This window comes from Malus domestica, chromosome 17, assembly GCF_042453785.1.
Source record: "Malus domestica chromosome 17, GDT2T_hap1".
NCBI classification, from domain to species: Eukaryota; Viridiplantae; Streptophyta; class Magnoliopsida; order Rosales; family Rosaceae; genus Malus; species Malus domestica.
In genome coordinates, this window is record NC_091677.1 from 21,560,070 (window position 1) to 21,632,158 (window position 72,089).

A 72,089-nucleotide genomic window follows, 5' to 3' on the forward strand; every position below is an offset into this window, starting at 1 on the left:
TAAAACCCTCACAGCTTTTTTTCATGGGTGCTTTTTTTTTAAGCACCTCACTCCCAAACCACCCCTAAGCCATCTAATAGGAAATTCCAAATTCAAATCCTTCATTCAATAGCTTTCCATCTAAAATTCATCCTTTATTTTGACCAAAATTAATAGAACCTAATAGGGGTGGGCAACAAGTCCTAAACCTGCGGGTAGGGGCGGTACTAACGATTTGAGATAGGTTCAAGACAGGTCTATATTTTGTTATATACAAATTGGGGCGGGGCGGGGCAAGTCCAAGTAAAAGGTGGGGTGGGGTGAGTTCTATTTTCTAAAAACACGGGCCCCCGGTCCGAACTGTGGACATCCAATTAAATGTACATGGTTCAAATCACAGACATACACTCTGGTCTCACACCTTCTCGAAGACTCTCCTCTCCTTAGTCCTCCATTTCGGATCTGTCGATTCTCAATCTCCTTCATCTCGATCTCTCTCTCCCACAATCTAGACTGATTTTTCTCCCTCCCAATTCTCAGACTCCTTTTCGAATCACGATAGCTGAGCTCCCTCCTCAGCTTCTATAAAGTCGACTCCAAGTCTCCGACGACCACCATCTACTCCTCTCAACTTCGGCCTAGAATAATCATCAAGACATGCCTCAGAAATCATATCGATAGAATATAACTTATATAAAACACGTCACTACGTAGTTCGATCCGGAAGATCTGCAACTCAGATTTCCGATCTAAAACTTCCAGAGATCTACAATATACCTCTAGGACAACATCCTAAAATTTCATTACCATCCAACGGTCAGATCTCCGTCAATTGCCAAAACCAAGTGACGGTTAACATTCTATCTTATGAACTTACAACTCCAATTCCGAAAGATCCGTAAATCGGATTCCCGATCAATAAGTTCCTATAATCCTCAAATATTATGTATTACAACGTGTCAAATTTTGGTGACGATCCAACGGTCGGATCGTCAATTCATATTTTGGCCTAACCACGCATCGTAACGAATTTAGGTTCGAATGATCATCATACGTCATTCATTCACCAAAACTGAAATTAGAGCATGAATTATGGCCTAAAAATAGCTTTGGCGGCTCACTGGCCACGCGCCGCCCCGGCTTGCCGGAAAATCCAACGATTTCCAAAAATTACCAAAATTTACAAAAATGAAGATCTCAATAAGTAGAGTAAACTTTATACCTATGGCCAAGGCCAATTTGGCCTGGAAATGCTCCAATTTCATCAAACCTGTGAAGAACCCTAGAAATGGGTGTTTTCAATTCGACCTCCAAAACCACTCCGATGCTCCAACTAATGCTTGGGCTTTGTTCCAGATCCTAAGGAAATGCTAATGGTGTTAGTAACTGAAAGAAAACATTTCAAGATTTGAAGAATTTGTACACTAAGCCACTGCACACACCGTACGGTTTCATCCAATTTCAAGGCCAAATTCTTTGATTTTTGGGGTGTAATAGGAAGAGGGAAGATCATAGAGGGTTTTCCAAGTGATGGTTTGATGTAACTCACCGGAAAAATGAAGAAATTTTGACGGAAACGGTTGGAAAACCCACCGGGTCGCGCAAGTCGCAGGTTGAAAACCCATTTCTGTTCTTCTTCCTCCGTTTCTCGCCGTCTCTCCTTTCCTCCTTTCCCCTTCTCTGATTGGCCTGAAACTTCTCTTTCTTCTCCCCATTCGCCCAGCTTCTCTTCCGAAACTCTCCCGGAGCTGTCTTCTTCTTCCTTCTGGTTGGGCAGTTTTGCCCAATCCTCTTTCTTCTTTTCTCCACCAGTCACGCACACACACACACACACACACACATAAAACCTTCCTTCATCTTTTTCTTTTTATTTTTATTTTCCTTCCCTTGCATCTGAGCCATCCATTTCAGTTTTTCTTTAATCTGGGCCATCCAAATGGCACACCAAATTTTTATAATAAAATTCATAAAATGCCCAAACTTCAAACTTTAAAATCTTTTTCGTTATAACTCCAAATCATGAACTGTCTGTGCCCACACTTCCGTAGCGACGAGTACTATGAGGATATGTCAAGAAAACAAATCTTAAATGGCACGACACAACGATTAACCTTGAATAATGTGTGTGCCTCAAAAGGCATTTTTGTAAAATCCTTTATTAAAACTTTAAAAACTCTTAAAATCAAGGACGGGCTGTCACCCAAGGTGAGCGTATGGTGCGATGTGCACATACACGTGAAAGACTGGCCTTGGACCGGGCGAGTACTAACACCAATGCAGCAAACGATAAGCAGATAACATAAATATAGTCGTGCCATAGTAATTCGATAATTCACATCGACATAATAATGATAAATAAAATATTAATCATGGCCGTAATTAAAACCCCATAAAAGTACGCATACATGTGCATCCCGGAGGATTTATGATAATTTCGTAAAATTTCCATTATTTTGCTAATTCTTATAAGCATTAGTCTAATCTAAGCATGCATAAGAAATTTTTTTGCAAATGTATAAATGGAAATATTTAAAAGCAAAGACCCACTCACAGATCATGTCGTCGGGTTGAACTCGCCTAGTGGGCATCGAAGATCCTTGCGATGTGTTTCACCTAGAAATGAAACCATTAACGTAAATATATAATGTACTAACATATAAACGCGTTTTTCGTACAAAGTACGGCAAATAAATGATCTATTTTAAAATGGTCGAATTTTGGAAGACGGACGGCGGATTCGGATTCGGCACGTCGAAAAACCTAATAAGGAATCTCGGGTTCCTCTACGCGCCGCCATAAGTGGTTGCACTGGCAGCCACGCGCCGACGACCAACGTGAGCCCACGAGAGCCCATGTGCCTACGAGTACCCATGTACTCGCCTTCCTCGCAAAGGCCTGCATTTTGCAGTTTTTTGTCCGACTTCCAAAGCTCCTATCAAGCTTGATTCTCCACCAAAATCAATAATTCAAAAGCCATTTTGAAGTTTAAAATGTAGGGAACAAAAACATACCAAAGTGAGGTTGAGCAAAGGTCGGTGCTGGCCGAAAAAATGGCCTGAAAGTGGTCGGATGACCACGGTTCCTAGTTTTCCAGAAATCTGGAAAACTTCCTCCCTCGCCATTTCTATCATGAAACCAGTCCAAACTTCACTCATTAAGCCTAAAAATCAGTTTAAACCACGAAGGGAGATCACACAGAGTATAATCGACACTCACCTTCACAAAAAGTGGTGAGATCCATGACGAACAATCTCCACGGTGCTAGAGCTCCATGATCCGAGAGCCATTCCCGTTGAGATGTCTGGAACTAAACCTAGGGCTAGGTTTTCAGATGACATGATATCGTGGGGAACATTGGTTCAATGGTCATCTGCCATGGAAGACAGTGATGGTGATGACCTCAGCCTCACAACTGTCCCTTGTTTGTGGAGATGAGAGAGACGACAGGGAGGTTGAGGGAGAGATATGTAGAACAAGAATGAGACAGAGAGTGTTATGGCATGGTGGTTTGGTGTGGTTGAGCATTTCCTGTAGAACTCATTGGAGTGTGATTGTGATGTTAGATCAGTGTTGCTACACCTTTTGTGTAGTGTGTACAGAGCTAAGGGAGAAAGCGAGGTAAGGCTCGCTGGGTTTTCAGAAGAGAGAGTTAAAGAGTAGAGAGAGTGTGTGTGAAGAAAAGTAATAGAGTTAGAAAGAGTTCTAAGAGAGTTGAAGAAGGAAACACGGGAGTGAGGGAAAGGAGTGGGGCGTGGACCCCATGTCGTACATAGCCCAAGGCTAAAAATAGATAAACACAAAAATATCTTCTACAAATGTGAAATTACTAAAACACCCTTACGAACGTAGTTCCGTAAGATTTTAACCGTAGCTCCAAAATCGCTTCCGCTTGCGCCTACGCGTTTGTACCGTCGAGTGCTTTTAGAATACGCTAAATGAATATTTTGTATGTTTCATTACACACTGGTCAATGAAAGTCAACACCCTCGCCTTTAGGGGCATTTTTGTCAAATCACACTTTTAAAAATTTATAAAATCGTAAAATTAGGGACCGGTTGTCACAATAATTTTGTACTCTAGGTCTGGGACTTGGGTTTTTGCACTTGCAAGCTCAGCAGCAAACAAAGTAAAAAAGAGAAGTTTAAGCGAGTTTGAGAGTGGGACTTGAAGACTTTTCTGAGTTCCAAATCAACCAACACAAATTCAAATCTCTATAAGTATCATACTCAAACAACTTTTATTATATGTTAATTACCAATTATTGTATAACTTGCACTCTATTTGGAACCATGAATAGATTACAACAATGTTCTATAAGTTTTCAGAGGGTTTTATTCACTAATTTTGTTGTTAGGTTTTATTGGATTTGGATGTTATTTTTATTTTGACTTTGCATTGGATGTCTAGGAGATATTATTTTGGATTGGATTTTGATTTTATTTTGGATTTGGGCTTTGGATTTGGATAATAATATTAATATGCGCTGCTAGGCACAATATGTGCTTCAATACTCCTCTAATATGCGCTGCTATAGTGCTGTTGTGCATTCTCAAATTTTAAAGGCAGCTCCAGGAGTGTAAGCTGTTGTGCACTGCAGTGCATCGGCTTTAGCCTCATTTTTTTAAGAGCAAAAAAATAGAGTTATACCCGTGGACCCGCCAGAACTGCCCTATTTCAAATGGATCGGGTAAGGTTTGGTTTCAAAACTAAAAATGTCTGTACCCGCCCAGCCTCGCCCCGTTACAGTTTAAAACGGGTAGGGTTAGGTTCCTTCAAAATTGGGCTCGGCCCAGCCCGTGCCCATGCCTAGATCCTAATCCTCAAATTTATTTTGTAGTAGGACAATATTGTAATTTTCTTTTTTTTAACAAACGATATTATCTATACTAAGGGGAGGGAATGAGCTATCTACACTAACGGGGAGGGGATGAACTAAGCCTCACAGTGGGTTAGTAATAATGTGGTTTAAATTCGCTTTTGACGAGAATCGAACCTAAGACCTCTCACTTACAAGTGAATAGAAATATTACTAAACCGTAGTACTGACCGGCGATAATATTGTAATTATCAGTGAAATTCCATTTATCTGTCCTACTCACATATAAAAGTCGCCCCAAACCGTTAAAATTTGCATCACTCACTCCCCCAAACCACCAAAGAAACAGAGCATTTCATTTGCTTCTCCACATACAACTCCGAACCCGAAATCAACCGAAACAATGGGGAAGAAGGCGGTGATAATCGTTACTGCGACGGCAGTGTGCGCCGCGGCAGCGGTTCTGGTGGTGCGCCACCGCATGCGGAGCTCGGGACGGTGGGCCCGTGCATCGGCGATCATCAAGGAGCTCGAGGAGAAGTGTGGGACCCCCACTGGGAAGCTGAGGCAGGTGGCTGACGCCATGGCTGTCGAGATGCATGCCGGCCTCGCCTCCGAAGGTGGCAGCAAGCTCAAGATGATCATTAGCTACGTCGACAATCTCCCTACTGGGTACGTAGCTATTGAATAAATCAATCAATTGACTCTTTTGATTTCCTGACGTGCATATATGTGTATTGTAGATTCTGGATCGACTGGTACCGCTTGATCTGTTTTGGGACTGATTGATGTGGGGTGTTTTTGTTTTTGTTTATATTGATTTGGGTCTCCATCGTTGGATTCAAAGTCCATTTCTTGATATCTTTGGATGTGTATATTTTTTGGGGTAACCTCTAAAGTTTTAATCTTTATAAATGGATTGAAAATTTCGGTTGAATACTCACAGTTGCGAAAAGGGTCGATCAAAATTTATCCAAATTGTAGGAATTTTGTATTGTATTTTGCAGGTTGATCTCTTCCTGATCAATCTTGGTGTATAATTTGATGAGTGAATTGTACATTGTGTTTGTTTCATATTACTTGAACAGTTGTGTTACGATGAAATTTTCTGCTCTCAGATGTTGAAGTCTCCTTTTAATATGTATATATATGTATTTTCTATTTCAGGAATGAGAAAGGGTTGTTTTATGCATTGGATCTCGGAGGAACAAACTTCCGTGTACTGAGGGTGCAATTGGGAGGAAAGGGTCGTGGAATTATTAGCCAAGAATTTACTGAGGTCTCAATTCCTGAAAATCTTATGGTCGGGACTTCAGATGTAAGTAGATTGTCGCTAACAATGCCAATGTAAGTTTTTTATGTGAAAACACCTCTCAAATCTTGAGAATGATTGTGATTTCAGGCACTCTTTGACTACATTGCGGCAGAACTTGCTAAGTTTGTTGCTAAAGAAGGTCAAGATTATCAACTCCCTCCTGGCAGGCAGAGAGAACTAGGTTTTACCTTCTCATTCCCTGTGCTGCAATCATCAATTAATTCGGGGACCCTTATTAAGTGGACGAAAGGCTTTTCTATAGATGATGCAGTTCAGTCCTCGTTACTTTGACTTCTTTAATATTCTGTATTATTTTTATTCTCCTTAGTTTAATTTTTTCTGTATTCTCCAATAAAATCTCTTGCGAAAAAAGTGAATATTCAGCACTTATAAAGTGTGGACATATTAGTGCCGGGGATTTATAATACATTTGTCCATCTACTACAGCTACTACTTTATTCCACCTTCCCCTGTTAAAAGAAAGTTGTTTCACTTGAGTCCTAGAATTCATAAGATAAAGAATTCCTTGAATCAGTAACTTGTGATTGTGGTTCAGTTTCTGTGATATAGTTGCCCTCATAATCCTGAAACATCAGAATTGTTAAAGTTAGCTTTTGTTTCTTAACGTTGTAGTCAGTGCCACTTCTCATTATCTTCAAGTGAGCTTCATCCTTTAAACAACACACAGCAGAAATACTCTAGTCCATTTCCCTGGCCAGCCATTTCATTCAACAGTGCAAAAATACTCTAGTAGATTATGTTCATTTGAAGCAATAAGCATATCTAGTATTTAAATTATCACGTGACATATTCTAAACTTGTGAAACCTGTTTTGCACTCATATTTCAACCTTCATGACTTTAACTCTTCATGCCGAATAGGTTGGGCAAGATGTAGTGGCTGAATTGAGTAAAGCCATTGAAAGAACAGGCCTCGATATGCGTGTATCTGCTCTGGTAAGTAAACTTGATGAGTTATTTTAAAAGGCCTTCATGTCGAGTCTATGAGTATATTTATTGGCTTTGCATTGGTACGACGTAAAAATGCTTGTTCAAATCAATTATAATTTAAAGTTCAGTGTTAATGGTCACCTTCTCACCAGGTTAATGACACGGTTGGGACATTAGCTGGAGGCAGGTATGTCAATCAGGATGTTGTTGTTGCTGTGATTTTAGGTACTGGGACAAATGCAGCATATGTGGAACGTGCACATGCAATACCAAAATGGCATGGTCTGCTCCCTAAATCAGGAGAGATGGTTAGCAACTCCTTCACTGCTTCACAGCTTCACGGCCATTGACTTGTGTCAATTACCTATTCAATACTTTTTTTTTTAAATTATTCTTTTCAAACTTTTGTTAGCATTAGGATTGTAAAATTATGAAAAACAGTAGCAACTGAAAATTATAAAGTAAATCTTGAAGCTGCTGTCTGGACTGTAGGTTGTCAACATGGAGTGGGGTAACTTTAAGTCAGCTCACCTTCCATTGACAGAATATGATCACTCATTGGATACTGAAAGTTTGAACCGTGGTGATCAGGTGATTGTACTTATTTACTTCCTCAATTTGTTTTTTTTTTTTTTTTTTTTTTTTTTTTTTTTTTTTTTTTTTTTTGGTGACAAACTCTAATACGCTTATTTTAATGCCATTGAAATTGATTCTTTTAGATTTTTGAGAAGATAATTTCTGGAATGTACTTGGGAGAAATTGTTCGCAGAGTTCTTTGTAGGATTGCTGAAGAAGCTTCCCTTTTTGGTGACACTGTTCCACCAAAGTTAAAAGTTCCTTTCATTTTGAGGTTATCCCTTAGGCCCACTATGTTTTTGTAGCTGTATATGTTGTTGTTTGGTGCATTTAGTATTACCTTCCTTGGATTTATTATAGCCTTTGGGATTCTGTTTTCGCTAAGTGGTTAAAATGTGAGCTTTGAATTATGCAGGACACCTGACATGTCTGCGATGCATCACGATGCATCCTCTGATCTTAGGGTGGTACGAGAAAAATTGAAGAATGTATTGGAGGTGTGTTTAATTTCACTTCAACTACTCGCATTATTAATATCAGAAGTGGCCTTCAAAAGACGTATAACGAGGTTGAATCTAGGGATGATGCTCTTATCTTCACGTGAATGACTTTTAAATGTTGTTGGCCATACTAATCGGATAAGTTTGTGTAGATATAAATTTTTGAAGTGTTCTAATTCTGTTTCAGATATCAAATACTTCTCTTAAAGTAAGAAAAGTTATTGTCGAGCTCTGCAATATAGTTGCTACACGTGGGGCCCGCCTTGCCGCTGCTGGAGTCTTGGGTGTACTGAAAAAGCTGGGAAGAGACGCGGTCAAGGATGGGGAAAACCAGAAGACAGTGGTAGCTTTGGATGGTGGATTATACGAGCATTACACTGAATATAGCAAGTGCATGGAAAATACTCTACGAGAATTGCTCGGAGAGGAAGTTGCAGAAACTATCGTTATTGAACACTCTAATGATGGCTCTGGGATTGGAGCTGCCCTTCTCGCCGCCTCTCACTCACAATACCTAGGAATCGATGAATCCTGAATTTACCAGGATAGTAGTAGAGCTTTTTGCTGAAGAAAGTTTCACACTTTTGGTGTTTTAATCTTTCTCCGGGTTCGAACTAGAACAGCTCCCATTTTTTCTTCGTATAACCGTGCCTCTTCTCCTCTGCTCATTCACCTCTGGAATTCTTTTTTGGGGGAATTTTAGTTTGTGGCTTTGCAGAATGTGTGAGAGAGGTGGATTGATTGTATAAATGCAGGACCCGTAAGCGGCCATGCAATACTGCTTCGGCCTGCAAATTTCCATTTCTTTTTTACCTTGTGGTAATTCTTAAATTGTGTTGGTAATTCTTATTTCTTATGTTCAAAGTAATAAAAATATTGAAATGCTACTTTTAATCATGACGTTATTGAATGCTATCTTAGCATCTTTTTAGCTCTTAACAAAAATTCACATTTCACATTTAAAAAAAATAAATATGAAGAAAAAGAAACATATAAAGCAACATGTTGGATGAAAAAAAAAACCTGAAAATCCAAGAATTAATTGTTATTACATTTGACATTAACAGTTGATAATAATGAATAGGTAATGAATCCTAAAGTATTTCTCTCTAACATTAAGAGTTGTTGGAGTTTTAAACTTCAACCTCGTTCGAAAAAAAGTCGGGAAAATGGCTCAACAAGATGAATGAATATGAATATACATTATACATTGGGTGTACATATCTAAATCTCACATATATGTTTTCTCTCATTCGTAATCACAACGTAGAAATCTACTAAAAGGAGGGATACACTTGTTGATGAACATTTCTGCACCACAAGTCACATAACATGTAAATAGAAAGTAAACCCTGCATTATTAAATCAGATATTTTACATTATTAATCAACAAACAAATTAACAGAAAAACTGCATTACTTAGTTAATATACAGACCTGCAGAGGTAGTTTTGGTGGTGGATATGGACTTTTTGCAGTAACGTGTACACTTACGATATATTAATGCTACTGCTCCACCAGCAGGTTCTCCCGGATAAGAAGGCTTGTGGGCATTTAGATATACAATATTCTCTGCAGGCCTGTTCATATGGTCGTTGCAAATGCCCTTGCAATCTATCACACATTTATCTGGATCTTGGCGAGGGTAAGGAGTACTAGGGCTAGTGCTTGGGACAGGAAAGTTTTGATCAGGTGGGGTCGCGGGGTCGTCCAAATAAGGTGGAGGGGGTGGGTTTTGGAGGGCGGGGTCACATGCCGGAGGAGGGGGTGATTGTCGAAAAGGATCAACATTAGCGAGACGGAGGGGTTGGCTTCTGACAAGAAGGGTTCCCCCAGGAGGCTCAACATGTTTGGTCCTATCATGTTGCACGGGATTGTTTGCTATCTCTCGTGCTGCTTGATTATCACTGTATAATCTTTAGGCTTAAACCCTATCTCAGTAAGTAGAATTCGAAGCCACAAAAGCTCATAAATACCATGTGCCATTCCTTTGTACTCAACCTCTGCCGAAGACCTCGCCACCGCACTCTGCTTCTTACTCCTCCAGGTTACAAGGTTACCTGCTACAAAAGTAAAGTAGCCTAAAGTTGATGGCCATGTATCCTTTCACTTCCATATGTCCATGCTTTATGTACAGTAGTCCTTTCCTCGAAGTTCCCTTCAAGTTCAATATTCGCATTACCGTTGCCATGTGATCCTCGCTATGTGTATGCATAAATTGACTCACCACACTTACTGCGCAAGCAATATCTGGCCTTGTGAGTGACAAGTAAATCAACCATCCTACTAACCTTTGGTATCTCTTCCTATTTGTTAGGACTTGATCTTGATAAATTGCAAGGTGATGATTATGAACAATACACATCCACTAACTTACACCCTAGCATACCAGTTTCATACAGAAGATCCAATATATATTTCCATTGTGACAAGTATATTCCTTCCTAAGACCTAGCAATGTCAACCCTAGGATGTATTTAAGTCCTCCAAGGTCTTTCATCTCAAACTTGGGAGACAAGTATCTCTGCAATCGTTGAATTTCCATTGTATCATCACCTGTGACAATCATATCATCCATATATATAATGAGTAAGGTTACCTTGCCATCTTTGCGTTTGATAAACAAAGTATGATATGAGTTACCCTGTCGATACCCGTACTTTTTCATTACTTGGGTGAACTACCCAAACCATACTTTAGGTGACTGTTTGAGACCATACAATACCTTCTAAAGTCTACACACTTTCCCGCATGAGTTTGCAGCACTGTATCCTGGTGGAAAATTCATGTACACCTCTTCCTCTAAATCTCCATGTAGAAATGCATTTTTTCCATCAAACTGTCGCAAAGGCCAATCAAGATTAGTAGCAAGAGACAATAAAACTCTGATGGTATTCATTTCGCAACGGGAGCAAATGTTTCTTGGTAGTCTACCCCAAAAGTCTGAGTAAACCCTTTGGCCACTAACCTTGCCTTGTACCCATCAATTGTTCCATCTGCCTTATGTTTGATAGTGAACACTCACTTGTACCCCCACTAACTTCTTCCCTTTAGGGAGCATAACCACACTCCATGTATTATTTTTCTGTAATGTTTCCATCTCAACTTCCATTGCTTCTGTCCATTTCGGATCTTTCAAGGCTTCTTCCACTCTGGTATGTATTTTGATAGTCTCCATTTGTTGTACAAAGTGCACAGTGTTTCGGTGAGAGTTGATGAATGGATATGTAGTTTGTAATGGGGTACCGCACTTTTCCCTATAGAGTACCTGTCTAGTGGTTTTCCTCGATTCTGTCGAAGAGGTAACACATAAGATGTTTTAACAATATCTGAGTGAAAACTTACCCCAAAGATACCCGTTTGACATAGACGCGTACTTGAGGAGTATGAGAAGGGTTGACATGTTCTGTTTCAATAGAGCTACTCATCTGTCAACTTAATTCAGGATGCCCATCACTTAGGCCTACATCTGCAAATATGAAGTCAAGCCCACTTCGGCCTGTATTAATTATCCCAGACTGATATGGTTGCTGCTAACTGATCACGCCCATTTGGGCTGTCAATATTTGGACAATTGTATGACCCACTAGGGCTGTCTCTGTCTGGGCCATTTTTGGCACTGTCACGGTCTGGGCAATCACATGGATTACATGGCCCATTTGGGATGTCACTGTCTAGTCCATTTTGGGCTATATCTCTCGGTGCAGTAATGGCAGCAAGGCTGCTACTATCATCAGTTTGGTTAGGCCTGTCACCAGTTTGGGTAGGCAACCCGCCACTTGGGCTGGTATGACAGTCTGCAATGGAAATCTCCATTACACCAAACCCGTCATAATCATCAATTAAGGTTGTCTCTCATAAGGAGTATGGCTGGGAGGAAAAACATAATTCGTCTTCAGAGAATGTAATATCCATAGTGACATACATATGTCGAGTAAATGGATGATAACACCGATAACCCTTTTGTTGCAAACTAAATCCAATGAAAGCACATTGTTGAAGGCGACTCTATGCTGGTTATTGAGGCTATTCGTGGTGCCTATCATGCTCCCTGGAAACTGAGGACCATTCTTGCTAATATTTGACGGCTGGCGGGCTTCTTTGAGGATATTCGTTGGAAGCATGTCTTCAGGGAAGCCAATTTTCTAGCGGATGCTATCGCAATAGTAGGTTTCTCAGTTAATGGCTTCCATGTTTAGTATAAAACTATTCCGTTGACTGCTCGTCCAGCCTAACTATTTGATTGTACTCAAACAGGTTGCCCTAGGGGCTTTTCTCTTCAATATAGTTCTTTCCTTTTCTAGCAAAAAAAAATAATCCACTTCTTTTCTAATAGCATCACATCTTACTGTAGATAATGCACTTAAAATCATGAGTGGATAAAAACACGGCATATGCCATTTAATGTTCACCTGCTGATCACTTCACATGCAGGACTCATCCAAATATGCCTCATGCAATTAATTTGAAAACAATGTTTATTAGTAAGAGTCCTGATATTGCATGAACATTCTCCACATAATCTCTCTCTGCTACCGTGCTGATTGCATTGAGTTGTAAGTCGCCAACTGTCCAATCCCTAATTATTCCATCATTATCCCAACCAGCTGTGCTATAGATAATACTAGTAAGAATGCATGTGCGGTGCTGCGGGTTTTCAAATTGTACAAAATACGAAGAAAGTTTTAAATGTATATATGATAAGCCATACTACTTATATACATATGGAAAATGTACTTAATGTACTTACAACACTATGTACAATAAGGAACAAAGAGTAGCATTGAACTTCCTTAATCTAATGGGCTTGTTTTCATTTTGCTTAGCATCGTTGTCTGAAATCAGGAGAGAAATAAAGAGAAAAAAAATTGAAAATTGTCTATGAAGGAAACAAATTCAATCCAAATTATATATAATAGATGATCTATTACCTATAAGGAAGAAGACTTGGTAAAACCATTTTACCACATTAGGAAACGTCTGCTCATATGATTTGTAATTCACTGCAACAAATTTATTTCCATCACCAATGCCTCGAACTTGCAGGATCTAAATTTAAAAAAATATATATATAGCTATTCATGGACATTGATCACCAAAAATGAAATCATAGACCCTAAAACTTCCATTATGGCGAAAAATATAAACATTGCGAAACTGGAAATGAATACAATTCTGAAGAGAAACTAAGAAGAGGGATTACATTGAATGGAAACCACAAACACAAACCGAAACAATTCTTATAGGATAAGTCAGTCGAACTTACAACATAATGAGGAGTGTGCAATCTCGCTGCCAATTTGCTAAACCAAGATTACCAACACCAAATTAGAACATTTTAATCCTTCAAACTGTTCCTAAGAAAGAAAGAAAAAACCTAAATTGAGTGAGGGGATCTATACCTCAAGACAATGGGAAAACAAAAAGGAAGACTGTTGATCAGTTAGTTTCAACATTGAATTTTCCTACAATGGTTACCACAATCTAGACTCTAATGCCAGAGAATATGCAAATGCTAAAACAGACTTCAACATGTTGGGATTAAAATAAAGCAAATTTCAATTGAATTGAATTCCTACTATTTTCCTTCCATTTGTGAGCTTCATTTATACACAGCGTATGATTTACAATTGAATTTGAGTGTCATTATTTTTGAGCTACTATTTTGAACCCATTTTTGAGCTACAATGACATAAAATTTTCTTTGAGGTTGTCTAAAATTTCAAACTATTATTGAGTGCCAATAATAGCTTCCTTAAATTTACGTTCTTTCTCCTTAATTTTATATCTCAAATCATGAATTTACATACACTTAACACAGATATATTACATTGATAAATTTGACGTTGGGATATATCAACGGCCATCAAGAATTCTATGAGCTTGATGGTCAGGATAAAGACTGTTGATAAAAAATTGACAACTGGAGGCATTATAAGTAGTCGATCTTCTTTTGTTTCTTCACATTTCACACTCATAATGTGACGGTATTCCATCTAAACTTTATACATCTAAAGTTGTGAATAAGTAGATTAAAGCTGGAAAGTATCAAACTTCACCACTTTCCCCAATAGTATATGTCACTACAATCAAAACAACAACCTAGACCTTACTCTAATCTCGCAGAGACTCGAAAGGAATCCCGTGCTCATTCGGCTATATAATTAAAAATAATAAATTTGAAAGAAAGTAAAACAAAATGGACCAGGATCCTTTCCTGAGCTAAGGATAAGGATCCTCCTTACCAAGGATTGTGGACCGTTTGATGAAAATTCAACGACTATAATTATTATAACTTTAAAGGGACCCCTTGTTTGTAGCCGTTGGATTTTCATCCAACGGCCCACACTCATTGATCAGTAGGATCCTCATCCTTAGCTCAGGAGAGGATCCTGGTCCAAAAAAATATGTTGTATGCCTATTATTACTTTCGCTGGACCCAACGTAGATTGAAGATTCCTAGTATTTCTTTGCTCCCTTCTGGCCTTCTCAATCAAAAACATCCACAGCTTCTCTTTATCAGCGGGATCATGCACCTGTGGCACTTTTTGTTCAGTGACCATAGTACCATACAAAACTTGATCTAAAACTTACAGCAGAAAGATGCATAGAAGCATCCACTATGAGAACTAGTCTGCCGTTAACATCAAGAAGGTCGTGTACATAAGCTTTTCCATTTCGGCTATACCCTGCACAGAATCTTGTGACAATTCAGACACTCTGAATTCTTGAAGCCATTTGGATCACATGATTAGGGAAGTACCAAAAACGAAACTTTATTCATAATTACTTTCTTTTTCTGCTTTCAAAGGGTAAAAAATCTAAAATGAAAGAAATTTTCCAATATAAAATGTAAGTGACAGAACATGTTCAAGCAACAACTAATGCAAATTATGCAATTCATCGAGCTAGTGAAGGATAAGTATTAACACGCATAAATTATCTAATTTGAAGCTCATATCATGCGCAACAAACCAAAACAAACAATTCAACTAGAAATTTGAAATTCAGACCAACCAAAACAAACCAAAGTCTCTTACCATGGAAGATTATCACAAAATCGCAGGACCCAGACAATGTAGATCAAGTGGGTTGTATGGGGTAAAACTGACTCCACTTGACCATTTTGTTATCATAGGTCATCTCTATAAGAAACATTGTATTCATCTTTTTATTTCACCACAATTTTAACAAGTATTGGTCTGTGTAATGTGAGTTGCTTTCTTTTTAGTGGACATCTGATTAGAGTTATATGAGCTTTCATTTTTTTTTTTTTTAACTTCACGTTAGAATTATAGGGGTTAATCTATGACATCTAGCAACTGATAATATATGCATGCTCTAACCCAGGAATAAAATAAGAACATACAGTGTTGTGAGCTGCATAGCCACCATACTGCTGCGCAAGAGCATCTCCCATGCTGTGGTAGATATCCATTTGAGGCGCAACCATAGTGCTATCAGGATTACACAACAATAATTATTCGAATATTAGAAAGAAATTAAACAAACAAAAGAGGAGAAATATTTGACCACCTGAATAATCGTCAATTTCTTCAGCCATTAAAATAAACCTTCTTCGACTGTTTTAGTCCACAATCAAAGGAGCAAACCCTTCATAGAGTTTTAGGCAAAAATAATCAAGAGGAAACCAAATAAAAAAATTGGAGATTTTTAAGAACCAAAAACTCTGCAATCAAACAAAATATAATCTGTGGAGAGAGTTTAAAGAGAGAAAAAGAGGAGAGTGAAGAGGCTTACCATCCTTCAAGGCAACCAGAACTTTCAGATAAAAGGACACCAAAAAAACCCACAAATTTAACGAAAAATTGAGCACAACCCAGAAATTTAAAGGAAAAAATCTATGAAGCTTAACTAAAACTCAATTATAATAAATCCAAAATCTGAGTTGTGCATTCAATTGTTCACCTCCACTCACCTTCTTCGCACGGAGAGTAATCAATGTCCTTTTTTACACAATTCAACATCAACGCCGCTAAAGACGCAAATATGCCTGCAAAACATCCCAATTCGCATACACAAATAAAAAACCCATGGATCTGATTTCTTCCCTGTAGAGCACAATTAATTGCATAATTATTAAACGAAACATGCAAATAATGAGATTGAACGTGCGAACCTGAAGACGACATCGGAATTGATGGCGGCACGAGCATGGTCAAGATGGCTGAGATCACATGCGGCAATTCCACAAACGTACATGCTAATCTTGCCGGGTTCTATCGGCCTGAAGATCTGGAGAAAGATAGCGACGCTGAACGGTGAGTAAAATGGCGATGCGGTAGAGAAAAAAAACCTAGGTTACAAAATACCCAAAAGGTGAGAATGGCGAGAGAGAAGCGAAATCGAGAAATCGTCGAACCGAAAGGACCAGCGATGGTGGACGCGTGGTCTAGAAGGACAAAGTCATCCTTTAGCTATGTAAAAAGCGGAAAAAATGGTCGAGAACAAAGGAATACAAGGGCATTTCCGCCCGCACACTATAGATCAACAGTGCCAACCCAAAACTGAGTTTTAGTATATACTTAGCAACGGTGCCCACACAATACTGCGGGTTTAAAAACTGTATAAAATATGTGGAACGTTCTAAAGACATATGATATGCAATAATATTTACATATATGTTGAAATCTATTTACAAACCATATATATTAGTAGTTCTATTGTCATTGTTCTAACATTCACATCTTTTACAAATTTAAGTCCTAATTGTCCTTTAACTAAAAGAAAAGATAAAAGCTTCTTACCGAAATCTACCAATTTGAATCAAATCTACCAAAGAAGCATAGATTGTACCATACCTTGTAATTTTTGCTAGCTGGACACCTACAATATCAATAGAGACATAATTTCTTCTCAAGAGATCGGAAAAACCAAATTTGAACAGAACTTCCTCCCCCCCTCCTCTAACCAAATAAAAAGTCATGTTTCTCTTTTGGAACCTCTAATCACATGACATAAAACCACACATAACATAAATTAAAAAGAAAAGAAACTGATCACATTAACTTTTGACAAAAACTTATTACCCAAGAATAGAAAATCACTGAAAATACAAATCACCAATGAAGAAATGAGGTAACAAATCAGCAACCTAACTTATATAGCATTAGCATGAACCATGCTAATTTGTTCATATAACTTATTTGTCTCCCTACATTTTCCCTTTTTTGATTTTGTGATTTTGAAACGGTTGCGGTTTCGAAACCGAACCGCGGCTAAGAAAACGGTTTGGTTTTGGTTTTGGATTTTCAAAACCGCACTGAAACCGAAACCGCACCATATATTGAATGTTATGTTCTAATTGGTTCTTTATTGTTGTACTTTTATGTGCAAACGGAAGCGAACTATAACAAAGTACCAAATATCAATGTCGTATGTGAAAGCTAAAACAAACAATCTCAAACTGACACAAGAGATTTACGTGGATCGGCGTAAAGCCTACTCCACGGGCGAAGCACGGCGAGGAATTTCACTAAACAAACGGAGATTACAAAAGAGTGTTTAAACTCTCACAACCCAAATCCCACAAATTACAAACCCTAAACCAAACGAGTAGAGAACCCAAAACTAACGGAGAAGATTCTCCCAAATTGCTCTCTAACTCACAAACTCACAAATTGACTCTTACCAAATTGCCACACGAATGAGCCACACAAAATACACTAACCCTAAGGTCCTATTTATAGTGCATAGGACTTAGGTTACAATAGAAATCCTAATAGGAAATAAATCCAAATCCAAATCAAATAGGTAATTAACAAAATCTCTCCACCAAGGAAACTAACTAAGAAGTCAAAACCAAACCCAAATAGGACACCAAAACCAAATAGGTAACACAAACCTAATTTATTGCATCATCCTAATTTTGAGCCAAAAACCCAACATTTATTAGAGTCCATACATTTATAGTATCAACTCAACTCTACTAGAATAGAATGTCATCCAATTTTGCACCAATATTCAAGTCCATACATCTCTCTCTCTTTCAAAACTCATGTTCATCTATCTGGTCACACACAAGAAGCTGTGCAGTTAATAGTACCATATTGTAGTAGAATTACTAATTCCAACCCTTGATCACAACACTTCACTCGATCTAAATAAGGCACATAGTTCATAGATGTGCTAGAAGCTTGAACCTAATTAATGCAGCACACCTAATTAGCAACATTATTTTGCTTGAGAAATGTGCTTCATAACAGTGCTTATCTTGATATATAACTTAAACAAATTATGCAGTATGAAAGATGTATACATATATACTTTCTTTAATGCTTGTGTGTTGCAGATTACAGCTACTATTGCATATGGTTAGACAAATCTCTCTATCCCTAACTTCCTTTGCTGCAGTTTTTTTTTTTTGTGAACTCTTTTGCTATAGTTTTGCTTTTGCTGCTGTTTTTCGCTATAGTTTTGTTGCAAGTTCATTGATTAATGTACGAGGAAAATGAGATCGTTTTATGCGTAAATAGGTGTAAATTTAAAATTGTAATTTTTTTTTCTCAAAAAACCAAATCGAAACCGTTTAAAACCGCACCGAACCGAATAAAACAGTTTGATTTCATTTCGATTTGGCTTCAAAAAAGCACCGCGAAAAGTTTAGGTTTCAATTTGAAACCGCATCGCGCAACCTCTACACCAAACTATCATATTTCAAACCTTTTTTTTTAAATTATAATCCAATGGCTATGATCAAATGAGTCAAATCTAACGGCAAAAAAAAAAAAGATTTGATTTAAATCTAACATCTAAAATAATTTAAAGAAAATTTTCAAATCAAATTTCACTTTATAAATACCTTTGTATTTGTATGATTTTTAATTATTTGTTAGAATTTAAATATTTTTAGATTAACACGTTCACCATATTAAATTAGGATAATCTACATAAATTTTATTTTCAAACAAGTTACCAAAATAAAAATTAGGCTAAAATCATTATTTAATAATCTCGAGCTAAAATTTTAATGCATAACTATTGAAGGAGAAAAGCAGTTTCTGGGTTGTAGCCTAAAATTTTCTGACTTAAATTTTTTAACTTTATTCTTAAAGATTGGAGATGGTCTTTGAGAAACTAAATATATTAAGCAACTCATTGGTTGGAAATTACTTGGGTGTTCTGAGAAACTGTTTGGAGTGCACCGTATCTAGGGGTGGAAAAAAATACTGAAAATACCAAACTGAACCGAAAAAATCCTAAAACCGAACCAAAAATCCCGAAAATTTTGGTACCCAATACCGAACCGATCTTGAACTTTCGGTACGAGAATCGGTCTTACATTTCCATTTTTTCAATAATCCCGAACCGAACCGAAATAAAAAAAATTATTTAATTTTAAATATATATTTGGAATTGTAACATCCGTCGGATTTGGTTGAGATTTAATCTCAACCTTTGAATACAAATCAAAGTCAACCCTCAGAGAACTCAGTCACTCTCTCTCCATCTCTCGAGCCTCGACTCGACCTCACCTCACCTTAGAGCTCAGAAGACTTATCCGTCACCACCAGGGCCGGTCCTGAGTTTTTGGGTGCCCAATGCAAAAGCTCAAAATGTGCCCTTTTTTAACACTGAAACATATGTTTAAAAAAATATATTTAACGAGGGCTGGAACTCAGTCGAAGCTGGAGGGTTAGGCCCTCACGCCCAAATTATATTACTAGAGAAAATATACAACGGGGGACATAATACCTAAGGATAAGTGAGATTATTTTCTTGAATTGGTCCATGTTCTACAAGTAAGTCTCTCATTTCTACCTTAAGACCATCCCAAACTCTTGGATCATAAATGTTTAAATGAAAAACAGGTTCAGGAGATTCAATATTTTCCTCTACACCAATATGATCATCATCAACATTCAAATCCACATCACCACCATTTTCATGATCTTAAGACTCATCACCAACATTTCTTCTAAATCACTACCATTTTCATGATCATGAGACTCCCCAACAACATTTTGTGACTCTTCACCAACATCATTTTCTCTCAAATTTTTAACTGACTCGTTCTTTGTAGAGAAAAATTTATTAAGAGATCATCTTAAACTTTCGGCAATTTCGTTATCCTTTGCCTTTTTTTTCCTTTTCATATTACTAGAGAGTTGTTTCCTAAAAGACATGGCTTCGATAATTTATTTGCAAAAATTACCTACACATGATATAACAAAAATTTCCTATCAAAATTATCATTCCAACACATATTATATATTATAAAAACATTAACACATAGTCTAACATATTATAAAAATTGAACCTAAAAATTGGTTTTCAAATGAAATCAAATAATTCAATTAGTCAAGAATTCAATTCATCAACAACAACAATTCTATACATCATGTCATATAATTCTATGTCACTTGCAAAATTTTATATTAAATTATGAATTGATAATTCAAATTTTAAAAATTAATTTACCTCAAAACTCAAAAGGGTTGGTGGTGAGTGAATGATATTGCACTTGCAGCAGCCAATGCCCAATGGTGAATGGGCTTGGTGTTGAGCTGAGGAGGAGGGACAGGGACCTCCTATGTTGTCTGGCTGCGTGCAGCAGCTTGCAGTTGAAAAGGGAGTTTGGAAACAATAAATCACTTTCAATGGAATTGAGAGAAGGAAAAGGGAGTCAGGGTCAAGGATGGCAGGGAGGGAAGTGGGGGAAGTGGCGAACAAAGGGGGGGGGGGTGGGGAATCAGGAAAGGAGTGTAAGCATATGGGAGTTAGGGTTATTGGAGACCGAGTGGTCCTTGTAATGTCGTTTTGTATTTTTTTTTGTAACGCCCACAACCTTGGCCCTTTTTTCATCTTTCTTGGGCTCTTGGCCTTCAGCCCTTATTTGGGCTATGGACTTTTTTTTTTGTGCCCCCCATCTGTTTTGGGCCTTGGACAGCTGCCCCTGTGACATTGGGCTTGGTCACCACCCTTCTCGCCGATTTCTCCCTCCGTCTTCGAATCCGGCCACACCCACACCACACAAATGACTCACCTCTCTGATCTCTCTCAAATCAGATAAATTTTGGAATTAATTTAGGGTTCGAATTCTAGATTAGGGTTTGTGAAATTTAGCACATGGAGGTGGAACTGATATGAAATTTAGTCCCTTTTGGCTAAATTTCAACACTTTCTCAAATTTCAAGAACTGGGGTTTGGGATTTCAGCTAAATTTTGATTTTCCAAAGCAGATTCTGTGCGCTTACTTCGTGGTGCTTCCGCTGCGCGATGAGGGTGCAATTTCCTTAGGTCTGTCGAGCCTGCCGAGCCTGTTTGTGGGGTCATGGACCTTCACCTCCATTGCCTCACCAGTTGCAACTCTCATTTTCTCTCTGCCCAACGTTTCGAAAGGCAAGGTATGTGTGGGTATTTTCACCATTTCTTCGATATGGGGAGCTTTGAAAGTCTTGTTTTTTGTGGTAAAGATTGATTATTTTCATGTGGGGTGTCTCTGTAACTTGTTATTTTTGGTTGAAAACAAAAGGGTATAGCTGGTTCTTGCCAGATTTCGATATGCTGTGTTTCTGCCATTTTTTCGATATGGGGAGTTCAAAATGATTGTTTTTGTGGTTAAAATTGATTCTTTTGATATGGGGTGTTTCTGTATGGCGAGACTGGTTTTTCTCTCTACCCATACCTAACAAGAAACAAGTAGTTGTCTTATCGTTACTTCCCTTGCAACGTTTCTCTGGGGGGTTCTTGTTAAGTTTCTGCAGTCGAGGTGGTAATTTTTAGCTGGATGGTGTCATAGTTATTAGGTTATATATTTAGGGGCATATGATATATAACCCCATTTGCTTTAATACATGGATATCCGTTATGCAGTTTTTGGTGGAAGTATTAGCATCAATATTGGTAAAGAATTATGCAGTATGTTAGGATTGTGCCTATATCTCGGACACAGGATTAGTTTTAAGATGTAACATTTCAGGTACTGCCGTGTAATCTCTTTTCATGAAGGCCACTGCTTGAAACGTGTGGGAAACATTCCCTTGGATGAATACAATGTTTCAGTAATATGATGCATGTGTCGTCCTAATATAAGCTTTCCGAGCTCTTGGGATTTCTATGAGTCATGTCAGTGAGATGTTCATGCTTATGAGTAAGTTGTATCCTAGTATAAGCTGTATCCTTGGGATTTCTATGTATGAAGTTAAAGGCTAAAAGCCCAATATGTATGAAGTTATGCACAGATTGATATTGATTGCACATATTGGGTTGGGTTATAAATCTAAATTTTAATATAAAAGGCTAAATTTTAGCCCAAAAGTCCAAACTATTTCAGGATTCTCGAAAATTTGGTTTGGGATCGGTCTTAACATTGGAATTCCCGAAAACATCGGTTTGGGAATCAGGACAAGGGTTTTGGTTCGGTATCCCATACCGAACCAGCCCTAACCGTATCACTCCTTCGGTTTTGATTGGGTTTATGTTTGGGCTACTAATTTGTAATGTCCATGAACTACAAAGCCCAGACAGAATAAGCCCGGGCATTAAACAGCCTACAGATATTATGTCCACCATACTCAAATAAAAAATCGTCGTGGTAATTCACAATCTCTCAAATGTTATTGTTTTTCATACTCCTTTCTCTTTTTAGGTCGTGAATCATTTAACCATTATTATACTACAGTTGTAAGTGAGAGTTCTCAGATTCGACTCTTATAATGACGAATTAAATACCTAATTATGTTGTCAATTATATACGGCTTTGCCCAAATCTCTCAAAAAGGAGAAAAAGCTAAAGAATAATCGCTTAGCTGCACAATATGTAAATTATAGGAAATTCTAAAGACACATTTATTTTCACTAGGAGTTTGCTTGAACTAAAAGATTTCAGATCAACAAAATTTCTACGTATAGTCATTGAAAACTGCACATACGCATGCATGAACGACACGAATTTGATACATGAAATAAGCATGCAAAATTTTGGATTTGTGTAAAGTGACTTCCAATTTATGGTACATAAAGTGGACTATAGGGACATTATCCTCTCCCTAAACTCAAAAGCAAAGACCACAAAATGAATTCCTTTGGAATAAAGGGCAGTCTCCTTTTTCGCCCAAAGTTAGGCAGCTCTCAACTACAGACAAAGACCCTTCAATCCTCCCCAAACCTCCATATTCCTTTTCACCCTCTAGACAGTTTTTCTTATGCACCCACACGTTGATTAGGACACAACCCTCAAATGTCCAAACGAATCTAACCCTACAATTAAGCTCTGCATTAATGGCCATCACTATCTTACTCATCAAATATGGTTCTCGATATTTCAAGAAGAATGCGATACGCTTACTCGTCCACGCTTCTATAGTTGATTTGTGACCGCTGATGCACTAGATTTAAACATGTGTTCGCTTCGGATGACAGCACAACTCCATGTGTAGAAGATGTATACACATTTAGGGACCCAATGGATAGTGTTGAGGTGGAGGGGCATCACGTCAAAGGTCTGGTGAGGACTCTGGGGATTTTTGGGTCTCTACTCTTTTGAACTCAAAAGGTGTCTGTTTCTACTTTATCCCAACCCAAAGGACCCAAAGCCTAAGCCGAAAAAAACCCCTTTGAATACAATGAATAGTGTACAAATTGGCAACCTCTCCAAATGGAATCAAAAAGGAGAAAGTGGAGCAAGCTTTACAGCCCATCGTTCTTTTAGTTTTGTAGGAGATTGATTAGTTATCGAGTAATGCTAGGGAGACTAAATATGTAAACGAAATTTTGTAAATTAAATGATATAAAAAGTTAATGATCGGATTATTACTTAAGTGTTGATTAATGTGTTTATTTTTTATTAGTGACACATCATTTATTTTTCAAATTTAGTCTACCTAGCACCACTCTTACTTAGCAGATCAATATGGCATTTTTTTATTGCCATGTACCACTAAATACACCTAGGGGCTTAAGGTCTACGCCCAACCTACTAAAAAAAACTTGTCTAGGTTGAGTGATAAGTAAAATTAAGAATAATTATTGTAGCAAGTGTAATATTTTGATAACAATTATGATAATTATTATTATAATTTGATGTCACATGAACTTAAGATTTGCTTAACTTTGAACGTAACACAAATCTAACAAGTTATTAAACGACTGGTCAATGCAAGTTATATATACCTCTATGTGGCAAGAAGTCCCAGCTCAAAACTCATCCCAAATTACATGATCATCTTCAACTCCTACGATTACTCCCTACATGGAATCTTAGTCTCCTTTACTTTTTACTTCTTTGTCTTTCTGTTTTGGCCAGATTTCAAGCCCTACTTCCCTTAATATGTTTACTTAATTGACAACATTTGTTTAAAATTAGATGTTTATGACTTTCTAATCAACCTTTGCTTGCAGTCAAACTTCATTAGTGACTTTTTAAGGAAAAGAAACAAACAAACAAAATCACCCTTCTCTAAGTCATCTCTTTGCCATGAGATGGGACAGTTTTGTTTGTAGGAATTAGGTACGTCCGCAGGTGGTTTGGCATAGTGTTCTTGACCAAGTAATACGCATCGTGAATTCGACTTACAATCGGTTGAACCAACATAACATTATTGCTAGAATCCATAACAGAGTAAATAATGTGGCATTCGGTTAAATCCGCGTAACATAATTACCAGAATGCATAATATGGCAAGGTGATGTGCCACCCAAAGCACATTCTTTGCTTCTCTTTTTTCTACAAGAGCCAAGATACAGACCCATACATCTCCACACGCCACTTGGCTTCCTTTTCTCATTTCCTTTTCTCCACAGAAATTACTGAAGCAAAATTTCAGATAAGTCACACAAAACAAGTCTAGTGCAAAATACAAACTTCAATGGTGGATTCTTGAGATTAAAATTCCCCTTTCTTCGGTTGAATGCAGAGTCAAAGTGGCATCTTATCTTGCTTGCTGCTACGAACTGAAAACAAATCACCACTAGTTTAATCATAATCACTGCAAGGATGCAAAACCAAATGCTAATTTAATTAATAAGGACAAAGTTGGGTTTATATAATGAATCAACATAGAACATACGACGAAGTGCAGAAAGTTCAGAGCTCTTGAGCACACGCAGCCTCTTCACAGTCGACACAAACATCCTGGCAAATCAAAGATCAAGGAGCAAATTACACAACATTGTTTAACGTCCGTGCTTACGGCAGGAGAAAATTTTACAAATTTTTCAGGTGCAAAATGACACGATATGATGCCGTTGTATGGAGTTGCGGGAATCATTACATTAAGAAACAACAAACGAAAACAGTACGCTGATATCTATGCATAAAAATGAGAAGCATATATTGTTTAAAGATGAAGGAATCTAATTCTGCATGATTTAATAAAATGGTGAGATTAAAACTGAAATCATATCAGCAAGTGTTGGAATATAATATACATGAGGAAGTGAAAGAAAATAATCTAAATTTGCATCAGATTCAGAGAGATGATAAGATGCTTACTGCCATGGGACATCCCCAACGAGCATCCTGTCTCCTTCATTATCTTCATAAACTAGGGTATATTCTCCACTTCCATCCAATAAGCCTGCGATTTCTTTCTCTTCCCCTTGCTTGTTCTTGGTTCCACCAGCACAGGAATCTCTTTGAGCTACACATCAGAGCGCACAAACGACAAACACGATTGTGTATAAATAGATAGGATGTATTTTCATGAAAAACAATCCGAAAACCCCATCAAAACAAATTGTGGTAAAAACCAAAACATTATAAAATTTGCGTTGGTAAAATGAATTTTGACCATATGAAGTATACACTTTTACGCAAATCATACTCTCTCTAACTAATTAAAAATGCTAGGAATAAGTTTTAAACAGTAAATTAACAATGTGGCTACAATAATAATTACTTATGAGATTTACCTGCGAGAAGGCCACGGAAGAGTTCATCGACAGCGGAGGAGAGCTTTTGGTAGCTGTCATAGGCACCGAGGTCCACTTTTCTTCCGATGGGAACCCCATCCATGTTAATTTTCACAAACAGACCCTGTCTGCTGGTTTCAACTGGTTTACCATTAGGAACTTTGTTTTGGACAACATTTTCGGATTCAACCGCAGGTTTCGATGAGTTGTTGCTTGCAAGATTTTTCCTAAATGATCGAACTGGAGGCCAACCCACAACCGGAGCAGGAGCAGTTCTGTAATTTTTTTTAGGATATCAAAAGAGAAATAATTAGCACAAAATAAGTTTTCATATATTAATTCACACAAAATTATTATACATAAATTCTACAAAAGACATTAAGAACTAAATAATAATGTACTAATGAAAGAGATAATATGTAGGCGTTATTGAAGTAGATTTGGCAAGAAACAACGACAGAAAAGCCAAAAACTTGCATGAAAAGGGCAGAACAGGCGGTATGCTTGGACAGACCCAAAAAGAAAAACAAGCTTGATTATGAATAAACAGAAAAAAGCAAACTGTCTCACAGGAAAAACTACAGAAAAAGGAAAATAATTTGAAACTTCAACAAAAATGAAAAAAATAATTAAAAAAAAATAGAAATATTATGCATGGACCACAACTTTGCCTAGTCTAGCTCCAAGCAGTGAGAACCTGTGAGTGAATATCCTCTGTCTGAAAAAAAATAAAATAATAACAATATTACACAAGAAAGTAGAAAAAGCTGGATTACCTTTTCTGAGAGGTGTTGGGGAGCACAGCTGTGTTTGCAGGGGCTGGTGAAAACCCTTTCCTTTCTGCATTCTGCAAGTCTACCACTTTACTGCAACAGGGCTGTGACGCTTTGTTGGGGTTGACAGGCAGGTGAATAAAAGATCCAACTTTTGCCTGCTGCTGGTAAGAAGAAATAAGTTTCTGGGTTTGGTTGGAGAACATGGGGGAAGAAAAGTACCCAAGAGAGAGAAGGGACTGAGACTTCTCATCTCTTTCTCTTTCCATTGACCAGTTTTGGCATGGAGGGCCAAGCCTGAGCTCAAGCTTCTTCTCCTCTGAGGAGGAGCTTCCATGGCTGCTGCCCTCAATATCTCTGCTCACAAGCCAGTCTCTCTGTCTAGGAATTAAATCTAGCAGCTGTGGACATGCCTCCTCCTCCTTCCTTGTACATCCCTCCATCTCAGCGACCATATCTAAATACTCAGTTTTTGTGATGACCCTAGTGAAAAATTCAAATCTTTTTACTTTCCCTTGTACTTTTCACACCAGAAATACAAATTGAAGGAACTGCACTGAGAAATGGAACAAGAGGAACTTAATAAGCTTGGGATAAAAAAGAAACCACTTTGACAAGAACAAGAAAAAATGGAAGAGAAAGGGAGAAAGGGGTTTTTACCTTATAAAAGTCTTTGGACAAAGCTCTAAACTTCAAAGGCCAACATCCTCATGTGCTCAAATTGCTCACTTGGTCTCACACACCTTTGATATCAAAAGATCTTGAAGAAACAAGCACAAAGGAAAAACCAAAACCTCACAAGGGAAGAGAAAATAAGGAGAAGAACAAACAACCAAACTTAAAGCACAAAAGGGACAGGGAGGCTAAAATAGGGCGGGGATTGATGTCTACGGGGTTTTTTTCTCTTTAAAATTTGATGTAGGCTTTAGTGGGTTCTTTCTCTTCTTTTCTTTTCGTTTTTTCCTTCTCTCTCCTCTCTCTCTCTCTCTCTCTCTCTCTCTCTCTACTTTTGGGACTCGTGGGTTGTATGAGTAGTTGCTGTGAGAGATTTTTACAAATAGAGATGGAAACAAAAGTGAAAAATGATGAGATGGGCAGAGAGATTCCCTTCCCCCCAAAGAACCCCAAAACAGAAAACAGAAATTAGAGCAAATGCACGCAACCACAGCCCCTCTCTCTAAAAACACAACGTAATAACAGGAGGAGGAGGTTGTTCAACTCAGGAAGCAAAGCGTGCTGTGCTGTGCTGACCTCGCCTCTCACCAACACCAAATGTTGTCCAGCCTCGTTAGCACACAACCCCAAACATCCCCTCTATATTTGATAGAAAATGACATTCTTGCTCCCAAAGTCACTGCCCTATTTGCCTACAGCCTAGTGCTTTACATTGCATTGGTGTTAATAAAGTTAGTCTAGTACACAAACTTTGTTTATAGCACAACACCCAATCAATTTTGTCTTTTTAGTGCCAATGACACAAATTTATTAATAATGTTAAAAAGACTAAATTTGTAAATCAAATAATGTAGTTATAAATAAGTTGATTATTAGTTCAAGATTGGGTTTGAATATGCAACTACACATTCTACTTTATTTGTTTAAATAAAGATAATATTCTTGGATCAATTCGCTCACACATATATCCATCTTTTACAATCATTCATGATAGGAATATTAACAAACATAGATGGGCATGGAGTCATGACTCCAAATTTTTTTGTCACAAGAGAAAAACTTGTTTACAATGACATTCTTGCTTTCAAAGTCACTAGCCAAACAAATAGTAATGCTAGAGAGATTATTTTTTTAAACTAAATGATATCGTTGTAGATAATTGAATGATTAATAAAGTATCAGTTAACATATTTATTTTTTATTAATAACATATTATTTAATTTGTAATTTAATTTAAAAAATTCAATCTCTAACATTACTCATAAAAAAAGTCAGTGCTCTATATCGAATTGATGTTTATAGGAGTTGATTTTTCTTGTTTAGCACAAAGTCCAACACATTTTGCCTTTTCTTAGTGTCAAAGTCACTTAATTAAGTTGGTGTTAATTTAGGAGGAGGTTTAGGATAAGCGAAGACACGTGTTATATCGTTAGGCGTGATAAATTAATGGGGTTGCTTTTGAAAACTTTAATTAAAGATTTCCAATACTGTTTATTTTAACAAAAAATCACATTTTTATATAAAAAATCAATCTTGATACCGTTTATTTTATCTTTATTATTAAAATGTAAATTTTTCAAATCTTTTTCATTGCATTTAGCATGCCAAGAAATTGATGGATGGGACGTTGTCTATTGGTCTATTGGCCAGTTACATTCATTGTTCATTTATTTATAATACATTAGTTATACTAAAGTAGTGAAGAAGTGGACTAAGTGTTCTAATGGGCGAATCATAATCATATGATTCAAATTCATTTTTTACAAGAATCAGACTTAAAATTTTGAGTTTACAAAATGAATATAAATATTACTAAACGGTAATAATAAGTGACATTTAATTTTTAATATTATGCGCTCGCTCCCAAGAGAAGAAAAGAGAGGAAAAAGTTGAGGAAGGATTTGCATGATCCATTTTTGCAGGGCTTGTGCAATAAAAACATGCAGATCCCATGATCTTGTCTGCTCATCCACACATAGACAGAGTGGTAATGTCGTGCGGGAGAGTCCAACGTAAGAACTGCGCAAACCATGCAGCATAGCCGTTGGATTGGTGATTTGTCTTGGCGATGTGATGCAACGCGTAACAGGAAACAGAGCTGCTTTTTTGGTCAATGTAAAAGAAGAGCTGCTCTTGAATAGTGTATGCGATGAGAAGTTTTATACTCTACGTTAAAGAGTAAATAACTCGGAAAATAATCGGCTTTCTGTCAGGTTTGTTTTCTCACCATAATTGGTGGTTCACCAACCCACAATACTGCACTTGATGACCTTTGCCTTTGCTTCTTGAATTAGAACACTGGTTTAATTTTAAGTTGAGAAATATTGAAGGAGATTCTCTCAAATTAGAATTTCTATCGATTCTTTGTGATCTTATGATTTTAGTACAATTTTTATAATGTTGTTACGGGAATTATGCCAAAAAATATAAAGTGACGGAGAGTCCATAGAGAGAATTCTACTTTTGACAGAGTCTCCTTACCATCAAGTAATTTATTTGAGTAACATTGTATTTTTTTTACCACATTATAACTCATTATTTTTCCAATGGTATTAAATCGGATCAATTGATGATGTTAAAATATATATTTATGTGAGCATTATATGTGATCTCTTTTTTTTTTTTTTTTTGTCAAACGATAGATTTTATTATATTAGATGTTAAACTAGTCACCGACGAAGTTCAAACCCACGTCATCATGTAAGGGCTCAACACATTTCTATCACTGTGATAAAGCGTGATTGTTATCTCTTTAACGTTATTCTTTTCATCACTCTCTTTTTTCACCTTCATCTTCTTTACTAAAACTTCCGCTTTGTTAGAAACAAAAAAAAAAAAACATCTTGAATAAAAGAAATCTCAACAAATAAAGGGCTTTGTGAAAACATCGACTTCCATATCATTCTTATGTTATTCTTACATAATGCACGGAATTGTTATTTTATATTATTCTTACAATGTTTAACGATAGCTGAATATGATAAGCAAAGATCTTTACAAACATATTATAAAAACGTGCAGGTTAATAAAAATGTTTTAAGTGAAGACCTACGTTATTATACACAAGGAATTACATATCATGTTTGTCAATTATAGTTTACAAATCAATGTTTTGTTTTTTGGTGGGAACATATGCATGTTTGGCATGCACATATTTCTTCTTCCACGTAGCCACGGATCATTTTGGTCAACTAGACAACTTCACGCAAGAAATACATCATTTCAAGTTATTTTGAAGTATGTACACATCAATACCTTGGAAAAAAAAAAAACTCTCATTCAAAACCGACTTTTTTTTTCTTTGAAAAACAAACTTAATTAGATAGGAAAATCACAATTATATTCAGTACTAATACAATCAGAGAAAAAATCATTTCTTGTAGTAGATAAAATATGAGCCTATACATGAACATGTTGAATTGTAAGTCTACGCTAATAAGAACATTGACGGAAAAATTGGTTTGTCAATATATAATTTGAAACGAAGTTGCCAACCATGATATCTTCTTCAACCATAGCCTTTAATCTCAAACCTACTTTTTTTTTTTTTTTGTCAAACAATAAATTTTTTAGATTATATGTTATATTAAAGCCGACAAGATTTGAACTCACTTGGTGTAAATGCAACATTTATCTCACTATTATGGTAAAGAACCACTTGCCAAACCTACTATTTTAAGATGTGCGGATTTTTATTTCCGTTTTCTTTTGTGCATCATTAGACTTTAATAATACAATTTTGAAATATTTAATACAACTCAATCCATATAGTGGGTTGGCTTCTCGATGTATAATATGAAAAGAAGTCGCCAACCATGATATATTCTACCATAGCCTTCATTCTCAAACCTTTTTTTTTAGATTTTTAGATGTTAAGAATTTTTATTTCTGTTTTTTTTTTTGTGCAGAGTTGTTTGGATGTGCTTTTATAATAACTGAAAACGTTTTTAAAGAAAGTATTTTCAGGTTCCAAAATCACTTGAAATGTTTTTTACAAAAAAAAAAACATAATTTGTGTTTCTTCTAGAAAACACTTTAAGTGTTTTTTTCAAAATTAACTAGCATTTTTATTAAAAATTGGTTCTAAAGATTTTAACTAAAAATATTTTTAATATATTAAAAGTACATCTAAACAATCTTTGCATAAGTAGATCTTGGATAATACAATTTTGAAATATTTAATACAATTCAATCCATGTAGTGGGTTGGGGAAAACATTTGCGAAAACAAAAATAAATTGAAATTCGAACAACTCGGCGATTTTGATTACGGTGCCGACCCAAAGTGTATGAGCGCCCTGGTCGGCTGGTCTGGTTGGATACTGGGAAACGCATACTTTGCATAGGCCAAAACTACGAAGCCTATTTGTAGGTTTGGTGAGTCCAGGAATGAACGCCGTGTGTCGGAAGCTTAAAGCCCTTGTTTTTCTCTGTGGACCCTACGGCGTCGCTTTCTCGCGTGGGGGTGCACGTGACCTCTTGGCCTCCAACCAACCCAACATGTTCGACGTTTAACTCCCACGCTTGACTGTGAGTCCTCTGAGCACATAATTCTTACGTATTAGGTCTGTCATACCAAATGAATTAATCGACCGTTTCTTACAGTAGCATGTAATTTTGGTTACAAATTAGGGTTGGGTTATTGTAAAAGGAGGTAGAGCTAGAAGGTTGTCTTCATAAATTTTAGAAGCATTTGTTGATTTGTCTCCTGAAATTGTATGGAGCTCTTAATTTTCTCATGAACTTTAATTTTAGCTTATTACCCTCTTGTATTTTTCTATTAGCCAATTTTCTCCTTAAACTTTAATTTTAGCCTATTATCCCCTGAACTTTTATAAATAGTCAATTCCCCCCCTTCACGTTAGATTTTAAAAAATTTCATTCAATTCTTCATCCATCCAATTTTTCATCATTTTTGCCCTCATACAGTTGTCATATGTTGTTTCTGTGATTAAGATGGATGGAGAATTGGATGAAAATTTTAAAAATCTAACGCCAGGGGAAAAATTTGCTATTTATAAAAGTTCAGAGGAGTAATCGGCTAAAATTAAAGTTTAAGAGTGAAATTGACTAATTATAAAAGTTTAAGAGAATAATCGAGTAAAATTAAAATTCATGGAGAAATTGACAGCTCCATACAAGTTCAAGTGACAAATTGACAAATATGTCTAAATTTTAAGTTTGAGTTTGATTGCATTGTAGAATACACACTTTATATCTAAATTTTAAGCTGGGTGTAGTGATTAAACAAATGAGTTTTAATAAAATTTTCCTAAAAAAATTAACGCAACCAATTTATTGTATTTAGATTAAAATAGGATAAATTAAGTTGTTATCTCTCATTTTACCTTCTTATTAATTAAAACTTTTATTTTTTATTTTTTATCAAGTTCCTTTGACTTTTCTCCACATTGTTATTTGAATAGTAAATGATTTACATGTCAACATATTTTAATTTTAAAATTAAAATCTTATTCAATTATTTCTAAATATATTCACTTACTATTTTTCATATATTTCTATTTTTAATTTGTATCCATTTTTTAATTTTGTCTTTTTAGTTTAATTAGTACCCATATATTTTAGGTTCTTTTTGTGTCCTTACTTTAGAAAACAATGTTGATTTGTACGTTATAATTTTAATTTTTAATATGTACCCTATATTTTTATTTTCATTTGTACGCAGATTTACTTTTTACTTTTTGTGATGAAACTACTAATGCTAATTACATGTAATTATTTTATGTTTTAAAATATATCAATAGTTTTTTTTTTTTTGAAATATTTAATAACTGTGTGGGTACATTATTTTTTCAAGAACTATTTCAAGTATAATATTACTCTATTGTTGAATTTCTAAGTAATTATTATATTTAAAAATACAATAATTCTCACTTTATTACTCTGAAGTATCATGAATACATCAAGCTTTTTTCTTCCTAATCTCATACTTAATGTTACGTTTTTCTCCGAGATTCATACTTCCATTAGGTTGACCATTAGACCATTTCCAAGGGAGATGTCAAAAATACCACATAGACATATTGTCACATCCTGGCCTGGGTCCTCACCACATCCCTGGCTCGACTCCGCCATAGCACAATATTGTCCGCTTTGGGCCCCGACCACGCCCTCACAGTTTTGTTTATGGGAACTCACACGAGAACTTCTCAGTGAATCACCCATCATAGGATTGCTCTCGTGTGAACTTGCTTAACTTCGAAGTTCTGACAGAATCCGAAGCCAGTGAACTCCCAAAAGGCCTCGTGTTAGGTAGAGATGAGAATATACATATAAGGCTTACATGATTCCCATCCCTGGACGATGTGGGATGTTACACATATAACGGTAACAAATGACGTATCATTTACACCAACTGAGATATCAAAGATGATATGGAAAATAAGGCTAAGCTGACACGAACAAAGAGATGTCAAATTTGAAGTTGCCTTCAAATTTGATTTTTGCTATTTCAAAAGGCATTCTACTTGCCTTACCTTAAATGTTAGCATATTTAAGTATTATTTTATAATTTTTAAACCAACAACAACCCAACTTTTATTTTTTTATTTTTTGTTTATTAAAAACATAAATGAAGCAATAAATTTTGGTATATATAGTGGAAGGAAAATATTGACAATATATCAAATTACCAAGTCAACCATCAAATTTAAATTTTATCTTACTAGTATTACCAAAAAGACAACACACAATTAAATAAAGGAATTAGAGTACAACCAAATCCAATACAATCACAAATAAAACCATGTCCAGCTTTCAACGGAATCGAACGATCCCAAATATGAGTATCCAGTATGTTATGACCTACACTAGCAACGGCGTCTGAGAAAAAATTATAAACCAGTTATTTTATTGTGGTTGTATATTTCCGTGATAATATAACAAAAATCCTGAGCCGTTGATTATGCAATGGATGGATGGTGAAGATGAGAAGATTCGGAAGAACAGCTCTTGATGTGGATGTCAAATTAGAGACTGTGTGCATGTTTATGTTTATATTAGAGAGAGAGATTTTATATTAGAGAGAGAGATAAGAGAGAGAGAACAGATCGTACATGTAATGATGCCTTTGTCCTCAAAACATAACAAGAATTTATTGGATCGGAATCAGATGAGGCGCACTAAAAACTACCAGTCAAATCATGGGAGTCTTTTTTTTTTTTTTTTAAATGGTCTTTGGTCAAACTAATTTACTTTCATTGAAAAATGCAAGTATAAGAAAAAAGAGAGTTAAAAGCATGGTCCGAAATGCCGATAATATCGGCGATATATCGCCGATATTATCGGTTTTCAGGGGTACCGATTTTTTTTGCACTATCCAAATGGTTTTCGGGATAATATCGCGATATTATCGAAATTAACGTTAATATTGAAACAGGCTTCCCGGAGAAGAATGCCGGAGCTGTAGAAGCTCCGGCCGACTGTAAAACAGGACCCTAGACTCCGATCTAGGTATGAAAATGAAATAGAAGACGAGATGAACGTTTTTATAACTTCCGTTTGCCGTGAAACGGTCGGAGGTGTTCGGAAAGTGGCTCGACACTCACAGCCTCGCCGGATCTGGGTGTCCTTGGGGTCATCGGCGTTCCTCTGCGCGTTGCCGTGCTTCCCAGAGACGGAGGAGAGGGAGGGAAAGTTCAGGAGGGTGGTGGAGATGCTGCGCTGGCATCGGGGTGGACAAATTTGGGTGTGCCTGGGTGTGGGTGCGATCGGGGAAATGGAGTGAGAGAACGGGAGTGAGAGAACGAGATAGAGTTGAGAACTAAACTGAGAGAGAGTGAGGGGTCTAAGAGAGAGAGAGAGAGCCTTTCTCCTTTTTCTAAAAGGCTGTTTTGGTTTCTACAAAACAATAAAAAAAATGGAAAGGACATCAAGGGCTGTTTTGGGCTCGGGGTTGATGCAAAGAGCCGTTGGCTCGGCTCTGGTCTCGAGGCAGAGGGATGCAGAGCATCCCATGTGAATTCATATCTAATTTTTTTTTTCTTTTGTTTTTTTGTTAGTTCAGTTCTTTTTAGTTTTTTTTTGTGTTCTTTTCCTGTTTTTATTTAGTTTAGTATATTTATTTGAGTTTAGGTTCTTTTTATTTACAGTTTATTTTTTTTTCTTTATTTATTTTTCACACCTTGAGGACAATGTGTGATTTAAGTTTGAGGGTGGGAAATAAGAAATTTTAGGTTTTTAATTTTTGTGTCAAGTTAAAAATTTTCGTTTTTAAGTTAATATCCATAGTTTATTTTAAGCGTTAGAACAAATGGACAAGGTGAAGGTTAATTCCATATTAGAGTCTTTTCTATTTATCGTCAATTAGACATTAATTCACGAATTATACTTTGAAAATTTGCATTATATATAAATGATTATAGTGTGTTTAAACTTCTTTCATTAATTACTACATGTTTTCTACACTCACAATGTTTGCCAGCTCGCTATATAATCAACTTAAATCAGTTAAATCCATCATGCAATGCATTTTCTTCCAATTTTTTGTGATAAACTAATAGATAATTGACTAAATAAACATCCTACAAAGTTTCAATAAAAATTTTCAAGTTTTTCTTACAATTTCCGTGGTTTCCATGTAATTTTTATCGATATCGATATTTTACCGATATTTCCATCGATATTTCCGTGTTTTCGGAATACCGATATTTCCGATATTACCGATATTTAATACCTTGGTTAAAAGGCAACCCGATATTTAAATACAAGCCCAACAGCAATAAAAAAAAAAAAAAACAGTAAACAGGTCCAAAAGTGACCAGCTGAACAACAACAAAAAAACCTAAGATTGGAATGGAACCAGCAGTCACCAAATGCGTCTCTATCACAAGACCACCACAACCACCACCACCAAGAGAACAAACCAACGAAACAAATGGATTAACGGAAAATATGGGTGAGCAAGCCACTCGTGCATGAAGTGCTCCCATAATATTGCCAAATAGTGATAAAAGCACTTTGACAGCCACCTAACACATGAGAAGAAGTATACAGGCCTAGTAGCAGAGGCCAGTGGTTGAGGATGCGCGACAAAAAGCTACACCAAAGCAGGAGAGGGCCATGATGGTCTAAATCTGAGACTAGCTCATGGGAATTGAGACAAAGTTCATAGAACAAAGCTTAAGGGAAGCCAAAATAAAGACGAAAAAAAAGTTCAGAAAATAAAAAACTTTTGAGTGGAAGAAAGAAATGAAAGCAAGTCCACCGGAGCCAACATTGCCCAGCACCCAATCTGAATATCAAGCTGAGGGTCGGTCCATTTACTCTAGCCTACAAAGTTGCCTGGCACCCAGCCCAAGTCAAGCAACAAACCAACCCATTTTTATAGACCCAAGAGCCGGCCTATTTGGCCGGCGCGTGCACGACACTCGCGCATGGCCGCGAGTAAGGGACAAGGGGGCAGGTGTTGTTAGCCCACTTGTGTTTCAGATGCAGTCAGCGACGTGGCATGCTCAGAGTTGTTGGATTTCCAACAGCTAGTTTTTCTAGACCATTGGATTTTCAACGGTAAAAAAAATTTAAATTTTACTTTTAAATTGGACCGTCTGATCACAGATCAACGATCCACGTTTTTTCCCTAAAAAATAAAAAAGGGGCCCAACGATCAGATTTATGACCGTTGGCCACGTGGCAGATCCTTGGCTCTTGGATTTGAATATTTTTCAAATCCAACGGTCTAGATTAATTAACTACATTAAAATGAATTAAAAATTATCAAAAATACAGAATTTTTTTTTAAAATACAGTAAAATTTTAAAAAAGTTATTTTTTTTCTATAAATACCTAACCCTCATCTTCCACCTTACACCACATTTCAATATTTTCTACACTTTATATACTATCTACATTTCAATATTTTCTACACTTTAAGAGAAAAAAATGTCTTTGTGGAAGCTCATTGAAGATGTTACATTATGTGAATGTTAGGTTCACACTACTCATAACCCGATTACGGGTAATGAGATGGATAAGCGAGAAATGTGGAGTAAAATTACGAAAGTGTTTTGTGATGTACATGGACAAGACGCCAGAACTAGTCAAGGTCTTCAAGGTCGTTGGAAAAAACTCAACACATCCTTTACTTGTTGGAAAAACGTCATCTCTCATGCTTCCGGTAACCTGTGTAGTGGGACAAGTTTAGCGGATCAGGTGACAATATTTTTATTTATTTATATGCATTCCACCCACATCAATATTTTAATTTATTTAATTTCGTATGTAATTTTTATGTTATTTTTATATGCATTCCACCTGCATCAAAATTTTAATTTATTTAATTTCTTATGTCATTTTTATGTAATTTATATGCATTCCACCCGCATTAATATTTTAATTTATTTATTTGTGTTACACCCGCATTTTTTAACACTATCTTATCCCACATTTTTATAGACACTACAAGCTCAAGCATTCTACAATTCAAAGAACCAGAACAAATCATTCAACAAATGGGAATGTTGGGAAATTGTCAAAGTTAGGAGCATATTTATGCAACTTAGTTAGCTTGTTTTCTTGCACTTTTATAGTTAGTTTGTGGTTATTATAGTGTTTTAAGCTATTTTCGTGTGTTTGTAGGTCCAAATGACAAAGTTGGCGAGAAGGTGCAATTTGGAGCCTTTTGGAGCAGTTTTTAGCATAAAATGGATATCACATGCTTGGAGTCAAATGGATGGATGAAATTGAAGATCAAAGGAGGCAAGAAATGAAGAAATGAACATGAAGAACAAAGAGTTCAGAATTGGAAACCAAAGTTTCTAAAGTTGGAAGTTGTTATTCTTGGAGGTTTCCATTCTTGAAAGTTTCTATTCTTGAATTGGAAGTTTCCTAATCCTTTTTCAGCTTTGTTCTAAGCCCATGCCGCACCCTAGGGCCCTAATCCTTTATTTTCTGCTAAGTTTAAACCCTAATCCATCCACCCTAGGGTTGTGCCGCACCTAGTGTTCTAGAAGCCTAAAAATCTGCATAAAACCCTAATTCTTTTCTCCCTTGGATGGGCCAAGCCTTTTATCTCCAAAACCCTAACCTTTTCCCATCAGATTTTGTGAAAACCCTAGCTTTGCCATGCCTATAAATAGATGTTTTAAAGCCTAAATTCGTCACCACCCTTCACACCATTCAGAAACACCTTGCCGCAACCCTAATCACCATTCTACATCACGAAACACCATCCTCCATCCATATACATCTCTGCCGCACCTTTTGGAGAAGAAGGAGAGCCTTGTCGTGCATTCCATTGATGAAGGAGGGCCTTGTGCGCAAGCCATCTGCATCCTTGGGAGTTTTAAGAGTTCTTTCTTCCCTCGTTTCAGTTTCGATGTTTATTTTAATTTGTTTTTCAATTGCTATGAACATGTGGAACTAAACTCTTATTAGTTAGTGGTGAATTTGAAGCCATGGACATATGTTAATATGAATTGATTCCTTTCAGTTATTGTTTTGTAAAACATGAATGCGATTTACTTATCTATTTGATTGATAACTTATTCTTGTGTGTTGATTAAGGAGACCTACTTAGTTTGCATGCTTGAATCTGATGCTAAATTATAAGGGACTTTCACCTAATTGTTAGAAACTTATAATTACAAGTAGTGGAGATTATTAGTCACAATCGTGTTAAGTAGATTCTTGGCAAAAGTATCATGCAGTTCATAGTTATAATTGCCTTGTCAATGCTTATGATTTCCATGGAATTTAATGATCTTTGAATGTATCTCTATCATGTGGTTCATATAGGGAACTTGAGAAGAATAATTTGGGTTGTTGCATGCATTCATCCAATTCAATGAATTTAGGGAAATCTGAGAGTTAATTTGTGCATTCACGATTAATTTGGGGCATTGTCATTCATGGTTTAAAGAAACAATACTGGAAATCGATTTATGTTGCATATGTTCATGTGTGGAGAAGGATCCTCTAACTAGCTTTTCACCCTTGAATTCATCTGAATTTTGTTTTAGTTTACTTTGATTTGCAATTTGTTTAGTTTTAATTCAATTTCGTCAGAAATCAAACCCCCTTTTATGTTTTATGTTTTTAGGTCAGAATCTGTCCTAATTAGGTTCTTTAGAGTGTTTTGAGTCAATATAGGTTAGAATCTGTCCATAAACATTGTTTGGGTCTTAGTTTAGTCTTAAATTTGTCCAATTTCATCTCTAGAATCTGTTTTGAGTCTAATTGTTAGTATTGTGCTGTTTTGACTCTTTTAAGTGTTTTCTGAGTTAGTTAAGTTACAATCTGTTTTCTTTTAATCTTTTGAGTCAAAGTAAGTTTTAATTTCGTCCAAATCACTTGTTAGGTTTAGAATTGAGTCAATTTCACTTAGTTTTGCAGATTTGAGTGTCTTAGGTCAGTTTAGAGTCTATAGAGTCTATTCTTGTGTTTTTAAGTCTAGTTCAGTGTTTTAGAGTTTAATTTGAGTAGATTAGCAGCCCTAGTTAATCCCCGGTTTAGAACGATCCCTACTTACATCTTTGCTACAATTGTCATCAATAGGGTTTAATTTATGTGTCAAGTAATTTTCACATCAAAATTGTCAAAGATTGCCCAAAATACAAAATTGTGGCAACCGGTCCAGAAGTTGTTATGCACGGCATGAGTCTACATAATTTGCCAAAACTAGACACGGCCAAACAAGAAGCCGACACATTTCAAGACACTGAAGGGACGCCTGAACAAGTGCCCGAGACCTAACCGACTCGTCAGTCCCTCAAGCCTCAAGGTAAAAAGGCATTAAGGAAAAAAAGTAGTTCTTCCAAAAATGACTACACTAAATATATGGAGGAACTTGCTCGTCAAGGTAAACTGACCATAGCGCAAGAAAAGGCTAGAGATAAGGAAAAAACTGCTACAATAGGAGCACTAATAGCAGCTACTGAGGCCCGTGATACAACGGCTGAGAGCCAAAGAGAAATACTTAATCAAGAGAATGAGCTGGTTAGACAAGCACTTCATCGAGAAAATGAAATGCTTAGAGAAGAAAGGATGGCTTAAGCAGATCGTGACACTATGAGCAAGTCTCTAGTAGGGCTGTCTTCGAATTCAAAATATTTTTGGACATCGGAAAAAAGAGATGTTGTGCGAAGGAGGCGTGTAAGAGATGCGGAAACAAGTCAAGGGGGTTCTAGCTACACAAATCATAGCAACCAAGATCCTAGCACCACATATCCTAGCTCCAAAGACTTTGAATAATTTTTATGTAATTTCTTGTTTTTTTTAGAATTTTATTTAATGTCTTATGTAATTTTTATGTTTTTTTTTTCTTTTGAACTTTATTTAATTTCTTATGTAATTTTTATGTTATTTCTTATTTATTTATAGAAGTTTATTTATTTTTATTTAATTTATTATGCAATTTTAATGTAATTATTTATTTATTTTTGTACTTTATTTAAACACATGAAATAAGATAACATAAACTCACCAAATAAACTTAAAAACAAAACACACTACATAGAATTACATAAATTTAAAAAAAAATACACTTTATTCTTCAACCACACGCTAAATTATTGTAAAACGGAAGTGACACGCGGCGCATCGGGATTGGTTGAAAATCTTGGTGGAAATCTATTTACAAAATAGTACGTTCGGATAATGACACGTGGCGTGACGAGATTGGTTAAAAATCCTATCCGAAATTAAAACTATTTTATTTTTTTTTATTCTTTTAGAAAAAATTTAAAAATATTTTAAATGGGCTGGGTGCCAGCGCATTTTGTAAGGGTGGAGATCGTTTGTGCTAGTGCATTTTTTTTAGGGGTGGAGATGCATTGGCCTATTACTGTTCATTAGAGTCTATTACTGTTCACTGGAGTGGATAAATAGGATGGGTTCTGGCACAAAGTCCTTAGGGGTGAACTTGCTTTGAAGGAAGAGGGAAGGAAGAAGGAAAGCAAGAGAAAAAAGAAGATGCAGATAGTGGAGGTGGAAGGGAAAGAGGGAAAAAGAGCTAGAAAAGGCTGGGAATGATGGGGAAAGAAGGGGAAGAGGAAGATGCAGTATGCCCTAATGCCGACTGTCTGAGTTAATACTAGTATGTTACTAAATTAAAATGTTAAAGAGTTCATCTTTTGTCACTTGTACTATGGTTTAGAATTATTTTATAAGTGAAATGTCTTAGGTTTGATTCTCGCTAAAAATGAATTTGAACCACTTTATTGCTAGTCCAAACCACCTCTCCCTCCCTTAATATTAGATAATATCATTTATTAAAAAAACATCTTTATAAATAAATAAGTCTCTTTAGCATTATCCATGACTAATTCTCAACATTTTTTTTTGATAATACGAATTTGGGACATCAAGCAAATAAATCTTGCTCAACCAACAACTTGGCTATAAAAAATAATAAGGATGTTATGAATTGGAATTAGATATTATTTCGGTGTAATAATACAATGCAACTTACATGGAACATAATTACTGTTATTGTGATATTTCTGTATAATAATACAATGTTATATGTAAATTTCTCTTTAAATAGGAATGCATGATTGAATCGAAACATTGCGTTACAATGAATTTGTTTCATGTAAGTTGCATTGTGAAACTTGATATAAGTCTAATTTTTTGAGCCAATAGTAGGAATAGTCCAGTTTATTAAAATAAGTCCAATTTGTTATATTTAATTATTTAATTATCAATAGTTAATGTTCAATGATAATATTTATTATAAAAATCAAATTTCTTCCCAATTATCTCTTTGCTTATTTCTTTTTATTTATCTTTTTGTTATTTCTCGTTCTTCCTCTTGCTTTAAACCCCATTTATAGATGTTATTTTTAATTTTTATAATCAACCTATATCACAAGTTAATTATATTTATCTACCTATATGACAGATTCTTTTTTTATAATCAACATGTCACATATTAGTGTGTCTTGCTTGTAAGTATGTTATGTTTTTTCTACCTTTTAATTAGGTTTCATATCTCACGTATATAGGTATTATATACATTCATATATTTGTTACTTGAGTTAGGGTAGAATGTTTTGCAAATAAATTTATGTTAGTATATTAGTTTTTTTGTTATAAGAAATTAAATATATTTTTTGGAGTTGGAAAATGCATAATATTATAAGATTTTAATTGATTTTTAATATTTTTAGAAAATATAAAATGAGTATAAAAGAAATAGAAACATATAATTAGATAACTGGACTCACTCCTAAAAACACTCTATGTTTTTTGACCTGGATCTAAAAGCCCCATAAATAAACTTGTTTGAAAGAACATATACAATCAGAAAACAGTGCCAAATTCTTTCAACAGTTTGTATGAGATTAAATAAGTTGACTTGATTTTTGTAATTTGTAACAAGCTTGGCTGAGTGATCGGTTAGTCCTGTTTTTCATTAAACTCATTTACAAGTCATGAAAGACTACCAGACTATTCAAAATTTCCACACATTGTCAATCATTACTACAAAATTGACTTAATGTGTCGGAGAATGGTGGCGCTTTTATATTATTACTATCGGATAAAATATTTCCGACAACATGTTTAAATTGACACACCCCGACCCGGAATGTCCACTTGGACTCCGAATCGAGTTGTGATGGCCGACACCTGGAAGGTGACGAAGCCATAAAGTGTAGTGTGGTGGAATATGTGAATAAATTTAAACCTACAAGTGCCTAAATATAAGAGTGTGCTGTGAGCGGGAATGAACCCATTTCACATGTGATGTCAGAGCATAAGTACAGTACAGTAAGATATGGTGAGAATTATACCATCGAAGGTAATCGTCTACACCAAGATTTGCCAAGAATCCTCGTCGATAAGAAAACTCAGCTACTAAAACCTGAAGGGGCGAAAAACAAGGGTGAGTGGGTCTGAAAATAAAGTTTTAATAAAAACCTTTGAAAACATTATAACCCTTTGCCGTAAAACATGTATAGTTCCCAAGATATACATACTACATATAGTATGAAAATACTCACTGTAGCCTACAAAATATCAAGATATCAATACGGCATACTAGTTCATATATAAGTGCATGACGTCAGTAATCGTATATTTTCGCATAAGCAAACATATCAAACCAAGTACCCATCGACACATGCTGACACACGAGTTCATGCAGAGTTATTTTGACATGAACGTGATTGAGTGTAATAATGATATACGCTCTAGTGTTACAATCACGTGAAGACTGGTGCTATTCGGGGTCACATATGAGTTAAAGTTGCATATTGCAACTTGTACGACAAGACTGGCACCTACTTAGGATCCAAGGCGAGCGTGCGGTGCAAATATGAACATACACGTGAAAGGCTGGCATCGGCCCTGGGCGAGCACTAACACCGGTGCAGCAAACGATGAGCATAAAACATAAATATTGTCATACCATAGTGGTTCAATAGTTCTAATCAACATAATATCATTCATAGCCGCAGTTATAATCATGGCAATAATAAACATACGCATACCTATGCATCCCGTGGGATTTATGATCACTTCGTAATTTTCCATTATTTCGCTAATTCTTATCAGCATTAGTCTAAGCTAGGCATACGTAGTAAATTCTCTTTCAATGTATAAATGGAAACTAACAAATATGTATATATTATATAAAAGAAAATACTCACTCACCTGAAGTCTGCACTATAACTCCCTAGCACGAATATCGAGGCATCACAAACGATCGTCGCCTAGAAAAAATATTAAATCACGTCTCAAAATTCTTATTGATAAAAAACATAAATTACATAAAACACATTCCCAAGGATATTCTAGAATGATTTGTAACCCATTGACCAAAAGTCAACCGTGAGTCAAAGGTCAACGGTAGGGTCCACAACCCTACGTAACTTGATTCGAAAGATCCGCACCTCAGATTTCCAATTTTTATATTCCCAAGAGTTTCAAAAATCTTCTAGAACAACATCGTAAAGTTTCGGAACGATCCAACAGTCGGATCTTCGCCAATCACTAAAATTAAGTGGCGGCCGACGTTTAGATTTACAAACTTAGAAAACCCATCTAGGAAGATTTGTATATCAGATTCCTAATCCATCAATTCCTAATATCCTGAAATATTATGTACTATTACGTATTAAAGTTGGTGACAATCCAATGGTCGGATCGTCGAATCATATAATAACCATGTGGCGACCCTTAACGGAAATATAACCAAACAACGGAATTTCGTCAATTGGATGTCTAATATGGAATCAGGGCACCCATTTTAGCCTAGGGAGGTCAAGTGGTGTCTTTGCCCATCCGCCGCCCCAACTCACCGGAAAATTCAACTATTTCAAAAAATTCTCAAATTTTACAGGAATGAAGATCTCAATTAGGGGAACGACTTTCATATATGGGCCGAAATCTAATTAGTCCGGGAAGTGGGCTGAAATTACCACGAACCACTGGAAACCCTATAAATGGTGTGTTTCAATTCGTCACCTCTGGTGCTCCGCAATACCAACCAAGGCTTTGGACTTGTTCCTGGGTTCAAGAGGAGTCGACCCATGGCGGTAGTTGATGAAGTTTTCTTTAGGAATGGCAAATTTCCGCCATGAGACCCTCGACGCCACCTACTTTGTTCCTTACGAAACTAGGGCTATACGCTGCCGAGTTTGGGTGGGAATTGAAGAGGGAAGATCGATGAGTCTAGTGGTGGTGTTGGATGGCTTCAACACGTCGGAAATCTGATGGAAAAGTTGCCAGAAACTGGGTCAAAATTGGGTCAGGTGAGGCTTCGGGTTAGGTGGAATAAGCATAATTTTGATAATCTTTCGTTTTTTTTAAATTTGTTTTTACTATAGTTATATTTTTTTTCAAGGGCATGTTTAAATGGTCGAAGGTAATTGTTTATTCCCGAGGGCAACAAATGGTCGCCGATAGTAATTTCTCTATTTTTTAGGGTGGTTCGCTATTGTCAAATGTGATTTGTATTTGTGAGCAGCTAGAATCCGTAAAATAAAACTACTTAATTTTAATTGATTAAGTAGCCACCAGTGCAAATATTTTTATTTGAAGATTGACTTTGTTCATTGTATTCTTATAGGGTCGAGGAGTGTAGCCGTAAAAAATCACCAACATCGAAGCTAAATTTACCATTAAATCATGATTTTGTTTGTTTGTTTATAACCGTTGAAATTTTGGGTCTCATTACCTAATATCTGAATTTTTTCTTTTTTGCGATTTTTTACACATGTTATATCAGAGTATATACAAACATGTTTGACGGTTGGATCGTTGAAACTAGTTTGGTAGAATGCATATCCCATCAAATTGATAGATTTAACAAACACTTAAGAGTTTATTTTATACTTCCAATAAGTACAACATAAGATTTTGTGGTATCCACTAGTGCAATACTTTAAATTGAAGATCGAATTCATTCATTATATTAATAGGGTTGATGACACACCCCGATTCAGAATGTCCACCTGGACTGCTAATTGGGTTGTGTTGGCCAACATCAGAAGGGTGACAAAGCCATAAAGTGTAGTGAAGTAGAAAATGTGAATAAATTTAAACCTAAAAGTGCCTAAATATAAGAGTGCGTTTGTGAGCGGGGATGAACCCATTTCACAAGTGATGTCAGAGCATAAGTAAAATATAGTAAGGTAGGATAAGAATTATACCATCAAAGGTAGCCACCTATACCGAGATTTGCCAAGAATCCTCGTCGACACGAAAACTTAGCACTAAAACCTGGAGGGGCGAAAAACAAGGGTGAGTGGGCCTAAAAACAAAGTTTTGTAAAAACCTTTTCGAAAACATAATAAACCCTCGCTGTAAAACAAGTATAGTTTCCAAAATATACATACTACGTATAGTAATATAGTAAGAAAATACTTACCGTAACCTGCAAAATCTTAAGAATTCAATACCGCGAAATATTTTGTAAGTAAGCACATGACGTTCATAATCACATAATTTCGCATAAGCAAACATATCATATCGAATGCTCATCGACACATGTTGCCACACGAGTTCATGCATAGATATTCTGACATGAACATGATAACAATAATATATGTTCTAGTACTACAATCATGTGAAGACTGGTGCTATATGCAACACATACGAGTCCTATTTGCCTATTGCAATCTAGGACAGGACTGACACCTACAATGGATCCAAAGTGAGCATACGGTGCGATGTGCATATACATGTGAAAGCCTGACCCTAGTTTAGGTGAGTACTAACATCAGTGCAGCAACGATGAGCAGATAACGTAAATATAGTCATGCCACAGTGATTCGATAATTCTAGTCAACATAATATCATTCATAGCTGTAAATATAATTATGGCATTAGTAATAATATGATGTGAACTATTCTAATACTCAAATTAAAACCCTATGATTGTAGTATATGAAAGTATGGATCATTTTAGGCCGGGGATTAGAAGGGCTGCTAATCTACACAAATTAAACTCTAAAACACTAAACTAGACTAAAAAAACACAAAACTAGACTTAGAAACACTCAACTAAACACTAAAAACTCAAAACACACTAAACAGTAAAAACTCAAAACACACTAAACAGACTCTAAACAGCACAATATTAGCAAACAGACTCAAAACAGACTCTAGGGAGTTATTTGGACGAAATTAGGACTAGTAAGACTCAAAACACTAAATTGGACATATTTGAACATGTTTCTAACTAATCTAACACACTTAATTAAAGGGGGGATTGATTTGGACGAAATTAATTAAACTAAACAGATTGCATAAACTAAACTGGTTAGACACGAAATTGGGTGTTTTTAAGGGTGAAAGGCTAGCTAAAGGGTCATTCTCCACACATGAACCATATGCAACACAAATCAATTTCCAGTTATTATTTCTTTAAACCATGAATGACAACACCCCAAGTTAACCGTGATCGCACAAATTAACCATCAGATTTTCCTTAACTCATTGAATTGGATGGAATACGGCCAAATTATCCTTATCATGTTCCCTAACTATGAAAAGCATGATAGAAAGACATATCAAAGGTCATTAAGTTCTTTGAAAACCATAAGCATTGACGAAGCATTCGTAACTATGAAAAGCATGATACTCCTGCCAAGGATTTACTTAACACAATCATGACTAGTGACTTCCACTACTTGTGAATATAAGTTCAAAACGATTAGGTGAAACTCCTTTATACTCTAGCATCAAATTCATGCATGCAAATTAAGTGTCGACCCTCAGTCTACATACATAAATAAGTTTTGATAACTTAGATAAGCAAATCACATTCAAGACTCAAGAAACAATAACTGGACGTAATCAGTTCATATTAAACATATAATCATGGTTTCGAATTCACCTCCAACTATAAATAAATTAGTTCCTCATGTCTTTGAAAACATAAAACTAAATTAAACAAACATTGAACTAAAACTAAGGATAGAATACACCTAGGAACGTCCAACAATCCAAGCTTGAATGGCAGGGCACGACTCCAAGGGTCTCATCTCATTCCTTCCTTGCAAAACTGCGGCACAATTGTATTTTTTTGATGTTTTGGCTCTCTTGTATGTGGTGTATGGTGGTGTAGAAATATATGGGAGTGGTGTGTAAATTTTGTCGCAGAAAATATGTATATATAGGCCTAGGGAACTCGACACAAACCCCTAAGATGAGAAGGATAAATTTTGACACAATTCTTGAGGGAAAAGGACTAAGGTTTGGTGCAAAGTAGTGGAGGATAAGGATTACACAATCCTAGAGAAAAAGGACTAGGAAATTCGGCCAAAGCTTCTAGAAGGGAATATCTGGCAGATTTCTAGAAGAAAAGCAATAAAAGGTGCAGCACCAATCTAGGGTAGGTGAAAAGGCTTCTAGAAATGGGTATTTAGGTGATTTAATGTGTAATTGATCCCCCATTGTAGCTGGATTTAAGGCATGATAAGATTAGGATAGGATAATATAAGATAAGATTAGTTTGGATAGGATAAAGTTTTTGATAAGATAAGGCAGTTTGGATAATGTCTCATTCTTTTGAGCTGATTCCTTATCTTCAATGTCTTGAATTAATTTCTTCAACTCTTTAGCACATTCCTAGCCTCTCTTGAACTTCAAATTCGTCCATTCTTTGTGCTCCATATATAAGCTATTCATTCCAGCCCAAAACTACTCTAAAATACTCCAAAATGCACGTTCTTGCCAACTTTGTCATTTGAACCTGAAAACACACGAAAATAACTTAAAACACTATAAGAAGTAGAAACTAGCTATGAAAATGCAAGAAAACAAGCTAACTAAATCGCATAAATATGCTCCTATCATAATACACATACCCTTGCATCCTGTAGGATGTAGCATGACGTCATAATTTCTATCAATGTGCTAAATCTTATAAATGTCATGCTAATCTATGCGTATTGTAGAAAACTCTATGAAATGTATATATGGAAACTAACAATTATATATATATATATATACACACACACACACACACTTATATACACACATAGTATATAAAAGAAAAGACCCACTCACAGATCATGTCGTTGGGTCGAACCCGCCTCGTAGCATCGAGAGTCTTTGCAATATGTTTCGCCTAGAAATGAAACCATTTATGTAAATACGTAACATACTCATGTATAAACGTGTTTTCATACAAAGTATGACTCATAAAGGAACTATTTTAAAACGGTCAAATTTCGAAAAACAGAGGGCGAATTCGGGTGTGGCAGCTCAGGTTCCTCCACGCACTGCCACAAGGTGGCTGCACTGGTAGCCATACGCTGCATGCACCAGCATCACACACGCCGCCATCATGCGCACCTCATGCATCGCGAGTACAACAGTACTCGCATTCCTAGCAAGTTCTTGCAATTTTGCAGGTTGCGGAGCCATCTTTTCGAGCTCCATTTGAGCTTATTTCTTAGTTATTTTTCAGAGTTCTATATATGGATTTGAAACTAGGAATGATAGGGAAAGAAATATACCAGTTTGAGGTCTAAATGGGACTTGAGATGGCTAGAAAAATGGCATGAAAGTGGCCCAATGAACATGGTTCGATTTCCAGAAATCTGGGGCAAAATTCCCCTTAGGTATTTCTACATCAATCTTTCTTCAAATCATTTACAAGATTATAAAAGACATCAGATCGTGACTAAAAAGAGAACCTAAGGAGTCCTAAGGCTTACCTTGATTGACGTATTGAGAAATCTTGCCAGAGTTGGCTTAGTTAGGTGGCTATGCACTGTTGCTTTCCCCATACCAGTGAAGGTAGAAGGGACGAGAAAGAGATTGAGAGTTTAGGAGAAAGGTTTAAGAGGAATAAGGATGTGGTGGTGGTTGTGTGAAACATAATCATTGAGGCTCAGTTTTGGGCAGACATTCTCGACCTCTCTATATGTGTAGAGAAATAGGGAGTCTAAGAGGGATGAAGAGGAGAGCTAAGAGGGTTTGTTGGCAAAAGATAAGTTGGCAGCCAATGAGTGGAAGAAGTGAGGTAAGGGATCTTTTTTATAAAAAAGAAGTGAGATTGTCCTAAGAGATAAGGGGACATGGGAGTGAGGAGGAAGAATATGGCGTGGGCCCCACGTGGTACACAACCTAAGGCCAAAAGACAAACAAATTTTCTCCCATAAATATGAAATTACTAAAATGCCCTTTACGATCGTAGTTCAGTAAAATTTTAACCGTAGCTCCATTTCTGATTTTGCTTGTGCCTATATGTTCATAGTGACGAGCACTACGAGGATACACTAAAAGAATGTTTCATACATCTCACAATACACTGGTCAACGAAAGTCAACATCCTCGCCTTGAAAGGCATTTTCGTCAATTCATTCTTTATTAATAAAATTGTAAAAGTAAGGATGGGTTATCACAATTTACCCACCTTAAAAAAAATTCATCCCCGAAATTTGAAATAAGTTACTATACAAACATAGTGAAAAGATAGTAGAAAATATATATGTAAAGAAGATATCAAGTTAGAGCAGTTGCATAAAAGAGAATGTCATTCCGTCGTGATCGGATTGCAATGATTCTTCTTTCATGCCTCCAAACTCATACTTTCCTTTTCTTTCAGTACAATACTATAATATAACACTTTTTATAAAAACATAAAGTCGAAAATATTTATATATGTATAATAACATCACGTCAAAATACATATATATAATAACGTAAAGTTAAAATAATTGCACTGAAATTAAAAATGAACATGGAAAAATTTCACCTACGTACATGTAGCGTCATGTACTCTGAGAATAAGTGTAGCATCCTTGGGTCAAGCCTAAACAATAAATAAATAAGTAAAATTGCTAACGTAACATGACCTACTTGTTTACTTGCTTAACGAACTGAACAAATAAGTTATTGATACTATCGTTTGCAGCCCGCAATACCGACAACTCACTAATGTTTCGATAAGCAAGTAATAATTCCTCGAGGGTGCAATATTACAATCATGTCCCTCATTGGGAAATACACATACATCGTCTTATCATAGCCTCGATCGTGCTCATGCACTACCCTCTTGGGTAACATCGTCAATAGTATATAATTTCCTACATCGTAATCTCGATCATTCAAATACCTGTTCGCAATACTCTTCTGTCAATCTTGTACTGTGCGTAAAATCTCTATACGGTTAAACAGTACCATAGCCAAACTAGAATAATAACTATCGTTGTATGCAATATAAGCAGAGATAAATGTCTAACATAACCGACTAAAACTGTAAAACATACAAAAGCAATATGATCTTTAAGGTCCAGATAAGTCATTCAGATTGGCAGTTAGTCTGAGGGTGAAATGTGGTATGTGAAAAAACTTAATACACATGGCCTTTAAGAAGGCTGCCAAAGACTTGGAAGTAAAGCGCACATCACAGTGAGATACATTAGTAGCACACACACCATATAGTTGAACAATGTAGTTCACAACGCCTTAGCGAGCCGATTTCAAGTGAATTTCCATTGGACTTTGAGTAAAACTATGTCGAGAAGGCTAAAATAACACTCAAGAATTTGAGGGTCAAAACAAGTATACCAAATCTAGAGTACAAGATAACTGGATTGTATGCATAACATCTCACTACAACCGTAGTTTTCGAAATATTCAATCACCCACAGTAAAGATTCGTTTAGCAGAGTAACTGTTGGGTGATTGAAGAATTAATGGTCACAACTAAAAATTAGATGTTCAAGTAATTTTCCTAAACGATTTGTCTGCTTCAAAAGCCATAGGAAGTCCAGTAAGGTAGCCATGTACCCAAGGTTGACTGGAATGCATTTCGACAAAAAGAGATGACTATGGGATCGTGGTCAAAGTAGATGTTGATCAAAACGCCAAAAAATCTGATAAATTTAAGAATAAGTAATTTTACCAAGTGGTTTAAAATGTAGTCCATCTGGTCTAACGGAAGGTTAACTGACTTGTCGAGTCGGTTGATAATCACTGAAACATCATCATGATCTCCGCATGTATAAGATACCTTGATATCAATACGCATGAATTCTAGCTGAATTAGGATAGAACATGCTGAAAGTGTTCAAAGGTAGAAATATCTTTTACTACGATGAGTAGTAGTTACGTTTGCACAACTGGGGTAATACATGATAGTGCAACCGTAGACGTTGATTTAGTTCTTCCATTACTGTTGTCAGAAATTTAGCTCATTAGAAATGAAGATGTATTTGAGAAATCTAAGGTTGGTAAAGATTCTAGACACGTTTCTCCACAGAAAAGTATCATCCGGTTTTCCAAGTAAAGATGGTAATTGTTGACTCTAGGTCAAGTGTAACATCCTACATCACCCAGGGGAGTGATCCTTAAATGTATATTCCCATCCCTACCTAGCACGAGGCCTTTTGGGAGCTCACTGGCTTCGGGTTCCGTAGGAACTTCAAAGTTAAGCGAGAAGAAGGCTAGAGCACTCCTAGGATGGGTGATCCACTGGGAAGTTGCTCTTAAGTTCCCAAAAACAAAATCGTGAGGGCATGGTCGGGGCCCAAAGCGGACAATATCGTGCTACGGTGGTGAAGCGGGCCCGAGAAGTGGTCCGTCCTAAGCCGGGATGTGACAATTGGTATCAGAGTCTAACCTTGGCCGTGGTGTGCCGACGAGGACGTCGGGCCCCTAAGGGTGGTGGATTGTAACATCCCACATCGCCTATAGGAGTGATCCTTAAATGTATATTCCCATCCTTACCTAGCACGAGGCCTTTTGGGAGCTCACTGACTTCGGGTTCCGTAGGAACTTCGAAGTTAAGCGAGAAGGAGGCTAGAGCACTCCCAGGATGGGTGATCCACTGGGAAGTTGCTTGTGAGTTCCCAGAAACAAAACCGTGAGGGCGTGGTCGGGGCCGAAGCGAACAATATCGTGCTACGGTGGTGGAGCGGGCCCATGAAGTGGTCCGCCCCGGGCCGGGATGTAACATCAAGAGGAAGTTGGTTCACTTTATAAGGTTTCAACCATTGGGAAACATAAGCGATACCCCGTCATGCTGCATCTACCCAGCCAAAACATCAAGATAAAATGTCATCGTGGATTTTGCAATTATCGACGTCGTTGAAAAATGTAAGAATAATGCTCGGGAAGAGACAACACCTAAGTTGTCAGAAATTTTATTCATATCCAACATCCCAAACTAAACTAACTTTCCTTGGTCGATAAGTAGGGAAAAACACCATAGCCGAAGAATCGTTCATAAATTGTCGATAAAATCGATAAGACCAAAGATATCTCGAATTTCAAAAATACTTTGTGAGAATTTTGACTTTCTTCCGCTACAACCTTCGGGGAAAAATAAAAGAATATCATCTACTGAGATCATGTCTCCCAAGAAAAGTACCAATTTAGAAAAGCTAACATTTGATGAATTTGGTATAAAGTTGACTGCCAGTGTTAAAAGAATTTGCATTCGTTGCAAGGGTAAGTGAGAAAGTCATTGGTAAGACCACTATGAATTCGACTAGTTAAGGAAGAAAACTCGAGTTACAAAGGTTGGTCGGGTAGACCATCAATTCAAAGTATAGGTTAACAGTTTTAATCGTCACTCGATTAAGTTGCTAAAATCCAGGTACGATCCTAAAGTTTAGTGTTTCGCCATTGTGAATAGGTTTGAGGTTCCCTAGATAAAGTGTTTGGTTCCTGGTTGGGAAAATTCCTAATCGATAAACTTTTGTAACTAAGTTTTCTCAATGACATTGGAGTTGTTCAGAAAGATGCAAGGAAGATTGATGTAATATTAGAAAGTGGATCGATGGTGTATTCTACTTCCTGTTTTAGTGGTAACCAAGGTAAAATTTTGAGACATGATGCCATCAAATATACATCCTCGAAACGTACCATACTACTTCCTTTCATTTTTCCATGTACTAATAGGTTTTCATAGCTTTCTCAATACTCAATTCGCTCTTATAGCAAGAAATGAACTCGTACTTCGATTCTACTGTCTACCTATGGAAGTGCTCGAAAAGGTGGCTAGTCGAAGAGGTTTTGTTTACCTAGATGGGTGATAAGGTTAAAAAAAAACTATGAGTTTACTATACTAATACAAAACTTGCTCCTAAGTTTTCACGAGTTTAGTTTCTTCGGCTCAAATAACACTGTTAACCAATATATTAGTTGCGCCGCTAATTAACGCATTTATATGATTTAATGTTGTTCGTTACCTTGAAACTGTGAACCGACATGCTGGCATAAAGGTATCACGTCCAGATACTAGCTTGTGTCTGTATCAGAAATCATACCGCCTGAATACTGATTGACAGTTCGTAGATATCAGACAATATCGTCAATTAGTAGCGCCACCATAGGCTGATTACAAGTTAGAGCCCACTCAAGTGGATGGTTTTGGATGATTGGTAAGGAACTAGTCCCGTGAGGCGGTTTAGTTAATTCTAGGGAAATACTTGCTACATAAGGATTTCCACTAACTGTAGGTATAACAACTCGTACTCTCATGCCTATACTCATTGTAATGACGAGTACAACATCAAATGAATTATGGGAACTAGTATTGGTTAAGACACTCAAAGGCCGATAAAGAAATTGCTAATAACTTACTTCAGAACATGTCTAAAAGTTTCAATCTTCCTCCTGAAAATCTGGAATGATTACTAGCGCAATTGAAAATATTAGTGTTATTAGGGACCAAAAGTAGTTGTCCCTTAGATGTTCTTCAGTTGAGTGTTACCAGTTTAGTACCAGGTTGTCACTCAAAACATTTCTGGAATATTGACGAAAGTAAACTTCATAGGAATTCTACTAGATGGTATACTAAGGAATACCGCCAAGGAATCAAAATTATTTCTTGTTTCCTATCTCGAAAGGGTTGGTAAAGATGATTGGCTAGAAGTGGAATTGATGAGAAATTTTCCGACGGTGCATAATTGTTGATATATTAGCCCAGCTTCAAAGCTTTCAACTTATACCAATCTGGATTTTCCTTGGCGGCGGGGTTTTTCGTTCAAGTCTAGAGGTGGTCGCCAATACGTTCTTCTAGAAAGTCGATAAGTCGTCTAAGTCACTCAAAACTTAGAAAAAGTTAACACATTTTTCATGCTTGACGAGGTAGCAAGATTTGAAAATTAGGCTCAAGAACCGAGAATGCTTACATCATGCGTGTGATAAACGTAATACTGCCCAAACATCATGCGTGTGATAAATGTAATACTGCCCAAACTTATGCTCTAATACCAAGCTGACACACACCAATCCGAAATGTCCACCTGAACTCCGAATCGGGCTGTGCTGGCCGACACCAGGAGGTTGACGAAGCCATAAAGTGTAGTGATGTGGAAAATGTGAATAAATTTAAACCTAAAAGTGCCTAAATATAAGAACGTGCTTGTGAGCGGATATGAACCCATTTCACACGTGATGTTAAAGCATAAGTAAAATACAATGAGGTAGGATAAGAATTATACCATCAAAGGTAGCCAGCTATACCAAGATTTGCCAATAATCCTCGTCAACATGAAAACTCAGCACTAAAACCTGGAGGTGCGAAAAACAAGGGTGAGTGGGTCTAAAAACAAAGCTTTGTAAAAACCTTCTAAAAAACATAGTAAACCCTCGCCGTAAAACAAGTATAGTTTCCAAAATATACATACTATGTATAGTAAGAAAATACTTACCATAACCTGCAAAATCTCAAGAATTTAATATGGCATAATATTTTGTAAGTAAGCACATGACGTTCGTAATCACATAATCTCGCATAAGAAAACATATCATATCGAATGCTCATCAACACATGTTGCCACACGAGTTCATGCAGAGATATTCTGACATGAATAGGATAACAATAATATACGCTCTAGTACTACAATCACGTGAAGACTGGCGCTATGCGTAACACATATGAGTCCCAATTGCCTATAAAAATCTAGGACATGACTGGCACCTACAATGGATCCAAAGTGAGCTTACGGTGTGATGGGCACACACATGTGAAAGCTTGGCCCTGACCTGGGCGAGTACAAACACTGGTGCAACAACGATGAGCAGATAACGTAAAGATAGTCATGCCACAGTGATTCGATAATTCTAGTCAACATAATATCATTCATAGCCATAAATATAATTATGGCATCAGTAATAATACGCATACCTTTGCAACCCGTAGGACGTAGCATAACGTCATAATTTCTATCAATGTGCTAAATCTTATAAACGTCACGCTAATCTAGGCGTATTGTAGAAAACTCTTTATGAAATGTATATATAGAAACTAACAATTATACATATATATACACTATATAAAAGAAAAGACCCACTTACAGATCATGTCGTCGGGTCGAACCCGCCTCATAGCATCGAGAGTCCCTACAATGCATTTCGCCTTGAAACGAAACCATTTATGTAAATACATAACGTACTCATGTATAAACGTGTTTTCATACAAAGTACGGCTAATAAATGAATTATTTTAAAATGATAGAATTTCAGAAAAAGAAGGTGGATTCGGGTCCTGCACGTCGAGAAACCTAAGGGGGACCTCAAGTTGCTCCACGTGCTTCACGTGCCGCGAGTACAACAGTACTCGTCTACCTCGCGAGTTCCTGTAATTTTGCAGGTTGTAGAGCCATCTTTTTAGCTCTATTCGAGCTCATTTCTTAGTCATTTTTAGAGTTCTATATATGGATTTGAAGCTAGGAATGAGAGGGAAAGAAATATACCAGTTTGAGGTCCAAATGAGACCTGAGATGATTGGAAAAGTGGCCTGATGGCCACGGTTCGATTTCCAGAAATCTGGAGAAAAACTCCCTCGAGGTATTTCTGCATCAATATTTCTCCAAATCAATTACAAGATTATAAAAGTCATTAGATCGTGACTAAAAAGAAAACCTAATGAATCCTAAGGTTTACCTTGATCGAAGTATTGAGAAATATCGCTGGAGTTAGCTTTGTTAGGTGGCTATGCACTGTTGCTTTCCCCATACCAGTGGAGGTAGAAGGGACGGGAAAGAGACTGAGAGTTTAGGAGAAAGGTTTAAGAGGAATAAGGATGTGGTCGTGGTCGGGTGAAACATCATCATCGTGGCTCGGTTTTGGGTACACCTTCTCGACCTCTCTGCGTGTGCAGAGAAATAGGGAGTCTGAGAAGGATGAAGAGGAGAGTTAATAGGGTTTAAGGGAAAAATATGAGTTGGCAGCCAATGAATGGAAGAAGTGAGGTGACGGATCTTTTTTATAAAAAAGAAATGAGATTGTCCTCAGAGATAGGGGGACACGGGAGTGAGGTGGAGGAATGTGGCGTGGGCCCCACGTGGTACATAGCCCAAGGCCAAAAGACAAACAAATTATCTCCTATAAATGTGAAATTATTAAGACACCCTTTACGATCGTTGTTTTGTAAAATTTTAACCGTAGCTCCGATTCCAATTTCGCTTGCGTCTACGTGTTCGTAGTGACGAGCACTACTAGATACGCTAAAAGAATGTTTCATAATCTCACAATACGCTGGTCAACGAAAGTCAACATCCTTGCCTCTAAGGGCTTTTTCGTCAATTCATTCTTTTAAAATTAATAAAATTGTAAAAGTAGGGACATGTTGTCACAATCGAGGAGTGTAACTGTAAAAAATCATCAAAATCAAAGCTAAAATAACCGTTAAATTGTAATTTCTCGTTAATAACCGTCGAAATTTTTTGTTTCATTACCTAATCTCTAAATGTTTGTTTTTTGCAATTTTTTATATATGCGATCTTGAAGTGTGTACAAATAAGTATGACAGTTGGATCCTTGAAAAAGGTTTCATAGAATGTGTAGCATGTCAAACAAACACTTAGAGTTAATGTTATACTCCATTAAGTATAAAATAAGATTTTGTGGTATCCACTAGTGTAAATATTTTAATTTGAAGATTAAATTCGTTCATTGCATTCTTATAGGGTTGAGAAGTGTAGTTGTAAAAAATCATCAAAATTAGAGGTAGAATAACCGTTAAATCGTGATTTTTTTTTTTATAACTGTCAACATTTTTTGTTCAGCTACCTAATCTCTGAATGTCTTTTTTTTTTGCGCTTTTTTACATAAGTGATCTTGTAGTATTACGAACATGTTTGATGGTTGGATCATTGAAACTAGTTTCGTAAAATGCATATCCCATCAAATTGATAGATATTTAACGAATACTTTAGGGTTTATTTTATACTTCCAATAAGTACAACATAAGATTTTGTAGTATCCACTATTGCAATATTTTAAATTGAAGATTGAATTCATTCATTGTATTGTTACAGGGTCAAGGAGTGTAGTTGTAAAAAATCATCATAATTGGAGCTAAAATAACCGTTAAATCGTGATTTTTTGTTTATAACCGTCAAAATTTTTTGTTTCGCTACCTGATCTATGAATGTTTGTTTTTTTTTGCGATTTTTGACATATGCGATCTTGTAATATATACAAAAACGTTTGATGGTTAGATCGTTGGAAATAGTTTCGTAGAATGCATATCTCGTTAAATTTGTGTCTAAATTTTTGAAGTGGGAAAAGTGATTTGTGCTAAATTTATATTTATATTTTTGAAGTATTGATTAGACAATATTTAGTTTGTGTGATGACATTTTCGTCAACGGAGAACTCGGAGTTGATCCCAAAATGGAAAGGAAAACAAAACTGTTCATTTGATTCCACCGGAAAATGCATAAGTTCGAATAGTGGCCCTTTTGAGGTCAACGATCCTTAAAATATTCCTTTGACGAAGGATTGGCACTTGTTTAAGAAAGATGAAAAGAAAGTCGAATGTAGGTATATTTTTCATTTTGGCTTAAATGTCAAAATGGTCCCTGTGTTATAGCCATATGGCTAATTTAGTCCTTGTGTTTTCAATTTGGCTAATTTAGTCATTGTATTTGTTTGTGTTAGCCAATTAACATTTCATTCAATCTCTTTTAAAAAATTTATAAGAAAAATTATATGAGATATAATTACCCTTTTCTCTTTACATAAAAATGCAAATCAATGAGAAATAACACATATAAGAGATAAAGCTTCTAATCTGAAAAACGATTAAGGTTGTGACATAGAAAAGAGAGGGGGTAATGTTTGGGAGGAGGTCGGGGAGTTGGGAGGAGAATAATTTTCCTTTTAATTTTTAATTTCATTTCATTTTTAAATATTTTAAATCAAATAAATAAGTTTATAATAATTTATAAGTTACTTTACAGAAATTAGATGGAAATGTTCTTAATTGGCTAACGAAAATAAACACAATGACCAAATTGGCCAAATTAAAAACACATGGACTAAATTGACCCAATGACTAAAACACAGAGACCGTTTTAACATTTAAGCCTTTCCTTTTTCTTACAAATTGTATAATTAGTAAAAGATTATAAACATAATTAACAAACTTTTATATATATGAATATATATTATGGCGGATAATTATTAGTTTTGTTTAGTATTATTTATTCAATTATTAGTTTTGTTTAGTATTATTTATTCAATTATTAGTTTTGTTTATGCTTATTTAAATTGTTGTTTTTATATTTTTTTATTATTAATATCTTTCATTTCGGTTATGGACAACAGAATTGTCCTTGTATCTGACAGAATTTCTCAGAAGTTAGAGTCAGTTGCAACCAACGAGAGGTTAACGTCGCTTGTAACCAACGTCATTGTCTCCTATCCGACACCATTTTTCTTTTTTGTTGTTTAATGGACTTTCTTTTTTCTTGGTGGATTAAGAGTCCTATCCGACAACAAAAGTCTTTTCGTGATGCAAGCAATGTTATCGGTTCTTTTATTCGACATTACATGAATTTCTGTTGGATTTTTTTGCTAATATCCCACAGAAATGGGTTTTTCTTGTCGTTTTTTAAAATGACACTACTGGGTGCTTTTGTAGTAGTGAATAAAGGTAAACAACTTAGGGCTCATTTGTATGTACTTTTAAAATGACTGAAAGCGTTTTTAGAGAAAATGTTTTTGGGTTCCAAAAGCACTTTAAGTGCTTTTTACAAGAAGCACTAGTTTTGTGCTTTTTCCAGGAAGCACTTTAAGTGCTTTTTTAAAGGATTTACTAACATTTTTACCAAGGATTATTTCTAAAAATATTTTCACTAAAAGCGTTTTCATTAATTTTAAAAACACATCTAAACGAGTTCTTATATGGAACATATTTACTGAAATCGTAGCATTTTAATTTAATAATACAATGTAATATTATAAAAAAAAAAAACATGCATAGAACATTATATTATTAAATTTGAATGCATGGTGGTGATAAATCCGTTCTATTCTATCTAAGTCCTTTTTTTCTAATAGAACAACGTGGAGTAAGTAATTTTTAGGTTATATAATTACGAGTTACATAACTTCAAACTATTTGATAAAATAATAGACTTTTAGCTAAAATGATCATTGAAATTAACATAATTCCTTACTTTACTCTATAAGATTTGAAATCAGTAGAAGTGGTCTCTAAATTTGTCCACCATCAATCATTTTGGTCATTTGGTGAAAAATCTCTATTAAATAAGGATCAAAATGACAAAAATACCCTCAATAAACAGTGGGCCAAACTGATTTTTTATTTTATTTTTATAAAAACAGGGGGGACAACTGGTGGCAAGCCACAATTATCCACCCCTTCTGGGCCCGAAGATGCTACGAGGAATTTTACCCTGCCCATGACCACAGTAAAGCAGGCTCACTAACTCGGAGTATTGAACCCAAGGCTTCCCATATTTTTTGTTTATTGGGCAGCCGCAGTCCGCATCCTTAACATTGGGCCACTTGTTGTGGTTGTGGGCCCAAATGATTTGACATAGGTTTTTTTTTTCATTTTCGTCTTATTTAATGGAGATTTTTCACGGAATGACTAAAATGATTGACAGTTGACAAACTCAGGGATCACTTATATCGATTTTAAATCTCAAGGACCAAAGTGAGGAATTATACCAACCTCATAAACCCACTTCGGATAAAAAGCCAAAAGAATACTATTTCGCCACAGCAATCCACCATTTAGGGAGCCGAGAAGACTCATAGAGGCATTTTAGTCTTCCCTTGGCCATCATCGTATGATTCACCAATGCCAGGAATCGAACACAAAACGTATCGTATAGAATATGAACTTGAAATTTGTTTCTAACCGCAAAACCACCACCCCGTGATTGTTAATCTCTTTGTTTGTGGCATGCCAACCCTTACTTTATCGTGATGAAATTCAACTTTGTCACACAAACCCACATTTCACAACTACAATTCCTTGGCCTATTTTTTTATTTTTTATTTTTTATTTTTAACTTTTGTTGCTACATTCCATCGAACGATCACTGTTATTTGGGATACTTTTGTTGAGGTCTTTTTGTTTTCCTTCCCTTCAAAATTTCCCTTCTCGATCCTACTGTGACAAGTGTGTTCATCTGAGGTGCCTACTAGCTAGCTTAGGACCACTCTTGGCATGGGGATGTATTTTCTAGGGTTTGTGGGGGTATTGATTTGCGATGATAGAATGGTACCCGATTCTCACGTCTATAATTGCCGTGTATGTCAGTTACATTTGAGTAGGTTGCTAGTTGCCACAACTTCGCAACCTTAGCCTTTCTTTTGTAACAGTACTTCTTTACTCTTTATACGCAACGAGTTATTTATCTCTAAATAATAAATTTAACACATAAAAGTTTCTTAATAAAAAGATAAGGAAAAAGTTGTGGAATATAGTCGTGTTACACTGTGCCGTAACGACGCATCAAGTACCATTTGCATTTTTTGTAAGATCTTTAATATTCTATGCCGTAACCACGCATCAAGTACCTTTTGCATAGAAAATGAAGCATGAAATCAGAAAAGCCCCAAGTTTGGTATTTGGAAGGAGGGAATGATTGTGATGATCTGAAGACTAAAAGAAATGACTATAAGAGCCACTATGAAGCCTCTTTTGTTAAATAATTATACTGGGCAAAAGAAATCGATTTTATAGAGTTGAAAATGGGGCATTTATAGACATCGAAATTTCAGTAAAATAAATGTTCACCAATGGATTAAAGTTTTGACGTGTCAGGGTATACGTGGCATAACCATGTGTCTCATAAATTGTACACATGGCGTGTGACTCAACAAAACGAGCGAGTCATTAAGAATGACACATGTCAACACTTGACGAAAATGAATTATTTGATTTGAATTTAATTAAATCAAATATTAATTGATTGAGTAAAATCACTATCCGGCCCATAAATCGAGTCTTGGTTCTTTCGTCAATTAATCAAGCCCATAATGAAGGACAAACCATCCGTAGGCAAGGCTTGGAGGGTCTATAAGTACAAGGCTCCAAGATAAAGAAATGGTCCAGAAAATCATTCATGCATAGACGATGAAACTTTGAAACTTTGAAGCTCTCAAGCACTCAACCCCCCAAACACTCAAACACTCAAGAAGACTAGAAAAACCTTCCGCGTTCTTCGTCAAACCTGTGAAGAACCATTGAGCACCCATACACAAGGCGATTCCTCCATTGTCAAGAGCCAAAACCTTGCAACATCCATTCATCCAAGATCAAGTCACTGCAACCCTGGAATCAATAACACTACACAACTTACATTTCAGGGATTGAATCAGAGGATCAAATTGTAAAGAGATTATAACCCTAAATTTACATTATACAAACATTCTTTGTACACGTGTTCTTGTTTCATTTGCTACTAGATTTTTGTGTTTGCAGAGTTAAACAACTTATAAAAAACATATTTACTGACATCGTAGCATTTTAATTCAATAATACAATGAAATGTGAGACAAAATTGCATGGAACACTATATTATTAAACTTGATCGTCAGGGCGGTGATAAACCCATTCTATTCTATGTAAGTCCTTTTTTTCTAGTAGAACAACTGGGAGTGAGCATTTTTTAGGTTATATAATTATAAGTTGGCTTCAAACTATTTGGTAAAAGAATAGGTTTTTTAGTCAAAATTGTCCATGAGATTGACATAACTCTTCACTTTAGTTCCTAAGATTTGAAATCGATAGAAGTGGTCCCTAAGTTTCCATTGTCAATCATTTTGATCATTCCATGAAAAAACTTTGTTAAATAAGGATCGAAATGATAAAAATACACTCAATTTAATAAATAATGGGTCAAAATGATTTGACCAAATTTGAGGGTATTTTTGTCATTTTGATCCTTATTTAATAGAGATTTTTGCAAAAGGATAAAAAAGATTGACTGTGGACAAACTCAAGAATCACTTCTATCGATTTTAAATCATAAGGACCAAAGTAAAGAGTTATGCCAATGTTAGAGACCATTTTAGATAAAAAAAAAACCAAAAGAATACTATTTCTCTATGTATGAGTAAGCATGTACGTATATATATGTACACACAGATACACATTCACATACACATACACATACACATACACATATACCAATTTAAAAAAGAGGTATTCATCAATTTACCCCCTGAACTTGTGACCATTGACCAATTTCACCCCTCAACTTTAATTTTGGCCAATTTCCCTCCTTAACTCTCATAATTAGTCAATTTGCACCCTACTGTTAATTTTTTAAATTTTCCATCTATTCTTCCGTTAAGTAGGTATTCGCATGACTACCTTTGAAGGGTAAAAAGGTCAATTTGCACCCTACTGTCATTTTCTGTTAAGTAGGTTTCCCTACACCTTAACAGAGGTAGGCGAGGCCGAGGGAGGAGGCGACGGGGTGTGGCCAGCTGCAAACTGCAAAAGCAGCATATCAAATGGACTGGGTTGCGAACAACTGAGGAGGGAGGCGTTGGCAGTAGTCACGGGTTCGGCTTGGAGAAAAGGAAGAACAAGAGAAAGTTCGAAGAAATGGAAGAAGATAGAAGGTGTAGGGAAAATGACTTTTTTGCCCTTTAAAGGCAGTCAGGTGGATACCTACCAAACAGAATAATAGATGGAAAATTAAAAAAAATTAACAATAGTGTGCAAATTGACTAATTATGAAAGTTGAGGAGAGAAATTGGCCAAAATTAAAGTTGAGGGGAGAAATTGACTAATTATAAGAGTTGAGAGAGAAAATTGGTCAATCCTTACAAGTTCAGGGGGTAAATTGATGAATACCTCTTTAAACAATCATTGGTGTGAAATTCCTTATAGCTTGAGCCCTAACACTTTTCTCCACGTTTCTTAGCATCACATTAAGCCAAGCCATCCACTTTACACCACCACAAACAATATAACCATAGGTATTTCGAGTACTAGAAAGACTCATATAAACATTTTAGTATTCCCCTAACCACCATCATGCAATTCACTAACGTCAGAAATTAAACCCAAAATACACCGTGTGAAATACGAATATGAAATTTGTCATCAATCATTAAGTCACCACCTATGGTGGTTAATCAAAATTGATATATGTCCCAATCTTTGTTTGTGGCATGCAGACCCCATGCGTACTTTATCGTGATGAAATTCAACTTTGTCGCACAAACCCGCATTTCTCAACTACTATTGCTTGGCCTATTTACTTTTTATTTTTAACTCTTGCTGCTACATTCCGTCGAACGATCACTGTTATTTACTAAACTTTTGTTGTGTTCTTTTTGTTTTCCTTCCCTTGGAAACTGCCCTTCTCGATCCTACTGTGACAAGTGTGGTCATCTGAGGTACCTACTAGCCTTGGACCACTCTTGGCCGGTGGATGTATTTTCTAGGGTTTGTGGGGGAATTGATTTGCGATGATAGAATGGTACCCGATTCTCACTTTTATAATTGCCTTGCATGTCAGTAGATCTACCTTTGAGTAGGTTGCTAATTGCCACAACTTCGCCACCTTAGCCTTTTATTTTTTTATTTATTTTTATTTTGTGTATCTGCTTTATTCTTTACACATAAGAGGTTGTTATTTGTAACATATAATACTCGTGTTACACTATGTCGTAACGACACATCAAGTATTTTTTGCATATTTTTCAAGACCTTCAATATTCTATACCGTGACGACGCATCAATTACCTTTTGCATAGAATGAAGCATGAAATTAGAAATGCCCCAAGTTTGATATTTGGAAGGAGCGAATGATTGTGATGATTTGAAGCTCTAGCTTTAGGTTGATGACTAAAAGTAATGTTCTTAACAGCCACTATGAAGCCTCTTTTGTTAAATATTATACTGGGCAAAAGAAGTCGATTTTGTAGAGTTGTACCATGATGAAATGCTTATAGTTTATAGGCGCGTAATACGGGTAAAATATTCAGATTTTATATGGATAATAAACTACTTCGTTTTTGTTATAATTCAGCGAAAATCCTCTCATACAGCAAATTCCAGATTATATGATGATTACAATAATTTAATCAAAACCCCAAAAGAAATTCTTGATTAACTTTCTGATATATATTTGAGAATGATATTATATAAAAGATTTGCAAGTTATATATATATAGGCCATTTATCTAAAAGGATTTCCATATTTTTTTTTAAATAGGATTAGTTACGGGACTCATTCCACATCGAGTTTCAATGATCTAAGCCGTCTATTTTATAAGTCTCGATTCATAGATCATCCTTGCAAAATTTCAATTGAATTTGAAACCGTTTACTTATTTAATTATCACGATGAAATTTCAATATTTCTTAGAGAACAAAGTGTTCGTCAATTTCTTTAAACTCAATTAGATGTCTCAAATATTTCTAATTTAGCTAATATTTTACAATAATGATCTATGAGGTGCAACTTAAAAAATAAACGGTTCAGATCGTTAAAGTTCGATGTAATATGGGCTCCCACAACTAATCTTCATTTTTATTAAAAAAAATAAAGATTTCTTTCCTTAAAGCCTTCCAGTATATATATGTTAACAAATCCCACATGCCCGAAATGACTAGTGAAGTGAGAACTGATTATGCGCCGTAAGTATTATTCGATTTCAGAGAAGCGCACTCCACAACAGTCCATCCACACACAAAGTGCATGCCAAAGCAGATAGCAAGCAAGATATTATTCTAACAGGCATCATCATTCATCAACAACAAATTTAATTATTATCACAATATTTACTGGTGATGGACATAATGACTTCTCTAATCAACATATGATTCAATTGTCTGTTTTCTTTGTATTGGTTATGTTATCACAAACTTTATTGATAATGTAGCAAAGTTTCACAAACAATCCAACGACTCGCTACTAAATAACTTCATCAGGTTTTTGTTTTGGTTGTGTAATCACAAACTTTATTGATAGCGTAGCAAAGTTTCACAGACGGTCCAACAACTCATTACTAAATAACTTCAATAGGTTTCTAGTGTAGGATAAGGATATGCTTCAATACACCCCTCACTTGGGATCACTTTTTAAGTGGGCCACTCGGGAAGGCAACTCCACAGCTGTAAGGTTTTGCGGATTTGATTCATCCAAATTCGGAACTTTGAGTCTTTTCAATTCGTAGTCCTAATTCGATTTTAATCGAGGACAAAATATTACTCTACTCTAATATCATATTAAAAATTTAAAGATGGTCCAACATTGATAGTGTTCTTAACTTAACTATATGTGTAGTCGAATAAATGTGAAATTTTATACAAAATGCATCAATGCAATTAGTAGTAAAACCATTTTATTTAACTTTATCATGTTTCTGAATGCTTCAAGCCTTCAACAAATGCATGAAAGCTAAACTTGATCGATAGTCATTAATCCAAAAGCTCAAGGAGATTAAAGAAAACATGATGGAGCACTGAAGGGTTAAGGGCCCACGATTCCTTAGAAAACGTGGGTAATTTAATCTGGCCATCAAGGAATCTTGGCTTTGACACTATTTAAGGGTGTCCATGATGAAAGGGCCCAAGAAAATGATTGTTATAAAGAAAACTTCAATCGCAAAGGAAGAGAGTGCGCTTTAATTTCATTGTCTTTTGCAGAATGAACCTCCAATCCTTATCCAAAGAGGCAGATTAGGGTCTAAGTTGGGGGCTGTTTAGCTGAGTTTGTATTGGTCTGATTTTCTTTAAATAAATAATATTATGATTATTATCTATATTAGAGGGGTAGGGATTGGACTAAACCTTACAAGAGGCTAGCAATAATGTGGTTCAAATTCGTCTTTGGCGAGAATCGAACCTAAAACCTCTCACTTACAAGTGAAAAAGAATACTACTAGATCGTAGTATTGAATTGTTCATTTTCAATATCTTAGGTAAAGATGTAAACATTTCGATTATAATCTAATAAGGCCTATATATTGTATATGGTAAAGATCCTAGTATAATTACAATTAATATAATTTGAAATACAATAAAAACTAAATCAAGACTACAAAATCTGTGGATTGTATACAATTTATAGGCCTTAAAACACTTTTTTTTTTTTTGAAACAAACAATATTATTTAGGGTGGGGTGGACTTAGCCTCACAAGGACTTTAAAACACTTATTAGCAAAGATATTTATGATTATCCAACAACTTGTAAAATATGTAAATTTTCTAATTATGTTTTAAAAATTTCGAGATTATTTTGATATTGAAAATTATCATCCGATCCTATCGATTCCTAAAATGAAAATCAAAAACCTTCTTTTCGATCCGATCCATCAGAAAATCATCTGAGTAACCGTCCACGCACCCTTGACCAATGAGAGAGTTTATGATGTTCGTTGGCTTGGGAAAACTTTGATTTCTAATTTTCTAGGTCTACCTAAGCTTAGGTCAAGATTCAGTTTTACCATTTAGTTTGGTGTTTTTTGACCAGAGTCTTGAAAGTAATCAAGAGTGACATAACTTTCAACTTTATTTAACCAGGTGATGATTTACTGTTGTCACTCGCCATTACTTGATTAGACACACAACTTTTTACATAATCAGCACTTGCCGGGGATTTGCCAAAGATATGCCGGGGATTTGCCAAAGATATGTTTGTTGGATAAGATAGACTTTATTAAATTCTAATTGAAATATTAACATCTTTAGCAAAGATGTTAAAAAGAAACTCGAGACTAATACAATTCCATCTAAAAGAATCTCTAGTTTTTTATTTAACACTGCAACAGAATGTGCAGCTCAACAAACTCCAGGATCATAGATGTATTATAGTATATCGTGTTAATTCTAGATGAAATATACGTTAAGTCTCTCGAGAGTAATTAGAATTCTTACTTAACTTAGTCAAGATGTAATCTCATATATGTGCATTTACACTATCACAATAAATGAGAATTACAATTTTTACATGGTATTAATACACAAGTCTCTATGCCTACATTTAAACATGTAAAATGCTTTGTCACTGTCACATTTGCAATATTGTAATTTCTTGAATAACTGAGACTTACTTTAGGGCACTTCCACCCATATCAAATCCCCTAGGGGATAGTCTATTCAATCCCATTCCCTCCTCCCCCCTCCCCCTTCCAACAAAAACCACTCTTTCAATCCACTCAGAGCCCAGTTGCTCACCCAGTCAATAATCAACTGCCTAGCACCTAGGCCATGTGACGTAATGCTGACATCACCAATAGCAATTTTTATTTCCCGATGAATTCCCCCTCCCTTTTTCTCCAATGACCATTAGAGCAATTCCAGGATGGGAACCTTCCCCACATGCCATTCACTATTTAATCCACCCAGTGAACAATAACTGCCCTTAATGAACAGTAATTGCCTTTTGCATCTCCAACATACACTTGAATAGCCTTGGCAATAAGTAAATAAACTATTAGTATTTTTTGCAACTTGCTCACGTCACTCACATCACTCCCTCTCCTTCCACTCATCTTTCTCACCCCTCTCCATTTTTTCTGAAGCTCCTCTCTCTCTCTCTCTCTAAGCTATCGACACTCTCACTCTCTTTAGAGCTCTGAGAGCTCTCACCCACTTTCCTCTTCAAAAATTAAACAAATCAAACTCCAAAACCATGAAACCTTAATCTCTGGGACTAAAGGATCCTAGCTATACCGTTGCATGCGTCATCGAACCATCACGGTGTAAACCGCCATTGAAGCCAAGAGCTTCAAGATCTGAAACTCGAACATAGGTGGGGTTCTCTATGAAAATCTTGTTTCATTATGTCTTAATGTTGTTTGGGACAAGATTTATGGTGTTTTTCCAGTTCGAAACCAGAGGTTTAACCCTCTGCAATTTCTCTGAAACCTTGCCTAGTTTTTGGTCATCTCCTCGGAGCAAACTCCGGCAAGTTTGTGGGTTCTGGAGCTCTTGCTCAATTCGGCAAGGTGGTGGTGGTCACGAGGCGGAGGCATTGAGGAGAGTCGTCGTCATTGCCACCCATCCACCGTGAGACAACGATGTCGTTCAAGAACCATGAAGGTTGAGAGAAAGAAAGGGAAGTCCCGTCCACCACGTGGTTGACATCGTCGTCACCCTGATGTCAGCCCACGTTAGACTGCCTTCGGGCGCTCGGGCCGGCACAAATCGACAGGCTTGGGGCTCGGGCCTGCTAAGGTTGTTTCTCCAGCCAACGTTGGGCTTCTTCCCTCGGGCAATCAAGCCCTGTTCTGTAGCCTGTCCCTCAAGCACGAGCTCCCACTGGAGCTGCTCTTAGGAAACCTGGAGAAGGTTTGGCAAACCCAGCCTTCGAGGGAGAAGAGGTCAAGCCTTCGTTGTCGAAAATTCACAAACCCAGCATCCACATCGTTGCTGCCCGCCTCCACATCCTTAAATCCCAGCCTCCGAGGGCAAGTCGTGGAAATTTCTAAGAAGAAATAAGATAAAAGGGATCAGAGGATTACTAATGGGGAGGGAACGGGAGGAGGTGGGAGACTAAGGAGAGGTTTCCAGGAAGAACGAAGAAAGAAGAAAGAGGAAAAGAAAAAAAAATAAAAGAGAAAATAAAATCAATTATGAAATATTATTAATTTTATTAATTTTTTAGTACCAATTGCTGGGGTAATTATTTTATGGGATGGAGATGTACTTGGGTAATTAGTGTTCATTAAAAATAATTACTGTACACTTGGATGGAGAGGGGAAATTGAATTGCCTATTATCCAGAGCTTTTTAGGGGTGGAAGTGCTCTTAGAAACGAGAGACTTGAAAAGCTAATGTAAGTTTATGTGGAAACGTTTACCCTCGGTACCATATATAGATTACATATTTTTCATTATTTCTCCATCAAAACCTAGTTGAAACCTACCCACAGATTTTTTAAGGCTTATTTTTAGCTTTGGCAGTCGTACTTTTCTCCAAATTTCACTTTACCCCCTATACCTTATATTGTCTTATTTTACTACTTACATTCTTATTTTGTGTCCTACTTTACCCCTTATACACTATATTGTCTCATTTTAACATTTGCACTCTTCCGCAATGTCTCACTTTCTATTAAAGAAGTTAAGGGACTCATTAATTGTGTTGATATGGCATGGATAATATAGTCTTTTCAACTATGTTGGTGGGTTAAATCTTGTAACAAAATCATAAAATTTAGAAATTGATTCGTGAATCTTGAAATTCAACCTTCTCTTCTTATTTTTTCTTCTTCTCTTTATTTGGAGAAAATCAAACCCTAATTCAATCTCCACTAACATGACATTTCACATGCCACACAACCAACTTAGTAGATGGAATACGTTAAAGTGCGACATGACATGAAATAAGAGTGCAAAGATAAAATGTGACAATATAAAGTGTAGAGTGTAAAGTAGGACACGGAAGAAGAGTGTAGGTGGTAAAGTGAGATAATATAGAATATAAGAGATAAAATAAGTATACATAAGGGACAAGGACACTTTGGGCTAGTTGTATGAATTTATTTGAATTCAAAATGGCAAACGGTTTGGGCCTTGTGGCCCATGGACATCTATTTGATCAAAACTGAATAGTTTGTTGGAGTGGATAAAGGATATGTGATTTGCTTGCTTTTCTTTATTCTTGCAATGAGATGTCATCTAAAAAGTTATGGTTCTCCAGAAGGGTTTGATAATTTGATTGATTGTCAATGATCGCGTTACAAAAAAAGAAAGGAAAGTAAAAATACAAATCGGATAAAATAGATCATGTGTGGCCGGTGAGCTTTACACATGAAATAATCTGCTTTGATGTCATAAAGAAAGTTGAGGTTCCAACATAAAACTAATTGACAATATAGGGAGTAGCAAGCACATACATGATTTCTTTTTCCCCATATGAGATTCATATTCTCAACACAGTCCAAGTACTCATGATGAAAAACTGTCCTCAAGGAAAGACAGTTTATGATGTTGGTTGGCTTGGGAACACTTTGATTTCTAATTGTCTACGTCTATCTAATATTGGCTTGGATTAGACGATCAACTTTATACATAATCAGCATTTGCACACAGGATCGACAAAGATATATATGCTGGCATGCTGCTATTGACATTTGTTTCAGAGTTTGGCAAGTAATGCATTTTGTGGAAACATAACGAACCTGCATAAGGCATTGATGAATGCATTTGCAACATGTAGGCCTTTGTAGTTTATTTTGTGCTGATACTTGTAAGAACTTATTCAGTTGCAGACTTGCAGTAGCAAAATCATAGTTTTAGTATGTTGACGGATTAGTCAAATCACCTAAATCAAATTGTTTAAAACAAATTTGAATTTATGTACAACTACAACTAGAACGAGTTTACAAAAACAATAGGCATAGCATGCGGTTATTTGACTATTTAAATTAATTCAATATTATATGTACCACCTAATCCGCCTGAAAATGATCAATTGCTTTAAGATACACAATTGAAACATATAAGCAGCCACCTGTGACAACAAAACAAAACAAAAAACAGAGAAAGCTACGGCAATAGAATTCACATCGTCTTCTGCAACATTTGGCTCAGTAGTTGCCTATAAAAACATTAGATGACCAGAAACCAAATTAGTGATAACGAGAAGACTTGTCAGTTATTAAATAAGGTTTAAATGGATGGTTTCATAACAATAAGCACTTGTTTTCAACACTTACTTTCATAACATTAAGTGTGAAAGTTTTAATCATTCATATTGTGGTAGAGTGAGAGACTCCATATATACCCATCCCACACCAAAACCGAAGTTCCAATAGTCTCATAGTAAGAACAAGCACTCAAGTCCATGTCTCCAAGCAGTGTTAAGTGGTGTGTTGATATGATTGGTACCACATGTAAATGTAGGGATAAAAATACTTAAAAATACTTGCAAGAGAATAAGGTAATTGTAGTATAAATGACTCAAGCAATGTCGTTCTCCATAGAGATTGAATGAATAATTTGTATTTAAACTAAATCTTAA

At 36.1% G+C, this 72,089-nt stretch overlaps 2 protein-coding genes and 1 long non-coding RNA gene across 5 annotated transcripts; 2 read left to right on the forward strand and 1 right to left on the reverse strand.

Annotated features, from left to right (window-relative positions):
• The first annotated feature begins 5,094 nt into the window (after nt 1–5,094).
• LOC103449888 (hexokinase-1-like) lies at nt 5,095–9,033 on the forward strand. Its single transcript, XM_008389213.4, has 9 exons — nt 5,095–5,467; nt 5,963–6,113; nt 6,198–6,380; nt 6,992–7,066; nt 7,213–7,368; nt 7,553–7,651; nt 7,780–7,910; nt 8,052–8,133; nt 8,324–9,033. The coding sequence occupies exons 1-9, from the start codon at nt 5,199–5,201 to the stop codon at nt 8,669–8,671; spliced, it is 1,494 nt and encodes a 497-aa protein (XP_008387435.2). The 5' UTR covers nt 5,095–5,198; the 3' UTR covers nt 8,672–9,033.
• Nucleotides 9,034–21,069: 12,036 nt separating this feature from the next.
• Nucleotides 21,070–22,425, forward strand: LOC103449871 (uncharacterized). Its single transcript, XR_011577839.1, has 2 exons — nt 21,070–21,502; nt 22,078–22,425. It is a non-coding gene; the product is annotated as an uncharacterized lncRNA (long non-coding RNA).
• Nucleotides 22,426–24,662: 2,237 nt separating this feature from the next.
• On the reverse strand, nt 24,663–28,185 carry LOC103449872 (auxin-responsive protein IAA26). 3 transcript variants are annotated; one of them, XM_070816852.1, is made up of 6 exons: nt 27,443–28,185; nt 26,786–27,338; nt 26,010–26,284; nt 25,591–25,738; nt 25,166–25,230; nt 24,663–25,049 (listed from the first exon to the last, which is right to left on the reverse strand). In XM_070816852.1, exons 2-6 carry the CDS (start codon nt 27,235–27,237, stop codon nt 25,015–25,017), a joined length of 975 nt encoding a protein of 324 aa, XP_070672953.1. In that variant the 5' UTR covers nt 27,238–27,338; nt 27,443–28,185; the 3' UTR covers nt 24,663–25,014. The 3 variants fall into 3 exon arrangements, with proteins under 3 accessions (XP_070672953.1, XP_008387418.4, XP_070672952.1); XM_008389196.4 differs by having other exon boundaries at nt 26,786–27,333; nt 27,443–28,069; XM_070816851.1 differs by having other exon boundaries at nt 26,786–27,265; nt 27,443–27,941.
• Between the last annotated feature and the right edge of the window lie 43,904 nt (nt 28,186–72,089).

What these genes read in the sequence shown, in the direction of transcription:
- LOC103449888 (XM_008389213.4), top strand. Translation starts at nt 5,199, where the DNA reads ATGGGGAAGAAGGCGGTGATAATCGTTACTGCGACGGCAGTGTGCGCC. An exon ending in ATATGCGTGTATCTGCTCTG is followed by an intron (nt 7,067 to 7,212) that starts GTAAGTAAACTT and finishes CCTTCTCACCAG; the next exon opens with GTTAATGACACGGTTGGGAC. An exon ending in AAAGTTCCTTTCATTTTGAG is followed by an intron (nt 7,911 to 8,051) that starts GTTATCCCTTAG and finishes TGAATTATGCAG; the next exon opens with GACACCTGACATGTCTGCGA.
- LOC103449872 (XM_070816852.1), bottom strand. Translation starts at nt 27,237, where the DNA reads ATGGTCGCTGAGATGGAGGGATGTACAAGGAAGGAGGAGGAGGCATGT. An exon ending in CTTCCGTGGCCTTCTCGCAG is followed by an intron (nt 25,739 to 26,009) that starts GTAAATCTCATA and finishes TCTGATGTGTAG; the next exon opens with CTCAAAGAGATTCCTGTGCT. An exon ending in GTTGGGGATGTCCCATGGCA is followed by an intron (nt 25,231 to 25,590) that starts GTAAGCATCTTA and finishes TTGATTTGCCAG; the next exon opens with GATGTTTGTGTCGACTGTGA.